Below are 55,391 nucleotides of genomic sequence, written 5' to 3'. Positions count from 1 at the left end.
AGTAATCTTACTCTGGTTTTGTTCCATCGTGTCTCCAGTTTTGGATCTGCCCGTAGAAATGTGGTGCTCACGGTTGCATATCGAAGTTTCTGTTAGCTTTTCCAGGTACGGGAAGCTAGGGTTCACCCCTCTGTTCATGTTGTGCTGCTTATACTACTGTTTTATCATTTTAAAATGCTTGGTGTGTTGGTGCGAACATAGGTATGGTAATATTAACCCTTTGGTGAATCTGTTGGGTGTTTGTGCACGAGAGAATAGTGGTGAAAACTGGTTTTCTCGCCCAAGCGAGTATGGCTCGCCTAGGCGAGATCAACAGAGGCTCGCCCCAGATGCTTCACGCGAGAGGTCGTTCAGGCCACCCACGTTACTCCTGAGCGAGCGAGCATCTCGGCTAAGCGAGATCCCGCACGAGGCTACTGTTCCCATTTTCGAGCCCTTGCCTAGGCCAAGGGGGATCGCTTGAGCGAGAGCTTCTCGCTTGAGCGAGACCCTTCAGCCTGAACGAGGAGTTGGGCGAGGCAATGCGCTGTTTGGTTGTTTTGTTGCTCTTGGATGATTGGTACTTGCTTTGGGTATGATTGCTATGATGAAAAATATATAATGAATTGCTATGTATGAGTGACATGATTCATAAATGGTGAATGATGGGTATGGTATGAACTTGACATGTGAACTAAATGAGATGGTTAGTGTTAAAGTGGCATGGTATTGGCATGAACTGAAATCCCATAATTATGGTTTGAGAGGAATGGTTGAGTATGGAACCACTGATAAAGAAACAAAAAAGGGTGAATTATCAAGAGATGGTATGTGATGTATATATATATGTATGATAAATCTTTCTTGATTGATTATGATTGGTCTGTGTCAGTGCGTAATTCCTTGGAAATCCCTAGGTGGGATTTTCGGGTCGCGCTCCAGTGGTTAAGACGTAATTCCATGGCCCCTGTTAATGGGTGTCCATGGTGGTGCCCCATCTGTATAACTTGGTAAGGATTCAAGGTAAGGTTGTATCCTGACACTCTAAGGAGTCATTTAGTCTCACCTAGAGCGGGCTGATTCCTGCGGTGAGAGTAGCAGGAGGCTTGAAATTCATTAAGGACTAACATTGTGGTGAGGGAAATTGATTCATTGTAACACTTATGACACATAGCTCGGGGGTGAGCAGCTCGGGGGTGAGCAGATGTATCCACCACAAGTGCGAGCATTCGCTGAATCTGACCAGGTTATATGTATCCGGATGAGTCGAGTCGTGTCTTAGTGTATTGTCTGAGAAGTCTTAACATGCTTGGTTGTTATGTGTATATGAGATTGTGAAAATATATCTGATTATATGGATGAGATCTTTTATGCTCTAGCTTACCCTACTTTTATTATTGTGTGTTCTGCTGTGTGGTACTCTCTTTTGCGATGATCATCAACTTGTTGATGTGAGCAGATGCGAGGAACACCCATGGGCAACAGGGAGGTGATGGTTTCGCTGCATAGTCCGCTTGGACTGGACTTTAATTTCTTAATGGGCTTTCTTTAGGGCTATGACCCATGTATTGTTTTATGCTTTATTGCTCTACCTTTATCTGTTAGACTTTTCAACTGGTTTTCTGTTGGTATCGTGGTGTGCTAGCTTTGTAGGGGTTGTGTTAAGGACCCCAGGACTGCGCTGTTGTACTATTTGTGTGTGGCGTTTCTTTTAATTACTCTTATTAATTAAATGGGACATTACAACTTCTATGATAAACTAAACAAAATCTATGCTAGCAATATGAGTACCCGCACTTCATTTAAACATTGTCCTCAATGCGATAATGTCATAGAGAAAGAAAATCAAAACCAACAAACAAAATTAAAAAAAATGCATGAATAACTAAATAAAGTAGCAAAATGAATATAAAGAATTATGGCATCTAACTTAATTTGGGAATTAATTTGTCAAAGTTTATTTTCTCAAATTTTATGTAACATAATTTACCCTTTATACTATTTACTAGACTATATTTACTGTTTCTAACTATATTAATTAAAAACAATATGAAAATTCTACTAATTAATATTATTGAAACCAAAATTTGGAAGTACATACCTGAGCACATTCAACTTATGCTCAACAACTATTTCCAATCTATCCACCTATGCATTGAGTTTTTTCTTTCTAATTGAAAATCTACAACAATCTCTCCTTTAAGGAAGACGGTTGAATGCATGATAAGGGAAGTGTAGGAACATCAATATTACAGTTATAGGATCAACATCAGAAATATCACAATGATCAATATGATCAAGAACAACATCAAAATCATTAGTAGTAACATTAACAAGAGCAAGAACATGAATATCATCAATATGTATATAAAAAAATTACATCAACAACATCAACATCAAAAGTTGCGAGAATGTCAACAAGAACATCAACGACTGGAGCATGAGATATATCAACATGTACGATTGCAAGAGTATAAATATGAACTTCTACTATAGGAGCTTCAACTACATCATCATAAAGTACATAAAGTGGAATATTACTTCAAGCATGAAGAATGTCTCATGATCTATAACTGAAATAGAAAGTGGATGTATGACAAAATTAATCTCAGCACATATGACATACATGCTAGAATCACAAGTACATCCAGTATAAGTTTATAAAAATTGAGATAAATAAAAATCTAAGTCTAAATCTATGCATTTTTCAAACTGATATATATTTTTTCTTCATGAAGGTCTTAATTTTCAATATGCGTTGCTTCTATTAGAAACACATAAGCAGACATGTCAAAGTGAGCCAACCCGGCTCACACAGGTTGACTCACCACGAGCCGGAGTGAGCCAGAAATTTTGCAACCCGTCTTAACCCACTACGGGTTGGTGGGTTAAGTAGGTTGGCTCACCAACCCACATAAAAAATTATTTATATATTTATTTCTAAGTATTCAAATATTTAAATATTTTTTTAAGAAACCCATGAGATGTTAATCAAAGTAAAATCAAGAACCAATGTCTTCATCATGCTCACCACCAATATATGATGAATTGTTTCCAAGAAAGTGTCCATATTGTTCTAGAAAACATGGCTAATATTACACATTTTCTGTCATATTATTCAACAAAATATAAATAAAAAAATACACATTTTTATCATGCTAATTTAGAAAATTTATTTATAAGACGGTTGCATGAGTAATTCACTATAAAAATTATATTTAAAGATTAAAGTATTAACGTATATAACTTGACAATCAAATTAATGAAACATTAAAACTATTCAAATATTATTGAGCAACATTCTAGCATTTAAAAATATGAAATTGTGAACCTATATAATTAGGAGTAGTAAACAATTATTAAAAAAAATTGTAAAAAAATATTGGTGGGTTAAGTGGGTCAACCCACCCTCAACCCGGCTCGAACCCATTTAATCCGTGGGTTAAGTGAGCCGGATTGAGTTTAACCCACTTTTGAAAAAAACTGAATTTTTCTGAACCCAACCCGGTTCAAACTTGTGGTGAGCGGGGTTAGCTCACGGTTTGAAACCCATTTTGACATCTCTACACATAAGGTAAAATGTGGAGAAAAAGAGTATTTGTTATATCCATAAATATTAACAATACAATGATATATATGCTCAGACTAGACACCAGGTGAGTCACCATATTTACCTAACATAAAGATAAAATGACACCTCACCTAATGTTGTAATAAAAACAGAATACGTATATAAGAATGATATTCTAGTAGTCCTTCTCAAACTTAAGGTTATTGAAAATAATATATAACATTGAGTTTGTTATGTAAGGTAGAGAAGTGATCATGGGAGAGAGGTTTGGTTAATATATCAACAACTTAATCTACAGTAGGGATGTGATGAACAACTAAGGAGTGATTTAATACTTTTTCCCTTACAAAGAAGATTTCAAATTCTGTGTGTTTGGTTTGGGAGTGTAGGACATGATTATGACTTAATGCAACTACACTATGATTAACACAATAAATAATAGGAGTGGTACATTATATTTTGAGTTCATGAAGAAGAGATTGCAGCCATAGGATTTCAGTAGTAGTAATAGCAAGATTGCGGTATTTTGCTTCAGTACTTGAATGACCAACCAAGGTTTGTTTCTTAGACCACTAAGATACAAGAGTAGGACGCAAGAATATACAAGCACTAGAAGTGGAACAACGATCATCAATGTCAGATGCCCAATTTGAATCGCTAAAGGTTGTGATAGAGTACTGATTTTGTATTAGAGAGGCAGACTCAATGTGTAAACCACAAGACAAAGTGCCTTTCAAGTGATGCAGAATACGTTTAACAACTTTCTAATGTTCAAGAAGAGGTTGTGCCATGAATTGACAAAATTTATTCACATTATACCCAATTTATGGTCTCGTGATGGTGACATATTGTAATGCACCAACAATAGAGTAATAAAGAGAGGGATTATCCATATATTCAGAACCTAGTTTGGAGAGTTTGAGACCACTGGGAAGATGGGTAGTCATACCTTTGGCAATAGACATGTCAGCGCGATGAAGAAGTTCACAGATATACTTGCCTTGAGATAGAAGAAAAGAGCCTCCCGAAAGTTGTTTAACCTCAATGCCTAAAAAATATTCAAGATGTGCAATTTGTTTTAGAGCAAAGACCGAACTCAATTTGGAAATAAGTAATTGAATCAAAGTTTGAGATGAACCTGTGAAGATGATATCATCTACATAAATAAGGACATAGAGATTGTCAGCATCAAAAGTTTAAAACTAGCAATTTCTCTTTAAATAAAATATATATGTCAACCTCAATGTGAAGGTAACCCTTGTTCAGAGTAATTAGGAAAGAAATTTTGATTTTTTTATAGGCTAAAAATGGGTTACAAAGGAAGATAATTTTTTTCTTGATAAAGAAACATGGTCACACATCATTTCAACTTATGATTGTTTTACTTTCAAAAGCTTTAATCCAAAGGGAAAAAAATAAAATCACATTAAAGGTTGCCCCTTGTTTGCCCTTGCTTTTTTTGTATTATTTTATATTTTTTTGTCTTAATTTTTGCTGAGACTTCCCTTTAGGGTTTTCAGTCTAGCAGATTTTTCGTCATTTTTTTGTTTTCCTTTTTTTTTTCCTGTGTTCAGAGACTCACTCCAATTTGAATTCATTATAAGGCACATGCCCTCTTTATGATGGTCCTCAATGGAATACAAAAGAAAGATTTATCGGGGGAAATGAATTTGAGCAATTTCATGTATACAAATTATAGCAATGTTTAAAAAATATGCCACTTTTCATAAAAAAATTATTTATTTATTCAACTAATTGATTTGACCAAAGAATAATTTATTTTCTCCTTTTATTTTCTTTTTCACTTTTCGCAAGATTCCATGAATTTATTAACAAAAAATGGGAAACAATTAATTTTGAATTTATTGTAGTGCAACTTTTTTTTTTCAGGATGTTGTGTTGATGCATGTTATGTGTTATGCAAGGTGACATGAAAATATAAGATGTTAGGAATTTGGAAGTTACCTATACACGTGTAAATATACTAACAACATATGGATGCATGTTATACACTAGTCTTTCTACCCGTGCAACGCACGGGTTATTTTAAATGTAATATTTTTGATAATAAGAATTGATTTTGTAATATTTATTAACTTCTAAAGTTATAATATAATTTCTTTAAAAAAATAACAATAAAAGAAGACCAAATTACATACCTATCATCTATTTTTGGTTAATCAACTTTATAACTTCCTTTGGTACACAAATTTGATTACTTCTTAAATCAGCATGATGTTCATTGTAAGCCTTGGACTTTACGCAATAGATCCTGCATTGAACAACAAAATTATAACAAATATTTTAATTACAACAATAGATCATGCATCTATATTTATACAAACTTTCAAATAAAAAGAAAATTAGAAATGACATACCTACAATGTGTTCATTGTCAAAGAGTTTCAAAAATTTCTTTGTAGACAACAATTTTAGTTGTGTTTGTGATATTTCCATTTTCATCCAATATAAGTATTTTCAATCCTCTCTTGGTTTTCACTCTAGAAATAGCAACATATAGTTGGTCATGTGTGAATACAGGTTGTGGAAGATAAAGTCCCACTCTAGAAAGTGTTTTTCCTTGACTTTTGTTAATTGTCATTGCAAAGCATAATGAAATTGGGAACTGTCTTCTTTGGAATTTGAAAGGCAATCCTGAATCAGATGGCACTAAATCCATTCTTGGAATAAAAATTTTGTCACCAATGTTTTTTCCAATAATTACAGTTGCAGAGATTACATTTTTACCCAGATGGTTGACTTGCAATCTTGTGCCATTGCAAAGACCTTTTGCTTGATCAATATTTCTCAAGAGCATAATTGGCACACCTGTTTTGAGCTTGAGTTTATGATTTGGTATCCCTGAACATTTGATATCATTTAAAAATTCAGATGTAAACCATTCAGATTGAACTTCATCTTGTTCATCAGATTGGCAAGGTGTATCTGAACTTAAATAAGTCACCTCTTCACCACCTAATAAAGACAACATGAAATCATTGACTTGCTCTACAGAATCATTAGTTGGGCACAAGATTGCTCCATCATCAAAATAATTTGGATTCATCATGTTAACCACAAATTGAGGATAGACAAATTCAACCAATGACAATAAAGGTACATCTGTATTTATAATAAGTAGCTCTTCTGGAATTTCTACCATGCACTCACCATTCTCATTTACATCCATTTGGCCATCTCCAATTTTCAATATCCAATCAGCGAATTCTTTGATATCATTGGCTGTTTGATTGTTTGTTGTTGTACTTAATCTCATGTTCTTGGACAGTTTGAGCACTTTACAACAATTCCATAACTCTGAATAGTTGATGGCTAATTTGATGATATCAAACCTAGATCCTTTCTTTATAACGGGTAGAATTTGTCTGAAGTCACCTCCCAAGACAACTGCTTTGCCACCAAATGGTTTGTCATTATTGGCATCATCAACATTTCGCATAATATCTCTTAGTGTTCTATCAAATGCCTCAAAGCACATTCTATTCATCATTGGTGCTTCATCCCAAATAATTAAATTGGTTGCCATCAGAAGTTTAGCACGGAGAGTACCTTGCGCTATGTTGCAAGTTGATTCATCATTAATTAACAGTGGGATGCAGAATGTAGAGTGTGCTGTTTTTCCACCAGGAAGTAGTAAAGAAGCAATTCCACTTGATGCTACGTTCAAAACAATCATGCCCTTACTTCTTAGAGCAGCTGACAATGTCTTCCACATAAACATTTTACCTGTACCACCATAGCCATATAAAAAGAAGAATCCTCCCTTCTTTGAAACAACTGCTATCATGATATCCTGATATACATGCATTTGTTCATCATTGAGTGCTTTAAGCAAAATATCATGTTCTTTTGCCATGTCTTCTTTATTGTATTGCAGCTCATCAACAATAAATCTGTTATTGAATGTATGTACATCTGAAATATCAAGTTGAGGTAATGAAGGATAATCTTTCAAACATCTACCATTTGACATTAGCATTTCTTGTATTTCCATGAGACATATTTTTTGTAATTCAGCAGTCTCAATTTGAAGACCTGCATGAACAAAATAATGCAATTAAAAGATGTGTTTTTATTGAATTACAAAAATAACAATATAAAATACCTGGTAATCTCATTTCCTTTCTCTTTTGGTACAAAATTCCATCACATAAGATACTCCATGTAGAATTCCAAACTATATCTGGTTTAGAAATTGTATTCATGGACAACAAAGTAACAAATAATCTTCTAAGTTGATACCCCGAAGCAAATTCACTTGCTTCTTTGATTGCATCAATATATTCTTTATCGTTTGCCAACAATCCCAAAGCATAGCAAGCATCTTGGTATGTTTCATCAAATTTCCCATCAATGGTCTTTATGCTTTCATAATCAATACAACCTTTTTGAATTGTGAGTAATATCCTCAAATAATAAAGTTCTCCAGAGCCCGAAGGAATATAAGTAAGTCTACCAATGTTGTAGCCTTTCTTCCTTGGTTTCCATTCTTTTTCTTTAGCAAACCACACAAATTTGCTTGGAAATTCAGAATAAGTCAATTCTTTTCCTTCTGTATAAACTTTGTTAGCCTCAAACCAAGCTAGAAACATTGTGTTAGCATTTTCGTACCTGTTGCAAATCACATTAATATCATCATATAAACTTTGTTAGCCTCAAACCAAGCTAGAAACATTGTGTTAGCATTTTCGTACCTGTTGCAGATCACATTAATATCATCATTATCTTTAAACAAAGTTGATTGTTGTCCAGGAAGATGGAATGTCAATCTCTGAACAGGAGGCCATCTGTGATGGATGTCAAAAGCAAATATTCGCCAAGCTGCTTCACATGGTGATAGATACCTACAATCATAATACCTCTTGATCTCATCAATAATGGTTTCTTTGTCACATTGTGCAGAGTTGTTGCTTATTTTAAGAGTAGCTCTGTCAGGACCCTTGTTGACATATTTGAACAAATATTTTATTGAATTGGTCTTGTTGCAATACTCTGTATTCACGTGAGCTTGATACCTCATTAGAAGTGGTGGATTGTAAGGAACAACACTTCTGTTGTCCAGCTTAATTCCATTCTTCTCAACAAATCTACCATTATCAAGTCTTCTATAGCATGGATATCCATCTTCATCAATATAAGTTGAAGATGTGAATTTTTTAGGATAAAATTTGGAACATCTTCCTTCTTTCATGCATGGTGAAGTATATCTCGCAGGTCCGCATGGTCCATGAATCATGTAACTTGCTACAACTTTTTCCAATTTTGGATACAAATCCGCATTGGGCAATTCAGCTGATATTACTTTATCAATATCAGTTGAATTTTTCAATTTGCTTTCTCCATCCAACCATAAAAGTATATGTGCATGAGGTAAACCTCTCTTTTGAAATTCTACTGTGTACATTCCTGCATATATAACAGAACAAATTAAATAGTTTAAAAAATGTAATTTCAAAAATATTCAAAAAGTCTATACTAATGGTTATAGAACATACCTGCAGTGGTTTTTCCAAAGAAGTCCTTTTTTCTGAAATCTGTCATCATTTCATCCAGCTTCATTTTGAATACTCTACATACAATATCAGGTCTATCTGATGGTGACAACCCTTTTGGTAAAATAAAGTCTCTTATTTCGCTCCAATTGACATTGCATGTTATAGTAATGAACAAATCAGGATAGCCAAATTTTTTACAAATAGCCATAGCATCTTGACAATTGTTGAACATGTATCTTGTACCACCAGTGAATGAAGCAGGTAGTACAATACGTCTTCCAATTAAAGAAGGATCTGTCTCTCCTCTATTAACAGCCTCTTGTAATCCATTAAGAATATCACAACGAATTAACTTTTGATTAGCTCTAATGAACGACAGTCGTTGTGCTTCCACCATTGTATAACAATCAACCAAAAACTGTTGGAATAATCGACATGCATTCACAATATTTCCAGGTTCTATAGATCTTTGTTGTATTCTAAATGCAATAAATTCTCGCAACGAAATTCTAATTCTGACCCTGGATTGACTTCTTGAATGAGACTCTCTGATTGGAATATCTTCTTGATAACCATCTTCTCCATATGGAAACATTAGAGGATACTGAAGTGGAATGAAAGCTGTGTGAGTTTCATGCAGTCTTGTTAATTCACCAGAAAATTTTTTGACAATGATATCTCTGCCTACATCCAGATTGCCAAAATCACCAACTATTAGAGCAGCTATTTCATCACATGAAGGTGTGTTGTATACTCTAGGGTCTTTGTTTCTGCCTCTAAATAGTCTTAGTATGAAATCTGATTCCATATGTTGCAATGACAATTCTCTTACTCTTCTGAAAGATTTCGCAAGAACATTGTGAGTGTCAATCATTTGAATCAAATCAGCAACCAATGATTGATCTAGATCAGATTCCTTGCTGTTAGACCTAAAACATAATAAAGAAAAGAAATAACTTAATAAACAGATGTATTTCAGCAAATAACTTGAGCATATATGTTACTCATTTCAACTAAGCTGAAATGCTTTAGTCTGTTACTCAATTCATTTTCGGTGTCATATATGTAAAGTTGTGCAAACTTTGGCTTTGATCCACGTTCTGGCAATAAACTTCCAATACGACGATAGTTCTGACCATTAAGAATAAATTGTGTTGAAGCAGAACCATTGTTCATTGAAGTATCTATCTTACCACCAATTGAAGTAAATGAAAACATGCTATTGTACAGTCTTATATTCTGTAAAAATGATTTACTTCTACGATCTACACCATTTAACAAACCTTCAAGAAGATCAGGTGGTTTTTTTAGTAGTGGAATTTGTACTTTTCCCTTTTGACAACATAATGAAAATTGAACTTGCTTTGATGTGTTACTTTTTTCTGCTCTTTCTTCATACCACAGTTGAGCTTGACAGTATTGGCATTCCAAGCAAGGATCTCCAATATTGAGTAGTTCTGAACAAAAACATAAAGCATTAGCACCTCAAGTAATATTTTATGTATGAAATTCTGTACAATTTTGTGTGACTTTACCTTGTAACTCTCCTTTGCAATACAACTCGTTTGTAATTGTAGTACTTGTACTATCTCCTACAATATTAGCAAAATGAAAAGTAATTACTAATTTAAAAAAGGAATTTATTGAAATCAATCACTTAGCAATTCAAGATCTGAATTACCTTCATATGTTGTTCTTGTTGAATCATCATTTCTTGTGTCTGAACAATGTTGTTCTGTTGTTGTTTCATCATGAAGATTGAATCTGTTTTGAAGTGATTGTATGACTTGAAAAGGATATTTGACAACTTTATTGTTAGAGACAGAATATGAATGATTTTGAAATCCAAATGTGGCACCTATGGAAAAGAATTATTAAAACAATTATGTTATATTCAAAGTCATTATCAGTATGAACTTTTGTATATATGAGTCAAACCTACTTACCTGCACTGCAATTGTAATTATTTTGTACATAACTTCTGTGAATGCTATTGCTGACAACTGAAATCATTAAAAAAAATGAATAGAATCATTAGAAATCATTAAAGATCAATGTAGAAATACAGCTAAATGTAGAAATTTACCACAAGGAGTATTGTATGTTATAGTAGAAGCTGAGGATTGTGAAGTCATTAAGTTTATTTGAATTGGATCTTCAACTAAAGTAGTTGAAGAATTTGATATATTGTTTCCAGACACTGCATTAAAATAAACAATTGTTTATAATTTGTTAAAGTGATATTGCAATAGTAATCTTAAAAAACAAACAAATATAACTTACCAATTGTTGACTGAAATCTTGATTTAATACTGTGAAAATTATTGTTGTTTTCCAAATCTGAAAAATGTTTATTGTAGCAGCATTTTATGTCCAACAATACAAAACAATACATATGGCATTCATGTAACAACAATGTAACAACACTGTTTAAAGAAAGAGGTAAGAAGAAGAATACTTACTAAGATGCAACTCTTGTAATGGCTTCCTTTGGATACTGTTATGGACTAATTTATCAGATTCACTTCTTTTATCTATTATTAAAACAGCAAAGATATTTGATTATCAATCTATGTTGTGAAGTTCAAATCAAAATATATTTTTTCAAATAGAGAAAAAATGAACTGAAATTTTTATACTTTGAGAACAATGGTTGGCGATTTTTGGTTTTTTTCTTGCATTCTGTTCTTTGTAATCTGCAAAGAAGATATAAACATAGAAATGCAGAATTTGTAAATAAATGTTTGATGAAGAGATTGTGCAGTCAAATGATTCAAGGTCTATGTTAGAAGATTACCTGCATGTTGATTACTTCTTGCATTAAACCTTTGTTGTAGCACCAACTTCCTCCTCAGCCTTGCATTTTTACAATCGTTTTCCTCCATTTCAGCAGAAAACATATGGAATACTTTCAAAGGTGTCAATGGAATAAACAAAAAGAAAGATAAGTTGACTCAATGGATGAGAAAGTGTTCTCTGTTTTATTACTATATTGGTGAATGATTTTTATAAACTTTTTTTTGGAGATTGTACCTCTAATCACAATTTTGGAAACAAAAATATTTGTAATTGTAATAGGAAGCAATTGTAAGACTACCAAAAGTATTTAGCAGTAGACTAAGATTATAAATAGTAAGAGCATGCAGTGGTGACTGGTAATAGATCAGAAACATTCATATATATAGTAATTCTTTGATATTTGATTTGTTCTTACAGGGAACAAAAAATCTGCTTTTTATGTAGGTACTACAACACGTCTTTTTTATGCAGTACTATATATAGTAGAACAAAAAGTACAGTTTCATACCAAGTATGTGCCATTCTTTTTTCATGATGTCTGCAAAATTATAACATGTATCCATAATGTATGTTTACGTATAACATACTAAACCAAGATATATCCATACATGTATGTTTACTTATAACATATTTAATTATGTTTAATTATAACTCATTTGAATATGTTAAATTAAATTCTAGTATGTATGAATTAGAGTCGATGAATTAAAGATTAAGAATAAACTTTTGATTGGAATTCATAGAATTTGAGACAATGTGCAAAGAAATTTCATTAATAACAAAATAGAACAATACATATGCATTGCTGAATATATATGAACTTGTAGCTTGAAAACTACCTAAGTAGCAGACATGAAAACAAAACTAATTATAATTAAAAGTTTCAAATAACACCATAAAAGAAACTGTAAATTAAAGATTACAATATGTAAGCACTTTGACATTCTGATTGCTTTTCATCTAATCAACTTCAAACACCAAGTCAATAGGTTGATCAAATCCATGAGCAGTACAAAATTCCTTCCACCCACTTCCTATTTTGTTAGACTTCTTTGGATGATTTCTCAAGAGTAGTTTGCACTTCACTATTTCGTGCGGTCCATGAAGAAGAATGTATTTAAATCTTCCTTGACGAAGATAATTGCCAAAATCAGAAGGCAAATCCTAACACATAGAATGTAATTAAAGAAATCAATAAAAATTATTTATCAGTTTAAGATATCGATTAAATTTATTTAAAAAATTAAAATACATTAATATAAATATAAATTAAATGAATCTCACCAGATGGCTAGCATGGCATTGGTTTGGATTCAGAAATATGCAAAAATGCAACTTCGGTCCATTGAAAAGTGGTTCATCTGCTTGAAGTCTTTTAAGAAAACGTCCAATAGATAAAGGTTTGCATTTACTTGGAAAAACAGTGATGTGGAAGCAAGAATGACCAACATATCCAAAATAAATACTGTGGTTATCGTGTAGTTCATAAAATTCCCTTAAATCATTCCATCCTCCTATTACCATTGGTTTCTATAAATTCTTGTTATAAGTGACGACATGTCTATTGCGTTCTTCATCTGTTAAAGTCCATTGACGTTGAAGATCGTGATCATAAAGAATGGCGAATGCATGATCCACAAACCCAACAACCTCCAAGGATATAATTTATTTGAACAACGACATAGATTAGTTGAAGAAAAAATGATAATATAATTTCAAATCCGTGAAAAAAAATAAGAAGAGTAGAAGAATTTTTGTAAAACCAAAACTGTATATAAAAATATACCAAAGACGTACCTCATCCTCAAGGTGGATAATACAGAACTGGTACCTACTCATTCTATTAACAACTTGTTCTTGGTTGAAGTTGTTGTCCATTTGGTAGGACTTTCAGAATGGAAGTAGAAATAGAGTAGTAAAAATGGAGAATATGACGGAACTTATCTTCAAGTGTGGTTCTGATGGTAGAATGAAGATCATCATTTATAGAGGAAAAATCCCCCATGAAAAGACGGGACGATTACAAATAGATTTCAAAACAGTAATGTAATTATTACTTTGGAAAACGGGAAGACCATTAAAAGCACAATATAAAATATTACGTTATAAAATATTTTAAAAATATAATAATATCATAATATAATATAATATATAATAAAATTAAGACTTATTTTTAGAATAAAGTAACAACCAAAATCCATATATATATAACATATAGAGATAAATATTAATATATATATCTATATATTATATTAAGACAAATGGAATCAAAATTGACGTAGTAAGTTAATATATAATAATTGGTTGTAAATTTATGATATATTAAATTTTTTTTTTAGATATATGAGAATGAAAATGGAATTTATTTAATAAACTTGGTAACCATTACAAAGAAAAATGATTCAAATTTGTGTATGGCAGCCAATTCTGTTGCCATAACTTAAAATGTGACAACATTTAATTAGTTTGCCAAATATATATTATTTATGAAAACCAATGTAAATAAGAAATGAGAATTTCTAAATTCGGTTGTTTAAGAAAAATATATGATGCATTTATGAAAATAAATATAACTAATAAATTTGAATTTCTAAATAAGTTTATGATAAAAGTTATTTTATTATTATAATAAATAATTGATAAATAATTGATGGTAAAACATAATATCACTTTTAAAACGTTTTGATGTAGCTGGCAGTAAGTTTGTTGACAATAATTGAAAAATGTCAACAATATTTGACAAACCAGCGGATGGAAGAAATAAAATTATACAATTTGTAACAAATAAAACCATAATAAAAGCATAATATAGTAATAATCAAATTAAACATCAAAGTTATAGTTTAAAGGAAATTGAAGACATAACCATGCGTACACATATTACAGTCCCAAATTGTCAGACATAAAAGAAATTGTCTTCAAATATTAAAACTAAAATCATCTATTGTTTGACTATTTTTTCCTTCTTAATATTTCTTTTTAGCAGCTTCAGTGGAACAGTGTCTTCTTCGATGAATTCAAGTGATAAGGTCTTCTTTGCAGATTATCTCTTAAGTGAAGTGTTACCATCCTCATTCGTAGCAGTATCTTTGATTAAGTCAGCAGATTGGGATGCACACTCAATTGTTTCTTTGGTAAATCTAACTAATAAATCCTATAGTACAGTTTAAAAACAAATAGAATTAATAAAATAATACGTCATTAACAAAAAATGAAATTTACTAAATTTGTATACCTCGGCAATATCAACAGTAGACTCATTGACTACACGCTGTTTTTCTTCACTCTGAAAGATTGTTCAAGTTTGAAAGTTTGATCGTTCCTACTTTCAACTTTAAACAGCAGACTTTTATTAACTAATTCTTCAAACTCCTTAGGAAAATTCCCACAACCATTCATCTACGATAACAAAGTAATTTAAAATCATATTCAGAGAGATATATCGCACTATGCTTATTACTGTATATATATAAGTTGATATATTCAAGAGTATACCTTATCATGAGACTCTAACATATCAGCACAGGTTTTTTTGAAAAGGGTGGTTGCATCCCTATCAAACAGAACAAATGTGGTGGAATCGGATGAGTCAATAACTCGAACCTTAATCCTATATCTGTAAAATATATAAAAGTATTAATTCCCAAAAGTGTAAATTATAATCATATATGTAAATTGGCATTAAGTTTAATAAAGTTAAAGTTAACCTTGGAAAGACTTTTATAACATGCTTGTTACACTTCTCGCAAAAGAACATCTTTGAATCTGGATAAACAGCTTTGTTGCAAACACAAGCCGTATACCACCAGTCATCCTCATCCAAGATATGGTTAATGGTTCCAAACAATATGAAAGTTGCAACCTTTGAATATATAAAAGATTAATGAAAAAAGGTATTGACAACAACAAAATTACATGAAATAATTTAGAAGTCATTCTAACCTCTTTACAATCTTTAAGACCTTGAATAGTCGTCCTAGGTGTAAGAGTTAAAAAGTCTTCTTCCACAGTATGTTTGGAAGTCTGAGACAACTGCGTTAATCCTTGAGAGGGAGATTCATTGTTCTCAATCATCCTGGGCAATACAAATTAAAGTTAAAAAAATGGATTAACTAAAAAATTAGAAAGTATTGCAATAAATGAATAACAATTTGAACATTACCTTGATTTAAGTTCAGATGCCTCCTTGAAGTTAACATTGTACTTAATCCTAGTGCAGAACTTGCAATTTTGAAGTTGAACCTTATCTAAATTTAAAAACATAGTGTATGTGAAAGTACCATGGTAATAAAAATTGTAATATAACAAAAGTAAAAGAAGTCACAGAAGTTTACCTTGAAAAGTTTTGACTTTCGCAAATTCTATACTTATAGCACAATTTTGTACTTCTCCACTTGAAAGAAATACATTCAGTTCATCGACATAAATACCAAACAAAGTACATTCTATTCGAAACCTAAACATTCAATAAATGTTATGTCAAATCATTATTTAAACAGAAATAAAAAGGTATGTAGTATATCATAGAAATAAAATACCCATCAGCTTCTATTGCAATGACATTTAATTTTGTTGTCTTTCCATCAACTTGCAATTCTCTTTCAGTACCCACTCCGACCAGTAATCCCAATACATCTAAATAAAAAATAATAAAAGTCATAACATAAAATGACGAAATAATTGTTGATAACTAAAATATATGAATGGTAGAAAAACAAAAAATATTAAGTTACCAACTAAATAATCAGTATCGAATCCAGTGGTTGTCAATAATGACAAAGGTGTGTATTGTGGTTTGACATCAGGAACCAAGTTACCATCAAGCAAACTAACTTTGGTACCAAACTGGAAATTAATCTTATAAGGGTGGTGCGTAGTTCTGTATATTCCAGAATTTGGAGCAACACTGAAATTTTGTATGGCATAAACATGACCTTCAGAAATTTCAGTCTGGAATTTGTAAATTAGAGTACGTCTGATGGAAGCATGTATTTTAGAACCCTGAAATACATCAATATAATAAAGATAAAGATGTTTAACATACAGATATTTTGTTCATAACAATGATGGTAAATAATTAGACGAATAATAATCTCTTTGTCTTGAATAACCAACTCCATGGAAAAAGGACACCTCTGTTTAGTGAAATCTGGAACGAACCATGAACGTATCACCCTAACGATGATATTCCAGTTCTCCTTTTCTGGAGTAACTTGGCTTACATTTTGAGTTTGCTTTTGAACTTCAGAGAGAGACATGTTGATCTCAACACAAAGATATTCAAGAAATGGAAGTAAAAAAGTAAGTACTACATTGGTGACATATTTAAACTCACATAAAAAAGATAATAAAGAATTATAAAATATTTTAGTAAGAAAAATAAAAAAAATAATAAAAGGTTCAAAGCAGCTATAGAGTAATATATATCTGTTTGGTCAAGGATAGTAAGAAAAAGATAACATGAATTTGGCAAATTTTGAAAAAGTAAAGGTTCATACGTTATTGGATTGTAAAATTTGAAATGGTTAAAGAAAGCAAGAGGTACAAAAGCATTAAGTAATCTGCAAACATGGAGTAATAGACATGACATGTTAATAGAAAAAAAAAATTTGACCTATGTTTACAGAAATCATACTATCATTTTCTTGTGAAAACTGCGAAAAACAGCTATTGATGTCAGAAACCAGTAATGTGTTGCAATGGTTTTTTTCAGAGGTTTCATATAAAAGGAAAATAAAGCAAAAAAAGCTTTCTGATGAAGATGAACCATTAAAAGCTTACTTTGAAATGAAAACATTACCTCTTCGCGTGATGTATTGAGCAGTGAACCATTAATTGAATCACTAATATGGAAACAATGAAGATCTGGAAAAAAGTATGGCTGCATAAACAAATAATTTTAAGAAAGAAGCAATGTGCGAAGATGTTTTTTCAGGATTTGTTAACAAATGAACAAAATGTACAACTGTACAAAAGAACATATGAACTGCTACGCTTCATGTCGAACTATATTTGTTATCAAAAACAAATGAAGGACATACCTTTCGTGGAATATGGTTTGTATGAATCCAGACTTGGCAGAGAAAAGAGAACAGTTATTTGGATGAATAATAATTAATTAAAGTGTACAAAACAGTGTTATACACAATATACAATAGTGCGAGAAACTTGCTGGAGAAGACAAAACGGTTGGATAAATTAAAATAATAATATATTAATAACAAATATTCAAAATAACTAAATTCGTATAAAGAATTAATAAAGTAATACATATCAGGGATTGGTACGGAATAAAAAGATGTGGAAAGAATTAAGAAATTTCTCGAGCAGTGCAAAAGTCATATCAATCTACTTTTTTAAAATCATATTAATTTTTAGTTATAATTTTTAAAAATGAGATGTATCTGAAATAAACCATGGTCATATGTTGTAAAATATAAAATTTAATTGAAAAAGCTTTAATGAATGATATGACATTTGGGGGTCTGACATGAATTAAATGGCAAAGATATTCGAGATTATATCAGATTTAAACAGTTGTATTTACCAATATATATATATATATATATATATATATATATATATATATATATATATATATATGTAATGTAAAAAAAGTCTATAATAATTGCTACAAAATATTACATTGGCCATACAAAATAAGTAATACGTTAAAATAATATTGTTTAGGGATGATTTCAGAGGCCATGATAATAGTCAAATATATTAAGAAGCACATTCACATGGCTGCTTGGTTCTTCACCGTCAACCTCAAGAAGTATTATATCTCTTTCCTGTAGTCCATGTAGTTCACAAAACTTTTTCCATCCACTGCCAATCTTCACTGATCTTACTCTAATTAACAACTTGCATTGAACCTGTGCTTTTGGACCATAAAGCACAATTTCTGAGAATTTACTATTGCGAAAATACTTACATAAGTCTGAATTCAAATCCTGCGAAAACCAAAAAAATATTATTACAAAACAAAATTATATATACATTAAAACAAAGATTACAAACAAACAAAATTAATGGTAAAAAGATTACAAAAAAAAGGTAAGAAAGATCACCAGAGAGCTTGATTTCCAGTTGTATTTAGAAAGGCGGAACTCAAAGTGAATTAATTTTGACGTTGTGAGTGGAAGATTTGATCGAACATGACTTTGAAATTTTTGCAAAGTAGTTTCTGAACAGTGATCATAAAGGTGTATTTCAAAAACAGAATTTCCAGTATGCCTTAAGTAACATACTCTGTTTATATCATAGAATTTTCTTATATCACACCACCCATGAGTAATCCTTGGATTATAAATATCCATGTTGAAGGTAACATGGTGCATATTACCATTGTTATCAGAAATTGTCCAAACTGGACCCAGTTCACGGCCTAATGTAATGACAAACAATCGGTTCACGTCACCAAAATCCTTCAGAAAAAAGAGAGTTCATGAAAAATCTATTATTTAAATTCAACAGAGAATAATAATGATGAATAATTTATAAGTGATGAATTAAAAAAAAACCTGTTCTTCGATGAACATAGTGAAGAATCCACCCTTCCACTTAGTTGCAAGTATGGATTGATCACCCAATATGCACTGTTTCGTCGTCATCTAAGTAGATGGTATAAAATATTTAAAATACATTGAAAAACAGAAAACATCATCATCTGAGAAGTGTAGTTCATAAAAAGGTAAAAGTTTAACATGGTTATGATGAAAAACAGAAAATCACGAAACAAATTTTTTGATGTGGACTGTGAAGAGAAGTGTAGTTCATAAAAAAGTTAAAAGTTTAACATGAATACGTTAAAAAAATTTGTAGAAGTGGTTGATGATGAAAAAGAGAATATGACAAATAAAGAAAATGATGATGATGATGGAACAGAGAAAATGATGAAACATTGAAGATGATGAAACATAAAAGTTGCTGAAACAGAAAAGATGATGAAACATAAAAGACGATCATCTACAACTTGTCGTTCATAAAAATATAAAAGTTAAACATGCATACCTTTGTGTAATGGAAAACGATTTGGTATCAGAAAGATTAGCCCAGATGAGTATGAGAAAAATAAGATAAGTTGAAAATTGTAGAGGAAGGTGCGGTTTTTGACTGTGAAGAGAGGTATTAGTAATCAAATGTGTTTGTGATATGGAAAAGAAGATGGTGAGGATAGAGCAGTTTAAAAATGTTTGTGCAATGGAAAAGAAAATGGTGATGATGAAACGGAGAAGATGATAAAGAAAAAGATGATGAACAGAAGCCTAAGTAATAAAAGTGTAATAATTATACATACATACCTTCCGTGTAATGGAGAAGCACTTCTGAAAATCTGATTTAAACAGATGAACACAGATGAGTATACTTGAAAGAAGAGTTATTTGAATGTGAAGAGATGAAACGATAATCAAAGAGTTTTAGTGTTTATTGCGTAGTGCAATCATGATTTTCGTCTTGAAAAGTGTTTGAATGTGAAGAGATGTACCGCTAATCAAAGCGTTTTAGTGCTGATTGCGTAGTCCAATCATGATTTTCGTCTTGAGAAGTGTTTGAAGGTGAAGAGATGTAGCGGTAATCAAAGAGTTTCAGTGTTGATTACATAGAGCAGTCATTAATATCGTGTTGAAAATTGTTTGAATGTGAAGAGATGTAGCGGTAATCAAAGCGTTTTAGTGTTGATTACGGTAATCTGGTCAGTGCATTTAATTTGATCTTGAGAAATGAAAAGAAATTTAAAAAAATGAAACGTTTGTTGGCTTCTGATTTATTATTTAATAATTATAACGTGTAGCAGAGGAGATCCACAGTTTAGTAATCATTATCTCGAGCAGTGCGATATTTAATGCATTTGAAAACTGATTGACAGGTTGATTTGAAGACAATTAAAACCACTTTTTGAAGGCGGTGGAATACAAAAAGCTTTCTAAACAGTCATTTCAAATTTCTATTTCAATTAATATTAAAAAATGGTTAAAAAGATTATAATTCATTTATAACTTATAAGATTCTAATAATAATAATTAATCATAGTTCATTTTGTGTTATGGTCATTATTGTTAAGTAAAAATGAAATTAAGAATAAATTATAGTTACTAAAATTAAGACGAACAAAAAATAATACAAAATAATAAAATACAGATAATAAAAGAGAACAAAATTTAACTTATATATTGAGATATATAATAAATGAATACAAACTAAGAGTCCAATATAAAAAGTTCAAACTAAATAAAATAAAAAATTACAACTTTAAAACCAAAAAAGTGGATAAAGAACTTTGATATCTCTACTTGTTCTTTCACTTTCAACTTCAAAAAATAATTCAGGGTGATCCTCTACAGAGAGTTGATGAAGAGCACAAAAGTCTTTCCAGCCAGATCCTATCTTAACAGACCTACATCTTATTATCAATTTACACTCGACCTTGCCCCTGGGTCCATGTAAAACAACAGAAGAAAGTCCACTCTTTTGGAAATAAGTAGCAAATTCTTTCTTCAAATACTGAAAAAAGAATGTCAAGAGATATTAATTATTATAAAGCAATGGAAATTTAAAATAATATTAAAAATTCAAAACTAACCAGGTGGCTTGCTTGACAGTAGTATGTGGATAGTTCAACAGTAAAATGGATTAAGTTTGACATAGAGAGAGGACGACGTATGGCAACATTGTTGAGGAACTTGGTCTTGATTCCTGTGTTTGCAGAACGTTTAGAGACGTGGATTACGAAAGATGAATTTCCCACGTATTTGAACACAACCAACTTGTCTGACTGATCTCCATAGAAAGATCTTAGTTGGTTCCAGCCTTGAGTAATCATTGGAGTGTGAATATCCATGTTGTAAGTAACATGGTGAACATTACTTTGGTAATCCACAACAGTCCATTTAGCACCAAGGTCCTTCCAATAGCGTATGATGAAGACTCGGTCGACGTGTCCACAATCCTTAAAAGATTACTAAGTTAAGAATAAATAAATAAAAGTATTTATTTAAAATTGAATAAAAAAATATACCTGGTCTTTCAAAAACATAGAAATGAATCCGCCAACCAGATCTGAAGAAAGTATGGATTGTGGTGTGGGCATGGGTTCCATTGAAGCAGAATAGGTTGGTGATGAAGTAAAATTGTAAGAGAAGAAAATGGTTCATAGTAGAGAAATCAGATGTCTGACTTTGAATTGGTAAACACAGGGAATATATATAAAAGAAATAGGAGAAGTCAGACCTGTTGGAAGTATCCGTACAAAGTGAATAGTCTTAAGTGGTAAAAGTAGAGGTTAATAAATACGAATTCAAAAATTAAACGTGAAATAAAAAAAAAATTATGAAACGTCGTAAAAGTATAAGTACAATTTTTTAATGTAATTTTGTAATGTTGCTTTTTTTGAGGATGGTGTATATTTAATACCCTGAATATAATAAACTTTAATAATTATAACGTGTGGCAGGTGATGGATCAGTTTATTCATCATTATCTCGAGCAGTGCAAAATTTAATGCGTTTGAATACTGATTGACAGGTTGATTTGGAGATTTATAAAAGCAGTATTTGAAGCGGTCAAGGGTGATTTGAAAAATGTGCAAATGAAAACGAATATTGGGTTAAAATTTGTAGATTTGGTGATAGAATGAATTATTAAAAAAAACCAATAACGAAAAAAAAATGAAAGAGTTTAAGAAAGAAAAATAAAGAACATGAAGGGTTTGTACATTTACACTATATTTTGCCAAAATATAGTGTAAGTTGGTAACAATAAAGAGATCTGCTGATTAAATGTTGTATTAAAAAAAACCATGAACGAAAAAAAAAACTGAAAAAGAGATTTGAAGGTAGAAAAGTAAAGAAGATGAACGGTCTCAAAAGTGAAAAAATACAGATAAGCAACAGTTAGATATACATAAACAGAAAAAAAAGTTAGATCAAAAGTTTATTTCAAACCTGATGTTAAATCTGCGGCAGTGAACCATATTAGAAATGTAGCAAACCTAGAAAATACCATGATGCAATAAAATTGTTAGGTATGACAAAATAAAAGAATAATGAGTTGTTCGCTGGAGAAAAGTAGAAATAACCACGAAATCTGGGTAATAAAAAAACGCATGAAGGTAATCCACAAAGATAGATGAAAACGACTTCTGGGTTTAGAAGTCTAAAATAACGATTGAAAAAGATAGATCTCACAAAAAAGAAGAAGAAATGAGTGTTTCGGTTGAGAAAACTCTAAAAAAAATTGCTTTGAAGGTAACAATAAAGAGATCTGCTGATTAAATGCTGTATTAAAAAAAACCATGAACGAAAAAAAAACTGAAAAAAAGATTTGAAGGTAGAAAAGTAAAGAAGATGAACGGTCTGAAAAGTGAAAAAATACAGATAAGCAACAATTAGATATACATAAACAGAAAAAAAAGTTAGATCAAAAGTTTATTTCAAACCTGATGTTAAATCTGCGGCAGTGAACCATATTAGAAATGTAGCAAACCTAAAAAATACCATGATGCAATAAAATTGTTAGCTATGACAAAATAAAAGAATAATGAGTTGTTCGCTGGAGAAAAGTAGAAATAACCACGAAATCTGGGTAATAAAAAAACGCATGAAGGTAATCCACAAAGATAGATGAAAACGACTTCTGGGTTTAGAAGTCTAAAATAACGATTGAAAAAGATAGATCTCACAAAAAAGAAGAAGAAATGAGTGTTTCGGTTGAGAAAACTCTAAAAAAAATCGACTTCTCCGTTTAAACCTGTAAAAAAAGTGATGAAGAAGTTAAATATGAGAAAATATAAGCAGAAAATGAGTTGTTCGCTTAACAAAACTGAAAACAAAAAATACTTCTCCGTTTAAACCTGTAAAAAAAGTGATGAAGAACTTAGATCTGACAAAATATAAGCAAAAAATGAGTTGTTCGCTTAAGAAAACTCTAAAAAAATATATTTCTCCGTTTAAACCTGTAAAAAAAGGGATGAAGAAGTTACATCTGACAAAATATAAGCCAAAAATGAGTTGTTGGCTGAAAACTCAAAACAAATTATATTTCTCCGTATAAACCTGTAAAAAAAGTGATGAAGAAGTTAGATTTGACAATATATAAGCAGAAAATGAGTTGTTGGCTAAAGAAAACTTAAAGCAAAAAATATTTCTCCGTTTAAACCTGAAAAAAAAGTGATGAAGAAGTTAGATCTGACAAAATATACGCAGAAAATGAGTTGTTGGCTAAAGAAAACTTAAAACAAAAAATATTTCTCCGTTTAAACCTGTAAAAAAAGTGATGAAGTTAGATCTGACAATATATAAGCAGAAAATGAGTTGTTGGCTAAAGAAAACTTAAAAGATGAAGAGCTGAAAAGAGGAAGATGAAGAGTTGTTGAATGTGGTGAGAAAACCAGAGAAAAGAGGAAGGTTGAGAAGAAGATGAAGAGTGTGGACTGCGAAAGAGAGGAGAAGAAAAGAGAGACAGAGAGAGAAAGAGAGAGAGAAACTTTTTGAAGCTGATAATAAATGCATTTAGAATTTTTTTTAAAACGCTGAAAATCGTAGTTGATTGACACGTTAGCTATTTTTCCTTTTGTAGAATGAAAATTTTGAAATGAAGTGGGTCAGATATATTAATTTATAGAGAAACTTGCCATTTGTTAGTTTAGAATTGTATATAGTATTAGATTATGCAAAGCGACATAAGGATGCAAATATGAAACATATTATGTTGAATTTGGAAACTACCTAGACGCACATGCATATGAGTATTATAAATTTGAAAAAGCAAGGGGATAAATATTATGCATTATAAATTGTGACATGAATCCAAAGTGGATCCATGCTACGTTTCATGTGAATGTCAAAATGATATTTACCTTAAACTATGTGCATGGTACCATGCATGAATGAAGACAAGATGTGGATGTAATTCATTCTTATGGCTCAAGTGACACTTATTTACGTGATATGTTAATACAATTGTGATGCACTTATTAAAAAAACATGCATGACATTCATCTAACTAAATTGCTTAATGAGATGTAATGCATGTATGTGCCTCAAAAGACCCTTATTTCCTTGATATGTTGATGCATATGTGACACAATTTAAAATTAACTACTTAATTTTATAAAAGATCAAAAGATTAAAAAAATATAAAAAAAAATGCATGCTCGCTTTGTGTCTTAGAAAGTCTAGAGAAAACCTATTTTATGGTCTATGGGCTTTTACATGATAATTTCAGGGATAGTTCTAAACAATCTCATAAGCCTCTAGAGCTAAAGTCAACCTTAGGACATAATCCACAACGATAGGCGACCTAACAGATGTGGCATGTCAAGAGGAAGAGAACTTTAGATGAAGTCTTCACAATAGTCAAGCATATCCGAGGTCTAGCATTAAATCATTGGACTTCCACTCCTTATGGCTAACTCAGGTCCAGGTATGGGACCCCAATATTAAAATGAATTCACTAGCTTAACATATGTAGTGAGTGAAGGGAACAACCTAACACTACCCAAACCCACACCTACAAAATAACCAGAAAATTCCCAAATAGATATAACAATTGTCTTCTACCCTAGGGTTCAATAATTTCAACAATATAATCATATGAGTACATCAAAGCAAGTAAAGATGACAACAAGACAAACAAAAATAGATAAATATACATGAAGTAAAACAAAAGACATGGGGAAAATGAATATATAAAAGAAACCTACCTTTTGCACACTCAAGTAGTAGGATCAACTCTAAAAAACATCACCATCTATCACAACCAAAATCGCGACGGGGCAATAAAAATAATTTAAAAAATACAGAGGAGTCGCCACCATAGTTTATTATGGAAAACTATAGAAAAACCTTAAAAAAAGAATAGTCTTCGAAACCAAATTTGGGTTCGGGAGTCGGTTACGTGTGAGGAAGGTATTAGCACCCCACAACATTCGTTCTTAGACGGTTCCCTTTAATTAAGCATGCAAGATAAAATAGATTTTTAAAATATTTGTTGTTCCCCAAAAATCAAACAAAATAAATACATATACAAAATAATAAAGATAAAAAACAAAATTATTTTTTCATTTTCTTGGTCTGCCAAGGATTGTACCTCACTCCTACATATTTCCATCTAGAAAATCGAGGATCACGTAGTTATTTGTAAAATATTATTTGAGATGATGAGTTAAAATTTGAAATTTTAATATTTTTAATTATCAAGGGAATCTGAGATTCAACATGATACAAATCTTAGTTATCAAGCAAATCCAAGACTTGACATGATATTATATAATTATATAATTTATAATTTATAATTTATAATTTTTATATTTATATTTATTTTTTAAAATAAGAGAATTAAAAGCCTACGAAGGGGTATTTTAGTTATCAAGCAAATCCAAGACATGACGTGATATTATAGAAAAGAAATAATATAATTTATAATTTTTTTTAAAACTAAGAGAATTAAAAGCCTACGAGAGATATTTCTAATTACCAAGATAAAAATAATGGCATCCAAAAGAGAAGAAAAGAAAAAGGTCGCACATATAAATTAAGTTTCACATGGATTAATCACTCAAATAGAGACGTTCATTCACAATCAGAGTTGTTGCTACAATCGAATAATAAGCTTCAATCGACACATTTAGCCATATAATGGGTCAATCAGTCATACACTTGATATTATAATAGAGTAAAGGAGTCAGGATTCACAACCCATTAATTTTATTATGCTCATCAATACATGAATAACATTAGGAGCAAAAAAAAAAATTACCTTTCAATGCCACGAATAGAGCAAATCCAACTAAGAGAATAGTGAGGTGATCCCTTTGCATGTGTGCTCTGGTAATAAAAAGGAAGAGAAATGTCAAATTTATTTCGGTCTTGCATTAGAGAGATTTTATGCTTATATAGACACCTTGAGATACTACTGAAATCCTAGTTTTTAATTATAATGAAATATATGAGCAGAGAATTGGTCCCAATGAAACGTATTATAGGAATAAGATCATAAAATAATATCCAGGGTATTGATTATAATTATTATCAGAAATATTGTCTCTAATTATTATAATAATATCTTCTCTGATTGAAAAAATCTCAATGAGACACATCTAGTGATGTCAACAGGTCGGGTAGGGTACGGGTAGTAGCTCCCCCGTAACCTACTCGTTGGATAAATATTCGCCCCATACCCGTACCCATATCCGTTAGGTACCCGTTATGTGGGTACTCGCATAAATTTTTAATATCCACTAATATCCACGGTTACTTGCAAGTATTTACAAAAAAATAAAATTAAATATTTAAGAACAGATTTTAATTGTAAATTCAAATAAAATACTATACATAACATTCATAAATCTCAAACAAAGTCCAAATAACTCATTTAAATAATGTTGAATGACAATTTACAAAGAAATGATTTTTTTTAAAACTAATTGATAAAAAAATAACTCATTCAAAATCAATATATTAATATTTTAATCAAATTTTTTATTTATTTATATTTAAATTAGAGTATAGCGGGTACGAGTATCCACGGGTACGGATACTATGATACCTGTACCTGCCCCGTTAACATGCGAGTATAAAAAATATTCGTATCCGTTACCCGCGAGTATCCATTTACACTATCCATTTGCTACCCGTTGCGGGTTTTATCCACGGATACCCATGGGTACGAGTTTTTTTGACATCCCTAGAAACATCACATAGGCATAAAATCAAGATATTTATTCTAATTATTATGAAGAATATTGCTTCTAATAATTAGAATAATATCTTTTTTGACTGAAAAAATCTTGATATGACACATCACATAAGCATAAAATCAAGATATTTATTCTAATTATTATGAAGAATATTGCTTGTAATAATTAAAAGGTTTAATTACATGGATGGTACCCGCTTTGGTAGGAGTGTGTCAATTTGGTACCCGTGGGAAAAAAAGTGTCAATTGCGTCCCCACTTTTGAAAAAGTGCCTCAATTAGGTCCTTTCAGAAAAAAAAATTAACGCCGTTAACGTGTCACTCTCTGATTTTTTTAATTTTTAATTTTTTTTTAAATTTTTTTTTTTTGCAAAAATTGTGTTGCCACATGTCAAGTCCCTGTTGTGACACATGGCAATGTCTGTGACACATGGCAAGATAATGCCACGTGTGGAAAATGTCATTGTACTTAATTGAAATCAGTATTTTAAAAATTGGATTCTTCCTTCTTTTTCTTCTTTTATTTCTTTTATTTCTTTTTTTAATGCTGAAAATTAAAAAAAAATTATTTCACCTCTTTTTTCTTACCTACCATCAATCAAAAACATTTTTTATTTTATTATGTTTAAAAAAAAACAAATGCATTCACCTAGACGAAGTTGGATGTTGACATCTTTTAACTCTCTTTGGTAGTCCTTTTATTTGTTTTATTTTCTTGTTTTGTATTTTTCAAACTCCTTGAAGTTTTGTATATTGTTTTGTATTTTCTTTGACCTCTTTAGTCAAGATTTAGATCTCACAACGTTTTTCACATTGTTTGTTCTTCTTTGCTTAAGTTATTGGAGTTCTTTGCCAAGTCCTAAAGAGAATTTTCATGAGTGGTAAATGACGAGAGTACATTCAAGAAACAACCTATAAGTTTGATACACACGTGGAAAATTGAGTGAAACACTTAGAAAAATAAAAATTTGTTAGGTTTATAACAATGTAAAGAATTATTAAGGTTGGGGTAGGATAGCTGAATAGACTATAACAACTTCATATTCTTTCATATCTGTTTCTTAAATCACTTGATGGAACAAAATTCATGCTACCTATCATTCTTACAAATAGTTTTCAAAAGCTATTTTGCGGAATCGTTTTGAAGAACGAAAAAAAAAATCATACGCACCTATAAATTCTTGATCAAATAATAATTCAAAGCTAATTAAAAACACAATAAAGCACATTTACAACTTGCAATGATTTATCACCAGAAATCAAAGTTAGGTTCAAGAAATCAATGTTTAGTTTAGAACAAGCTCAAACTAAAAATAACCTATGAGAAGAAAACAAAACAACTACCATAAAGAGGAAGAACACTTACCGAAAAGAGATCATGGCTCCTACAAAAGAAAGAACGATTTCAACCATAAAAAAGATGATGGCTTATGCACAGAGAGTAAGCGTTAGAGTGGAAAGATGAATAACATAAATTGTGTGAAGCTTATACTGAAAAAAAAAAACATCGTTTGCGATAGGAAAAGAAATGAACTCGACAAATGATGAAAATATGAAAGAGGCGGGAAATAAAATACGGTAAAATAAAAGAAGTTATACATTAACTGACTATAAACATAACGTAAATTTAGAAATTTTAATAGGATAACGTCAGTTTTCTTAAACTATCAGAAAATAAATGCTACTATAAAACATTTTTCTTGTAGGGTATGACCCCTCAACCTATTAGTGTCGAGCCCTCCCACCTAAAATTGCTTAGCTCTCTCATCTAAAATATCTTCCGCTCCTTTTTAATACACAACCATCAAGAATTAAAAACAACACAAACCACACAAATAGAGTACACTATCATTCTTTTAAAAGTATAATTCATTTATAAAGTAACGATAAATGTAATTACACATTTTATAATCATATCCATCATCTAATTAATATTAGTCAATAATCAAACTCATCATCATTACTGACATTTAACTCTATTCTTAGAAGACTGATACGTTGAATTAAACTTAAAGATTTTGCATTTTTCGTACTATCATTCACTCATATATAGAGCTCCATAAGTCTTCCTCATATGATATGGTGAATTCATTATAACCTACTAGCACTACACTTTTTTAGTTTAGACAACACTAAATTTGACCACGGGTATAAAATTGTTGCCTAAATATAGAATAGGCAACAATTCCATGAATGTGGCTTAAAAACTATAAAGACAATAGTTTTTAAAGTGTAGATATACAAAAAAACGTTATCTAAAATAAACTTCAAAATTTTGTTATTGAAAGTTAAAAAACAAAAAAAAATGTTTTTTTCTCTACCTCATATTTAGATGGAAAAAGAGTAAGTGGCTCGTTCCCTCCTTTATCACACTATTATCTCCTTCAATCTCATACACCCAAACTAGATCTCGTTGCTAGCCCTAGCGCCTCCTCACACCGGTCATCGTCTCCTTCTATCACTACCAAAAAAAAAACAAAAATTAGGTATTACCAATGATCCAAATCCGTTGGAAACAACCATTTTCCATCGGTAAATGACTCATAGGTAATATTTACCGTCGGATTATGACTATCGGTAGTTACCTACGGATATATCCATCGATAATTATCGAAGGAAGAGTTTGTTGGTAATACCGAAGGATATATCAGTTGGTAATTATCGACGGTTAATATCCATCGATAATGTCGAGTGTATGTTTTGGACATTTTTGACGGATTTGGCGATAGATATATCCATCGGTAAATTGAGTTTCATTTTCTAGTGCAATCTGCAATTCCGACATCCCAATGTGAAATAAACAATCAACCACTAGACCTGCAATCTCATACAGATACACAATCGGACCTGCAATTACAAACAAATATCTTACAATATGTCTGTATTTACCACACAAACATCAATTACAATATGTCCACATATAAAAGTAAAAGCAATCCAAACAAACATCAATCGTATATGATCTCCAATAAGTACTGTATCAAGACATAATAAAAAGAAACACGTAATAGAGTCCTAATAATCTACATAATCATCTGAATTATTTTCTTCTTCTTGAGGGTCTTGATGGTGATGGGATTGTGGCTGGACTATGGTGGGCTGGACTATAGTGGGCTAGACTACGGTGCCATTCTAGGGCAAGAAGAACTCAAATTACTCCATTCATTCCATCAATTTCATCCAACTTTTGTGCTCTAGATGCTTAGAAGTGACTAAACTCCTATTTCATTGGGGTTGAATGTAATGAACTTGTACTCTTTGTAATTTTTCTATGCAATATAATTTTTGTCTTTGTTCATATGTTTTATCTCAATTATTCATGTGCATGATGGAAATCTTTGCTATTTGGTTGTATCTAATCATTGAAAAATGAATTGAAACTTAACCTTTGATAGAACAACCGTGAGATTGGGTTCTAGGAATATACGTAATCTCTAGGTCATTCTAGACATCATATTTTAATCTTAATGCAAGTCTTGTGTTAAAATAGTTAAGGAATTAATGTTTTGGCACATTGACTTAGAACTTGCCTCTTAGGAATTAGGGCTATTATGCTTATGATGTGAATGTTTTAGCAAGATAGAGATATTGTGAAGGAAATATTGCATTATTATGGTTCATGAAATCCAAGCTTAGTGAAGTCTTTCCTAAATTATTTTATAAATTTATTCTTTAGTAATTGTGTATGTTTATCTTATGAATTAAATCAACCATTAATGTTGTCACCATTGATAAAATTAGTAAATAAGTATAATTGGACAAACAAATGCAAATCCCTTGGGAAAATGATACTTGGACTTCCATTTTACTACTTGTAACGAATTTGTACTCTTGAGAAGTTAAGATCCATTGTACACGACTCTGTAGCGGTTGCTACATTGTTCTTGTTTTCAATATGCTTAGATCCTTTGTTACAATTGTCCTTTCTCGATCAACGTTATATTATTTCCTATCTTCTCTTTCAATCATTTAAAAGTGAGTAAATAGCTGGTTTCTAATGAGTTACATGTTCGTCTTATGACATACTTCACAAGTGGACATTGATTAGTCAATAACGTAGGATTTTGCATCACATATGCAACATACTCTAAAACTATGGATGTTACTCATTTGTTTTTACTTTTGAAGGCTATCTCTAAATAGTGTTAGCTAAGATAACAATACTTTATCAATACATTTTAAATTGATTTTTAATTAGAGTAGTTTAGTGTAGGTTAAATCGATGCTAATGCCTAAAGAAGTGAAGGGGAAAAACTTATAAAGGTTGAAACTTGGGAAAGTTAGATGCTTTATAAGCATGGATGTCACATTCGATAAGACTTAAATGGTTATGATGTGTAGAGATCCATAAAAAAAGGTAAGGGGAAAGCTCATGTTGAGATGGAGACTTCTGATGTTGGATCAAATCATCCAGAGGGGTTAGACAATGAAGTATTAAACAATTGAGAATTTGTTAGAATCATGTAGCGAAATGTTTGCATATGGACAAAAACCAAGAGGGGGTGAATTGGTTTAATTAATAAAAATTAATACTTTAAAATTTTTCCCACCTTCTGAATGACTTATTTGAATAGATCATTCCTTTAATCTCAAGACTCATCTGCTTCTAGTCATGTATATGCAGATTTTCCTATATGGTTCAAGAATCAAGTATATACTTGAAAATTAATTTACTTTTTCAATATCTAATAAATAAAATATGGCATTGAGTTTGTGTTGTAATGTAGGTTTACAATGAGCCTTTAAGTGTGATAAACCAACACTTGAGAGATTTATCGTTAGGTCCTTTTACTGAGGTTAAAGAATGGCATATGCTTTATGTCATGGGTATAAGTTCCACATTGATGCATGGAGTCAAGGTAAATTTTTTACTTTGACTTCCTTTCTTCTCAACGTGTATAAAGATTTTCTCGAACAAGGGAAAAAACGAGTTAAAAACCCTTTTATCCCCATTGGTGCACTTGTTATTGCTGGTGTTCTCACAACTGGCTTAATCAGTTTTAGACAAGGTAATTCTTAGTTAGGTCAAAAGTTAATGAGGGCTTGTGTGGTTGTTAAAGGTGCTACAGTAGCGCTCATGGTTGGAACTGCCTTTTATTATGGAGAAAATCCATGGTGATCGAGTTAAATTTATAGTGGCCGGGAAAAAAGTTAAACTTTATAAGTGTGTGGTTTCCTGTTGGTTTTAGTTATATTCATGTGATATCTTATTTTGTCATTTAAAGACCAAAACCCTTGCCAAACATCTCACCTTTTAAAGTTTTACAAAAAAAAGGTAAAAAAATAATAAATAGTGGGGTTTATGTAAAAGGGCTAATAGACGGAGGTGAAGATGATTTCTACTGGATCATTAAACACATATAAAAGATAAAGTACAATACTTCAAGCACTCCCAAGAAAGTAATTGTGTTTTATTGTGATTGGTTTGATCCATCACGAAGAGGTACAAAAATTGGACTTTAAATACCATTTTGTTGATATTCAGATGGATAAAAGATAGGTGTCGTATGATCCATTTATAATTGCTCACAATGTAAGGCAAGTATATCATGTCTCATATCCACCATCTTGATATAGGTTAACGTGGTTGTTGTGCCATAATAAAAAATAAACCTAGAGGTCGCATAAAAGCTACAAATGTAGATGATGATGTGCCTATCAAGAAGACCAGGTTTCACACGTCAATGAAATCATAGAAGTTGAACCTATTTTAGCCTTCCAAGATTTAGAAAATGGTGTTGAAGTAGAAGATGAAGCAACAGAAGAAGACACTGAAGAAGAGGAAATTCAAGACAATGATTTAGAAGAAGAAGATGGTGAATTAGAATTTGATGATAACAAATCAGAAAAAGACAATGAAGAAATGGAATTAAATGATGATAGTTCTGAATAGGTGTACAATAATTAAATAAATGACTTGTATTTCATATATTATTTTTTTTATGAATATAGAAGAAAAAGTAATGTATTATGTGTTTCTTCATAACCAAAATGTAATTATGGCAAGGTTATCATATATTGGTGGTGTGCTCAATCAGTGAATAATTGTTTTTGAGTTCTTGGTTTTATTCTGGATTCATGGTTAATGCATCTAAGGATATTGTGTTCATAGGTGAGGAGAAGATAGAATAGTCTCAAGTTAGTATACCAAGTGTAGGGATGTCAAAAAAATCCGTACCCGCGGGTATTCACAAATAAAACCTGTAACTGATAGAAAATAGATATTATAAATGGATGATGAGCATATCATATATAGATATATTCATGCATTAGTTTAGGACATTTTTATTCATTTGTGCATTATTGGACTCATTTCATCATGCATTATCTAGTTTCGGATTATACATTTGGATTGGTGTGTTGTTTGTGTAAACAGGTATGAAAGGAGTAAGTTAGACGCAAAACAACATGTTCCACAAGTGCCTGGTGGAGTCTTCCACAACTTGTGGATTTGGCTTCAGAAGATGCAAGTTTCAAAACAGTTTGTTCCATAAATGCCCGGTGGATTTTTCCATGACATGTGGTTTTGTGCAGCGAATTGGAGGATACAAAACAGGGTGTTCCACAGGTGCCTGGTGCATTTTTCCACGACCTGTGGTTTTGACTTCAGAAGATCATGCGCAAAACAGAGTGTTCCGTAGGTGACCTGTGGATTTTTCCACAACCTGTGGATTTTCTAGCGAGAAACTTAAAGATTACGTGGACTCAAAAAGATTTAAAAGAAAAAGAAAATATAAAGAGGAGAGATAAGGGGGAAACGGTTAGAGGAGAGAGAAAGTGATCTTAGCAAAGAGGAACGTGAAGGAAAGATAAAGGAGGAACGTTCACGAAAAAGAAACTTCTTCTTCTTCCTCTCGATTTCGTCTATTGTTTTGGCTACCGTTTAAAGTTTTTTATTTTCAGTATGCAAAACTAATTTCATTTTGTTAGAGGATTGATGTAAGATTTTGAATTATAAGTTCTACTCTTTACATTTGATGTTTTGTTAATGTTCTTCATCTCAGTGCTCTGTTTATGGTTTTATCATTTATTTATAAGCAATTTCACAATTGAGAAATTGGGGATTGTTTGCGATTATAAACAAGACATTTTAGATTATGTCACAATTAGGAAATTGGGCGTATCTAATTAGTTTGCAATAGAGATTATTATTGATTTTTCATGATTTTATTGAATTTTTGTAAACTGACCTAAGGAATTAGGGATTCGAATTCAATAAATAGATTTTACCTACTAAGAGATTAGGGGTAAAATAGGTCTAAGTGAACTCAAGTGGATGATTATATTACTTGCATCAATTGAAAAGGAGTAGAATTTTATAGGAAAAAGTACGAAATCAATCCTCTAACGATTCTTCTCTTGATTAAAGTTTTTGTTATAAATTTTATGCTTGCAATTATATTGATTCACATTTGCTCAAAATTGCGTAAATTAGGAATCTAGTATTCAACAAGTCAATCCCAGAGGACGATATTTTATTACTACGTTAACGATTGGTTCACTTGCCAAACGTTTATCAATGGATACCCGTGGGTAACGGGTACGTGTATTATTTATACCTGCATGGTAACCGGACGAGTACATGTATCATAGTATTCGTACCCGTGGATTCTTGTACCCGCTATACTCCAATTTAAATTAAAAAATTAAAAAAAATTAAAAAAAATATTATTAAAACATTCACACATTGATTTTGAATTGATTATTTTTTATCAATTAGTTTTAAGAAATCTCCATTTCTTTGTAAATTGTCACTAAACACTATTTAAATGAGTTATTTGCACTTTATTTGAAATTTATAAATGTTATGCATTAATTTTTATTTGAATTCATGGTTAAAATATGTTATTAATTATTAAATTTTTCTCTTATAAATATCAGCGAGTACCTGTGAATATATGTGGATATTAAAAAAATATGTGGGTACTCGCTTGGATATGGGTATGGGGGTACATAGTAGATATTTATCCAGCGGGTAGGGTACGAGGGAGTTACTACCCATACTTTACCTGCCCTATTGACATCCCTAATGGGTGTGACCTTAACCGATATAAAAAGCAAAAACTTTTTATACCATCTGTATCTATACCGATTTTGAAATCATTATAGAAAGCCTTTTTTTAATAGGTATATAAGGCTTCCTTCCACTAGTGTTGTTTTTAATCTTAAGCTTTTAAAAAAAAAGTATATAGATGAAGAATAAAAGAATACATTCGTTTTTAGAAAAGTTTTAAAAGTGAAGCTACCTGTGATTGATTATTATTATAATGACAGTTATACTAAATTATGTATTAATTTTTAATTTATTAGTGAACTAGATACACTACAACAAAAATCACTTTAGACAACAACATAAAATTATGATCTAAATTATAAAAACCATAGTCTAAAGATTAGACCACATTTTTTTAGGTGTGGTATAGGTGAGTGTGGTTATAGGTAATAAACAACGGTTTTTAGTACGACAATGTTTTTGAAACCGTTGCTTAAAATCTTTACAATAGACAACAGTTTTTCAGGTTGATTTTAGACCTCACTTATATTTTTAGACCATATTTTTACTGGTTTTGTCCACATAGTTTAAAGCAACAGTTGTATAATCATGGGCTTTCATGATATTTATACAACATTTATAAAAATGTTTTTTATTATATGTTTAGGCCACATTTATTTAGTCGTTATCTAATTTAGTGTGGTCTAAACTACAAAATGTTGTAGTGATAAGGTATTAATTTTTACTGTATTAGTGATAATAATTAAATATATAAATTGTGAATGTATTATTTTGACTCCTCAAATATTGGTCATTCCCCTATGAGATATATATATATATATATATATATATATATATATATATATATATATATATATATATATATACACACACACACACACACACATTTAATTACAAAAAATAATTAAGACTATAGTGACTAACTTAGGTACCAATTTATAAACTAAAAATTATTGATAACTAATAGTTTCAAAAAATTATAGTTGGTCTCTAAATTGGTAATGAAAATAGTTTTTATTATAAATTAGTTTCTACAATGGTCACTAACAATAGCTACCAAAGTCTTAACTATCAAAGGAATTAATCTCTAAATATGTCTCTAATTAAGACATTGGTCTCTAAACACTTTTTGATCTCTAAAATTGGTCATTATTTAAGAGTTTTCTTGTAGTGTCATAACATAAAAATAATGGTAATTATTAAAGAAATATTTCAATATCAAGTGAGACGAGAGAATTACACTTTTTTTTATAATTAAAGAGAACGAATGAAAAATGAAACAAAAATAATAAATTTGTATCTAATTTTTTTTTTCAAACAATATGTAAAAATCTCAAGAACAAGAAAGAAAATAAAAAATATTTTTAATAAATATTTTAATTTTTTATTATATTTAATTTTATGTTTTTATTATTTATTATCATTAGATATTATGTTTTATAAAAGAAATAAGAAAATATCAAATTTAATTTCAATCAATTTCTAATATATGTTAGCTATAATTTAAAAAAAATTTAAAATAAAAGAAATATTTTTTAATATATTTATATTTATATATATATATATATATATATATATATATATATATATTAATTATAATATAAAAGAATTTAGAAAATTTGGGAAGATCATGACCTCCACACCCTTCGGAAGATCTGCGTCAATGTTATTATATTATATGAAAATTTTATTAAAAAGATTAAATCTGAATTTTTACAATTATCAAAATCTGAATTTCCAAGCCCTATCTTTAGATCATTGAGACCCTATATTATATATGAATGGTCACTGATACCGTATACTATCTTTGGCGAGCATCAGAAGAAGTCACGCCAAAAGAGAAGAAGCGATGGCCATGGAAGAACATGGAAATGCATCAGATTCGGTTGATATCATATTGAGAGAGGTTTTCCGGGCGTTTCTTGAACAGGAAAGAAAAGAGAATCCACAATTCTTTTCATCACTGGACAACATGACACATAGTGAGATTTTGGCGAGCATCAGAAGAAGGAAAGCCAAAGGAGAAGAAGCTATGGCCATGGAAGATGTCTCCACCAGTAATAATGTTGTTGCCCGTTATTCAAAAGACCAACCTCATTATGAATGGACAAGACCATCTCAAGAAAAGTCCAAGAATCGAAAGAATTTGAAGTGAAATGAAATTTGTGATGCAGAAGATCATGATTTCAATTTTGTTAACATCTATGTACCCTCTGCATCTATTTAGAAGGGTCTGAACATTTTCACACACACAAGTATCACCTTTCTTTGCTTTCACTTTTGTCATCCAATTTACTGAGTTTTATGCAAATCTTTTGTTTCATTCATTATGTTTTATAGTAAGTGTTGCTTTCTCAACAGAATCATGGTTGTGGGATGAAAGTAAAACAAATAACTCGAAATAGTGAGGAACATTGTGCTTGAAATGACATGAAGTAGAAATGTATGTAACCCTCCGTCATCATTCATGGATTTTGAATCATATAAAAATGAACAGATATTCAAAACTCCTTTCTTCACTTGTTCCATTATCTTTTGAAGGAAAATTATCGTAACTAATTACCGCAACAAAATTATAATTAAGATCACATGGAATTTGAGTATTGTATTTCATGTTTGAATATGTTTCCTATCTCTTATAATTAAGATCACATGATGCTCCTTTTTTTCTCTTTTCATGCTCTCCATTGCCATTCTTTAATGTCTTTAAAAATATTTCGAGGATAATTTTTGTTCAGCAAGACACTTTGTCTTGTTCTGATTCTTGATTCTTCGAAGAATGATGTATTTTTTTTCTCATTTTCCTTACTCATTTGTGCCCTTATCAATGGTGCCTTTAAACTCATCTATAACCTACAAACCAATTCTTCTAGAATTTCAGAAAGAAAATTAGGGACACTTTTCTCATTTGTGGAGCTCATTCCCAGTAAAAATGAACCATGATGTTTTCCTTTAAAATCCTTCTCATCTTTTAAGTCATCAAATGAGAGTACCTAGTTAGCGAAAATCTTGAATAAGAGTTATTCAACTAGGCCCGTCACATACTACTAAACATTCTTTTGTATTGATAATGGGAGCATAAATCACTTGTTGGATTGTGTATTATTATTTCTTTTTTTCTTGGGGCTTGTTGAACATCCCATTAGTGCAAAATAGGGGTATATTAGATTGGTTCTGGTTTTGTTAACTTTTGCTTATTCGTTGCTTGGTGTATATATATACACCCTTTACGTCTTTTGTAAATAACAGATCATATAGCTTCTTTTTTTTTTCATGCAAGAAGTTCTCGTTTTCTCTCTTTTTTTCCTTTGAAGTATTGTTCTCTTCCTCAAGGCAGTTTCAAGAACTCTTTTTGCATTATATGGAGATTTATAAAGCCTAATATGGTATGAAAACCATTATTTTTAGTCTATTTTTAGCGATATTTGTTGGTCTTGATCTATTAAGTTCGGGACGCCACAACGCCACAACCAGGGGCGGAACAACTTAATGACAGAAAGGAGCCACGACTCCCCCAACCAAATTTATTTTATTTTATTTTTTATATTTAAAAAATAATATTTATAAATTATTATTTTATTTATATTTATTTATTTTATTTTATTTTATTTTTTATATATTTAAAAAAATATATTTATATATTACTACTTTATTTATATATTATTATTTTATTTATATATTATTACTTTATTTATATTAATTTAGTTTGAAAAATCTTTTTTAAAATTTAAAAATCACATTTTTTTTCTCTATTATAATTTCTTATACTTTTTTATTTGGTTTCTCTCTTCCGTGCCTCCATCTCTTTCTCTCGTTTTATTTTCATCTCAATTTTCACCATCAATTCCTTGTTATTTTCAAAATCAAATTGCACTACAGCAAGATTGAAGAGTTAAGGAACATTTTGGACCGAACAATTTCTTCTTTTGAGTAAGTTCATCTTTTCCTTTTTTTTTAAGCAATATATTTCCCTCTTGTATGTGACTTTTCTACGCTCTAGACATATCTCTATCTGTTAGAGATCATAAAATCACGCTTTAATTGTTGATCAAGCTTTTCTTTGTGTAGATAGAGCTATTTTAGGCTTTGAAGTTGTGTAAGGGAAAAACAAGATTAGGAATTTACTTTAAGGTAAAGGAAACTAATCATTTAGAAGTTATTAGTTTTCTTAAAATATTAAGGAAGGCGTGTGATGAAGATGAAAAAAATGCATCTACGTCATCTAAAATTGAGAAACTTCATGAGAATCCAAATATTGAAGAAAACGAAAAATAATTCTCTAATGTTTCTAAAGTTATATATAATGAATTTGAAAATACTTTAGAACGTGATCCGGGGAAGTGTCTTCAAATTTGGCAATACCCACCAAATCAAATTGACGAGGTACGAAGGGCTTATCTAAAATGGGATTCATATCAAATGCATCTGACTAAAGATAACTTTTGTTTTTTTTTTTTATATATATTATTGTTGATGATAAACTTTATGTTACTCTTTCATATATATTATTGTTATATTGTTTGGATTCTATTGTCATGAATGCTTATTTTGAATAAAAAAATGATGTAAAGAAATTAATTTTTTTTAATTAAAAGAAATTATTATTTTTTAAATAAAAATAATAATTTATATATAACAAATATAATTTGGCTCCCCTAAAATTTTTGATCAAGTTCCGCCACTGGCCACAACACTCTTGTTGTTTTGGTTAATTATTTGTGTTTGAGCGATTAATTTTGGTCTCTTTTGTTCTTGCTTTCGCTCTCACTCTCGTTCTCGTTCTTTCTCTTGTTCTTGTTTGCATTTGGCCGAAACTTATTACTTTTTTTTGTATTTTTAATTGTTTTATGCTTCGGTTGTCTTACCAACCAGTCTATTGTTGAATTATAGGCTTCTTGAGAATTGAAGCCTAAAGTTCCTATTTTTTACTTTGTTTGAATATGGTTTGGTTGTACAACCAAAGTATAATGGCAAACAAACTCAATCCCAAACCCCTACGCAGAACTAATGTCAACTTGTTAATTTTGTCATTGTTGATGCATTGTCTTATAGTTTCCAAGTGTATAAATGGTTTGACGGTCTTCTTAAAGAGTTAGATAGATGCATTGATGATTATGGAATCAATTATATGCCTTGTGAAAATAAGGCTTTGTAAGTTTTAAAAGACTTTCTTAGCCAGGAACAAGGTTGAATTAGTTGTGACTGGAAATTAGGTTCAATTCAAATTTATAAAAATGCTTTACTTTGAATTAGATTTACCAACAAATTAGCAAACAATCATTACTGAAACACACATTTTTAATCGATTGAAAGTAGAGTTAACAAATTGATTTTACTTAACAAAAGGTCATACAAATAAACCAATACGATTCAACAAATTAAAATAGAATTTCAAAAGACTGTAAAGATGGAAAAATTATGCAAGAAACATAATTGATTATAAACTAAAAAACTGGAAGCACAATTAATCAAGATCAACACCAATCAGTAGTACATGCAAGGTTACAACTCCATATTACATCAAAACATCAAAATACTATAAAAAAAATTTTTGAAGCACTTTTCCTTAAAGATTTTAACAAAGAACAAGAAAGGAAAAGAATATCAACGCACTGAATTTTCTATAGGTTCACTCAAATTTTAGCTACATCCTGTTTGTCAAGGCAACCTTAGTCTCACTTTGTAATATTTTAAAAGTTTTACAAATCCACCAAAATTAAACTTTTGAAAACACAAAACTACACCGAAACTCTTGAATCCCACAAGACTCTCCACAAAGCACAACAATATTCCCACTTGGAGATCTAGAAACTAGATAACACCTAGAAACTTGTGAATGACTAAACATTGGTGATGACTATCCCTAGCCAACCAAACCTCTTTCTCCAAGTCTTTTACACTATGCAAAATGCTCCAAGAATTCGAAGAACATCTCACAAACACTTGCATATTTATATATTTCAGAGAAAGAATTTTCAAAGTATTCACACTGACTTCACGCTCAAAATCACAATTGTTCTTGATCTCATTGAAAAAATAGACTTTACAGTATGTTTGTTAGCATATTCAACAGGTTGATTTATCCATTCAATTTGTTGATTTCACTTAACTTAAGTGAAATTAGTTGATTAAAAGTTAATTCAGCTAATTGAATATGTTAATAACAGAATTGTTGCAGCCAACCAATTAATCTATTAATAACCCAATTAATAGACTGAAAGACTACAACCAAACACAAGATGCCTAATCTATGTCAAATTATTTTCACGATAAGCTCCAATATTCTAATTCTAAGATCTTCATGTGATAACCATATTAAGCACACATCAAGGTTGACCAACACAATATTACTTCAAGTTTTCACTAATCTATCAAGCTTCATCAATTTGCGATGCAATATCTTCATTAAATCTCCATGCATCAAAGTCATTTATGCTAACAATCTCTCCATGATTTGATGAAGTCAATATCCATTGAATTGATGAAGCAACATCCATCTTGTTGAAAAGATCTTCCTTTGTTAATCAAACTTGTGAATCTGAAATTTATGACAAAAATGCACATAAGATAACAAACACACACATATACACATACTCCTCCTATCACTAGTATGGCTAGTCATATCATAATTGTTTCATTAATTTTATCCCCAATTCCTCATTTCTTCATTTGTCTTATGTTAGCTTTTCAATTCCTTACTTGTCTTGTTTTACGTTTTACTTTTTCTACCCATTTTAGAACAATGTAGAGAAGCCTAAGATAGGAGGTAAATATCAAGAATATTCTACATAGGCAAAAATCTAGAACAATCCACATGGTTGTGGCTAGGAATACCCATGTGTTCAACCATTTGTCTATGAATACCCATGTGTTCAACCATTTGTATGAAAGACAACTAAGACAACATCTAATACAATCACTCATAACTACAAATCATATTACTTTCACATTCTACTATCTTCACATTTTTTCTATCCCATCAACTATTCCTTTCACAACTTCAAAATACTAACAGTGGTAGCTACATTCGGTCATGTACTGGCGTAGATGAATTCTTCAACTATTTCAGAAAAAACTATAACTCCATTATATACTACTTCCAAAACAAGCAGATGGATTCAAGGGCTCTATTTTCTCTTCAACAAGCAGTTGATGACATAATCTTTCCAAGAATAATAGGTGCCACAAGTGCAAAGGAAGCTTGGAACATAATACAAGGGAGTTTTAAGGAAGTGATGAGAGTTTGAATTAATAAAAATCAAAAGAATGTGAGTCCATTAAAGACTTATATTCTAGAATAAAAGAAATAATTAGTCAGATGAGAAAATTTTAATTTATATTCCCTAAAAATATGATGCAATTGCAACTGCGATTGACCAAACAAAAGATTAGACTACATTTTCAGTAACACAACTAATGGGCTCTCTTAAAGATTACAAACAAAGATTGAAAAGTCGTGAAGAAGACATGGTCGAAAATGCCTTTCAATCAAAACTAAAATGATGGTCTCAGAATAAAGAATATGATGAAAATAAAAGTAGAGGAGAAATTTCTAGAATTAAAGAAAATTCTAGAAGCTTCACTATGACTCGTCAAGGAAAATATCCTCCATAAATGAGAGAGCAAGATGTATGAGAATCAAGTCAGGACTACCTAAGGTATTTTGGGCAGACGCAATAAGCACAACAGTCTATCTCATAAATAGAGGACCATCAGTACCTTTAGAGTATTAGTTACCTGAAGAAGTATGGTCTGGAAAGGAGGTAAATCTTTCACATCTGAAAGTTTTTTGTTATGCTTCATGTATTTTATTAGACTATAATAGTCTAGATAAATTGGACCCTAAGGCAAAACGATGTTATTTCATTAGTTATGGATCTAACATGTATAACTATGGGATGACCAAAACAAGAAAATTATTAGAAGTAGAAATGTTACTCTTAATGAAAACATGTTTTATAAAGACAAAACTGCAAAATCCTCAAAATGCAAATAAACAGTCAGAGCAAGTATCATTAGAAGAAATTTCAGAAAGTGATTTAATCAACAACAAAAGGTAAAATATAGAAGTAAAGCCCGAGTCAGAGCCTAAGTTAGAACCTAAACAAATAGTAGAGTTAGTAACTCCTGAAGTCCTAACTAAAAAATCTAGCAGAACAATTGTAGCACAACAAAGGTACTCTCCTTCATTACATTACTTGTTGTTGACTGATGCTGGTGAGCCAAAATATTTTGCTGAGGCTATGAAGGGAGATGATTCTATTAAGAGTGAGCTAACAATGGAAGATGAGATAAATTCTTTTCAGAAAAATAAAACATCGTCTTTAACCAAACTACCAAAAGGAAAGAAGGTTTTGCAAAATAGTTGGGTCTATAGGTTAAAAGAAAAATTAGATGGTAACAAAAGATATAAGTCTAGAGTTGTAGGGAAAGGGTTCACCAGAAACAATGAATTGATCTACTGAGCGAATTGAGCCAACACAAGAAACTTCCACTTAATGCAAGAAGTTGGAGATGACGGAATTGAACGTCAAAAAATAATTCAAATTTTATCTTCAGCGTTGAGCACAGAAGAAAAATTCAAGAGGAGAAAAAGCATAACTTAACGAACAACAGATGAGATCAACGCAAGAGGCAGCAATCCACTGAGCGAGCTACAAAGATTTTGAGCATAGAGTGAAACATAGTCTTTGGTTCTCATCATACTTAGAATTAGTGTCCCCTTTGTTTCAGAATTGAATTTTCTTTATTACAAATCAATTTAAGTTTACCAAGCAAGCAACCTCATACGCTCTAGTCTGATCCATCTTGTCTAACTCCCCAATCTGTCTAATAATTTTTGGTTTATTTATGCTCGTTAAGCCAAAGACATCTCATACAACATATGCATGAAGAAATGAAATATGGAGAAAAGCCACAACGTATGATACCCTTCTAGTCCTTCATAGTCTCCTCGCAATAGTGTTTCTCTAAATAGGTTGGTGGTAGGCATCGTTGCCATTATTACTTGAAGATTCTATTAAGAAAATAAAATCTGAATTTTCACACTTTTTTCCAGCACTATCTTTTGGTCCCTGAGACCCTATATTATAAATGAATGGTTTTTGTTATCCTCGTACGTGAGTGTGACCATGTATATTTTGGTATGTGAATAGTATATTTAATAAATTACAATTTGAGAGAGTTATTGATGATTTATTTTAGTGTAACTTGACGTGTTATTAGAAGTATATATGATGTATATATATATATAGAGAGAGGCTATCTACGAGACTTGGTGTGGAATTGAAAATGGAGGAAAAGGATGCAAGTGGAAGTGGAAAGAAAGAACATGGAAATACATCAGATTCGGCTGATATCATATTGAGAGAGATTTTTGGGGCGTTTCTTGAACAGGAAAGAAAAGAGAATCCGCAATTCTTTTCATCATTGGACAACATGGAAGACAGTGAGATTTTGGCTAGCATCAGAAGAAGTCAAGCGAGAAGAGAAGAAGGGAGGGCCATGAAAGAACATGGAAATGCAACAGATTCGGTTGATATCATACTGAGAGAGATTTTCGGGGCGTTTCTTGAACAAGAAAGAAAAGAGAATCCGCAATTCTTTTCATCACTGGACAACATGGAAGACAGTGAGATTTTGGCAAGCATCAGAAGAAGTCAAGCAAAAAGAAAAGAAGCTATGGCCATGGAAGATCAACCTCATTGTGAAAGGACAAGACCATCTGAAGAAAAGTCCAAGAATCAAAAGAATTTGAAGTGAAGTCAAATTTGGGATGCAGAAGATCATGATTTCAATTTTGTTAACATCTATGTACCATCTACATCTGTTTAGAGAGGTCTGAACATTTTCACACAAGTATTAACTTTCTTTGCTTTCACTTGTGTCATTCAATTTACTGAGTTTTATTCAAATCTTTGTTTCCTTATTTTTATTATAGTGAATGTTACTTTCTCAACAGAATTATGGTTGTGGTATGAAAGTAAGACAAACAAGTCGAAACAGTGAGGAACATTGTTCTTGAAATGACATGAAGTAGAAATGTATATAACCCTCCGTCATCATTCACGGATTTTGAATCATATAAAAATGAACAGATATTCAAAACTCCTTACTTCACTTGTTTCATTATTTTTTCGGGAAAATTATCGTAGCACTAATTACCGCAACAAAATTATAATCTTTTACAGGAAAAAATCTACTACCAAAAGGGTGTCTTTCTCCTTTCTCCTCTACCATAGTTATACCTAGCTCCAAAAAATTCTTGTAGGAGTGTCAGATCACATGAAACTCATTCAGTAGTGTGAAATTTATAGATACATCTTTGATCTACAGATAAACGGTTTGAAAGGCTCATAGAATTGAAAAAAAAAATGATTTTTTTTAAAGAATATGAGTTCCTACAAAAAGGAGAGAAAGATACTATTTTTCCTCCCAATTACATTCAAAAGAACACAGTGAAATTCAAGCTTTAGTTTTAAAATACCCTAAACTCTTTGAACGAAAATAAAAAGTACAAAAAGGATAATATTTGAAAAGAAATATAAAAGATGTTTTAAATTGGTCGAATTGGAATAGTGCATTTCATGTTTGTATTTTCTTTACATGTCTTCATGCAAATTCTAAACCCTAATACCTCAACATTGTTCTATGTCTCTTTTTACTTTTGATTCCTTTCTTTGGTTGAGTTTGATAACTTTCAATTAGACTTGAAAGTCTTTTTATGATAATCATGCAATAACACGACAAAAGATAAAAATAAAAAAGAAATAAAAGAGGAAGCTGCTAATGAATGTACTACTTACTTAAAAAAAGAAAACGTGACTTCTATAAAAGAATAATTAAAAGTAGAAGTATCTGAAAGTATGGTTATCTCAAGTTGTATTTCCAAAACACAATTTATTTGTTTATGTAATTTTTTTTAAAAAATTCCATTTTAATACATTTAAACGAAAATTGTACTTTTATGGTAAAACAAGAAAACCCTGAAATTAGAATAAGAAAAAGAAGATAATATTTTAAATTTATAATTCATGTTTCTTTTTCAGTTTCTTAAGTTGGTTGAATTTGAGTATTGTATTTCATGTTTGGATATGTTTCCTATCTCTTTTAATTAGGGATACATGATGATGCTCCTTTTTTTCTCATTTTTCTTACTCATTCGTGCCTTTATCAATTAACTATTTGGTTTTTTATGTGGTTCTTTAGAATTATTTTATTTGGAGAGAAACTAGTGGACAAGAGTTTCAAACCTTTTCTCTGTAGATATGAGGAAATCCAACATTGTTAGTGAGAATGCTTCAGGCTTATGTGCAGTTACTCTTTCTTCTCACTCTCATATGGAGAAAACTTTTCAGCCCCAAATGGAAGCCTTGGAAGCGGTTGAACATTTTTGCATTCATGCTGGTGGGCATGCTATGATCGAGGAGTTGCATGCAGAAGAGTCTTCAACTTTCTTCAGAACATTTTGAGGCCTCTACAATCTGGATTAAGTGGGACTATCATTGTACCTAATTAGAATCTGGTTAGTAGATTACTTTTCCTTTGTTTTTGTATTTATTCCTTATTTTGCCTACAATCTTCAATAATTCCTTACTGTCATTTACATGATCTTGTGATGTCCCCGGAATTAAGAGATTAATTCCATCGGAGTGGAGAGAACAGCAGTTTTTCAGTAACATCTATGAACTAGTTGGAGTTTCTGTTGTCATAGTGCAACTCAGATACAATGGTTGGGTTGCAAGATCTAGAAAAGTCTAGGTAATTCTCTGAATTTTAATTTTAGGGTCCACATAGAAACTATTGAGCGAGGTAATTTTGTCTCACAATAAAGATTGATATATTTTAATTTTGATCATTATTGTTCAACTTCTTCATGCACCATTACTGGAGGGCAGGCAAATGAAGAAAGTTGTTGGGTTGGATAATCTTCTCCATACACCAGATGCAGATTTTCTTGTTTTGCAGACCTGGCACTTTCATCTCTAGAAAATATTCTGAAGAAATTTTTATCAACGTATAATCCTTTTTCATCAACAAAGGATTGGGTTAATGCTCAAGTTAAAAATTAGCTTTATGAATAGGCTAAATTTAAGAATTTTTAACTTGCAATAATGTATGGAAAAATATTCTTATGATCTTTTTCATGGTTTATATTTGCAAAGTGACGACGTCAACATAATCATTGTGGAAGACAAGATTGAAGAAGGTTTTGATTATTCTTATAGAAAAATGAGAAGCAAAATAATTGTATCAATTTAGTTTCATCTTGGGAGATTCAAATTGAATTTCTTGAATAGTTTAGTTCTATCTCATTGCAATAGTTTGACATCTTAATTAAATCTATTAAAATTATTAATGTATATTTCTTTTAATATTTCGCTGATTTAATTTTTTAGTTATATTATTGAAATTATTAAATGTGGCTTATATGTATAATTTCGTTTTTAATATATAATTTCTTTTTTAATTTTGAAAAAATTAATAGGATAATTTGAGTTATAGAAAAATATTACTTTGTAATAAATTGGTTATTTGAATATTTTTAAATGAATAAATTTTGTGATATACAGAAAAATTAATATTTGATTATTTTTCTTTTAAATTACATATTTCCCATGAATTTATTTTTGTAGAAAATAGACATGGGAACATATTATCCAAAATTCTGAGAAATATTCTTTAAAAAGTTGTAGGAAATTACTCACCGAAATGTCACGCCTTTTCCACAAAAATCTTCCATCAGAAATTATCCACGAAATTTAAAATTTTGTGAGAAACATTTTCTACGAGTATGTTTTACACGGATTTTTGTTCGTGGGAAAAACATCATTAGCCACGAATTTTGAGTGTTTTTTACAAATTTTGACCATAAAAAATTTTGATTTTTCTTGTAGCAATGTAATGTAATGGATTATAATCATTGTGTGAACTCGTATTACAAGTAGTTAGAAAACGGTAATATATATTTGATTGAAACAAATACATTACAACATTGTATTTCTAAATACTAATTGAAGTTAATGTTTTATTTGCAGACATTCAAAAGTAATGTACCAATTTCCGCGAAGTTCATAAAGTTTTGTAGGATAGCTTGTACGAAATTTATAATTCAAATGTACAATAGTATTTAGGATATTCACTTGTTGTAACAAAAGACTTTTAGATGTATTTAGATTGTGGATGATGTTAGGTTTGATAAAATGTACTGTCTTTTTCTATTTTGGTCTGGTTTGCTGAATATATGCAGGTTAAAATATGTGGGAAGTAACATTAACAAAATATTTATTTAAAAAAATAGATTATAGTCTCGGTTGTTACACCAACCAGAGTAGAAAGGAACATATGACCTCAGTTCATACCACATCCGAGGAAAAAAAAAACCATCACATATGACATCGGTTTATAGTCATATTTCAAAACAATTGCATAATTTCATACCATATGGCTTTAGTTCTCAGCAAAACCGAGGCAAAATGGCAAAAATAACCGCGGGCAAAACCCTTTCTTGCATTAGTGTGAGTACATATCCATAATTAGACTTAACACGATTAGGTCCTCAAATGTCAGAATGAACTAAGACAAAAGGAAACAACGAATGTTATGAGATACTACGATGAAATGAACTATGATTATGTTTCCCTAATTGACACAACCCACACAAAAAATTATATAATTAGACAAACTGGAAATAAGTTGTTGTATATTGAAACACTAAGATGACCCAACTGAGCATGAAGGAGAGACCGAGAATCCACAATTGTGCCAACATGAACAGATGGTCATAAATGACAAAGACCTTGAGACTCACATTTAGTATCAATCATTTGTATAAACTTTGGTCTAGTAAACAAACAAGATTTTTAGTAAAAGAAACAACACAATGAAGGAAATGGGTGAGACGATTGATGAATAATAAGATAAATGATGACTTAGGGAAAAAAAACATTATTAATGGACAAAGAAGGAAAAAGATTAATAGTGGCAACACCAAGGGATAAGACCTTAGATCCATCATCCACGATGGCTAAAGGTAAAAATTTGTAGAAGATATAAAAGAAAACACAAATTTGTTACTCAAAATATGATCGATGGAACCTAAGCCAAGAATTTAGGGTCTAAATGAAGTATAGTGATTTAGTTCCAACAAAATATGTACATGTGTGTAATAGAAGAAGTGAAACTAAGTTTTTGACGATCCTTATACCATTTAAGAAATTCGTATAGAATAGAGTGTCCTGTGATATGATGTGAACTAGAATCCACATTAGATGGTTGTTAGAGAGGATAAGTTGGGATCATTGGAGGAGATTGATGAGGATGATCATGTAAGGCATAACACGTATCAACCTTATATAACTAAGCTTATGACACCCTTTGCTTAGCTTATGATAGTGATTACGCTCACTACATTAAGATACCAAAGAAAATGAAATATCATCAGCGGAAGCAGGAAAATCAACAATCAATTTACTTGGTACAGACTAAAGGGTGAACAAGTAGAAGCAAAATTAGGGACAACAAGGACCCTAAAATATAATCATGAAAACGGTAATAGTCATAAGAAAATCCATGTAAACATAATAATATAAAACACTTTAATTGTTGCTTTAGTTCTTGAGAAGGAGTAGAGGTAGGAGGTAATATATTATTAAAGTCAAGAATGAGAGAATGAATTTTACCCATATATTCATCTATTAAGCCATGACGTTTGAGAGCAATAACATTAATAAGATTGTGACAAACACCATAGAGACATTAAGTGTCATTGATGTATAACAATTTTTCTTATTCTCAAACTTCTGAACATGTTCCATAGTTACAACACAATAGTTTCAAAAATGAGTGCATAATAGATTTAAGAACCATGCATAATTGAGCATCAATTTTCAACCAACAAGAAGGTTCACTAGCATATATAGAAATCACACTCTCAGTGAGATGATAACATACCCTTAACTCTTAAGCAAAAGTTTATTGTTTGAAGTCCATGTCTCATATTTAGTGTCATCTAATTTGTCAATGGCTATAAGCTCATTAACATATTTAGTGTAGAATGATAGATCAAACTAAGTGGTAACAATAGGGGCAACACCATAGGTAGAAGTCGGCTAGGCCATAAATGAAGAGGGGAGAGAGAAACCCTAAAAATATAAAGTTCTCCAATCAAGTAAACAATTACAAATTCAGAACTAAAAGGGAATGGTAATGTTGTTACATTTCGATATTGTTACATTTCCATGTTCTTCCTTTCTGCTTCCACTTGAATCCTTTTCCTCTATTTTTCAATTCAAAATAAGTCTTGTACATATCAGAAAATGTTTCTTTCTTCCACAGCTTTCCCTATATATACATCATACTTGTAACATCAAGTTACATTAAAAATTTTATCAACAACTTTCTAAAATTGTAAGTTATTGTTAAATATACTATCCACATACCAAAAAATAAATGGCCACACTTAGTGGGTGGACTTATATAGCTCAGCATGGGCAAGCAACACCCCCCCTCCCCTTTCATTTTTTAAAATTATTACCAAATATCTGGAAAACAAAAATTTGCCTAAATCCCCTTAGTTTGCACCTTCCCCCTTAATTTTGCTCTGGTTATTTCTTTAAAAGCTTGCTTGATATTAATACTTGAATAATCTCTAATTATAAAAGAATCATTTATTACTCTTAATTGTTCTCACTTACTTAGGATGGTTAATTTACCAAAAGGGATTAATTTTGTTTTGTTTTTTATATTACCATTATGGGTCTTCTTTTTAAAAAGTTACTGATATGGGTTAAGTCGTACTTGGTTGCACGACTTCATTTTAAAAGCGCTAATGTAATTGGAGACTTCAATCTTAAAAACACTAAAGTCGTAATTAGCATTGATGACTTCAATATGAAGAAGTCTCCAATAGCATTTCGTGCATACTATGCACGACTTAACTTATATCCGTATAATTATTTAAAAAACGGAACCAAATTGATAATATAAAAAAGAAATTAACCCCTATTAATAAGTTAACCTAATTAAGGTATTAAATCCGTCACTGACCTCGTTCAAGTACATGATTACAAACAATTGATATACAATGCATTGTCTTAGTGACCAATAGATGAGTTCAAATTTTGAGAAGTGTGAAACACAGCTAAGAGAACGGTCTATCCAAGGTACAACGTTTGATTGAGTTGGAGATGATTGCGGTGCGGAATCTTGTTCGATCCCTTAGTCAAGTTATAGATGTGGTCACTAGTGCAGAATTCCCATTTTACCTCGCCTTATATGCCTCGGTTGGCCAAAAACTGAAGCATATAATGGCGCGGTGACATTTTTGCAATTAGAGCCAAGTTTTAGGCCTCGGTTCTCCAAATACTCGAAGCCAAAGAGCGGTATAGGTCCCGGTTCGCTCAAAACCGGTGCCAAAGAGGGGTATAGGCCTCGGTCCAGTAGGACCCGAAGCCAAAAAGTGGCTGGAAGTCAGGGGTATAGGCCTCGGTCCAAGGAGACCCGGTGCCAAAAGAGGGTCAATGGCTTCAGTTCCTCTAACAACCGAAGCCATAGGATTTATTTAGGGTTCAAAATTCACAAAGCCTTCTTCCTCCCTGCGCCGCCTCTGCAATTCCACTTTCTCTCTCTCCGCGAAGCCCTTCCTTCACTTTCCCTTTCTTCCTCCTTCACCGTCCGCATCCCGCGCCGCCACGCGGATGGCATGGTGGTGGTCACGGACACGGGTGCAGGCAATGGATCTGTGTTTGCTCTCGCTGATGCAATGGAGGTGTTGGTCGCAGTTGCAGATCTGCACAGCGTTGAGGATCGTTCGAATCTGGCTCGCGTGCGGTTGCAGGTCCAGACAGTGTTGTTGCTGTTGCGGAACGCAGGCTGCTGTTGCGATGCCAGAACTCGCGGTCACGGTGGTGCTGCTGAGCGTGACGCGGTGGCTTCCATGGAGGTTGGCCGTGGTTATGGTTCGTTGCAGGTGGCGTGGTGGCTGACAGCGAACATATGCAGATCTGGTTCGCTCATGGCGAGGAAGATGGTGGTGGCTGCTGCGTTTCGTCGGCGACGCGTTACGGAACACTATGGCTTCGGTTCATTTAGAACCGAGGCATAAAAGGAACTTTATGGCTTCGGGTAACGACCGAGGCCAAAAGGGGTGCCTTTAGGTCTCGTCCCAATATGTCTCGGTTGCAGACCCGAGGCAAAATGAGGAAAATAACCGGGGCAAAAAGCCCTTAGTGCACTAGTGGGTTTTTCTTAGGATTTCATTATTTTCAAGCACATCAAAGAAGGATCCAACACTATCATCGATAAGATGGAATATTAACATGAGCAATTTTTTTGTTGTTGTCGATTTGATAACGTAATATTTTTACAAATTAATTTATACATTTTTTTTGTAATGTTATAATGTAGATTTAGTAGTAAAATAAATGATGAAATTATTTATCTTGTGTAAATTTAACTGATATTATTGATTAAAGTGTATTTTTATTTCCTATGATAATGAGTATAAAATAACATTTTTAGTTTATCACAAACAAACATGAGTTTTATATTTAAAGAAAAAAAATAAAAAGTTTTATATTTTAGGTTTAATAGTTATATTACATTCAACTTACATTTAATATAAATAATAGATATTTCTTCTATCCTACTAAAAGATAAAATAATTTACCTAAAGATATTTCTTCAACTAACATAAGTTTTTTTTCAATTAGCATACAAAATTTAGATACATTTTATTTTCTTACCCACACTACAACAAAATTTTTAAATAATAACCAAATTTAAAAATTATAAATAATTAGTCAATGTAATAAATAATTTAAATATTAATTTATCAAAATAAAATTATTAATATCTAAAATATTCTCGATTATAAATAAAAAATATTTATTATAATGTCATTTGTTAAATACGAATATTTTTAATTTTGTAAATTGAAATTCAAATTAATTATTATAATGATTAATTATTTTTTATTTTTAAGATTAATTACATGTATTTTTTATATAATAATTTTACATTTAATTGTTTCAATTGATCAGCAAAACCCTACATCTTGAATTCGGTGACAAAATCTTTCTTTTAGGTAACACTCAAATAAGATAACTATATAACTGTATACAGGGAGAGATTATTTTTACTTTATCATCTAATAATTTACTTTTATATTTTTTATTCAAGGTACTTATATTTTAATTAAAACATAATTTATTTCCAACATATTAACTTTTTATATTATAATAATGATTATTAAACAACACTGTTTATCACAAACAAGAATTTTATTCTTAAAGAAAATAAATAAAATATGTTTTTTATTCTTAGTATTGTAGATATAATGCATTTAAATTATATATAATAAAAATTATATTATTTAAATATACTTGAATATATTTCAAATATCCACAATTACTGTTTAGTTAGTCTTTTCTAATTTATTTTACCTTAAAATATTTGACATTTTGTAATTTTTTATTCTTTATTTTTAAATATGATTAAGTTAGTGTAAATTGATACAATGTTAATTAAAAATAAGGATATCTTTAAATTAAAAATTATTACTATTTATGCGTGGAATTATTTGTAATATATTTTTAAAAAATATAATATACATTATTTTTTAAATTAATAATTAACTTTTTGTACAAAATTTTATTAAAATAATATATTTTATATCATTTTTTATTTTGTAATTCTAAGTTTATCATTTTATTGGTAAAATTTATTGCTAAGAAAATATATTAATATACTATGAATAAAATTATTTCATACTAATTTTAAATTGTATAAATTGTTAATTCATACTAATTTTAAATTTTATAAATTATTAATTCTTAAAATTTCAAAACATATTTTAGTGTGTTTTAGTCAACTTTCTCCCCACTCATTTAAAACATGGATCGGTGAACAAAATCTTTTTTCTCTCAGGCCTTGTATATAGACTTCGTCCAACAAACTTAAATTCTATAACTTAGTGAATCACGTATGCAATACTCTTCTATAACTTTTATTCATTGATATTTAATCTTTAGGCTCTCGTTTGATCAATCATTAACTAGTTGAAATTGTAAGAAGTTGTGTAAGACCCAATATTTTTTGCCTTTATGTTTAAGGGCTGCCTCAGATCTAATTGGGCCTAAGGGCTGACCCATGAGGAGTCAAAGACCCTAAACCAGCCTAACACTCCCACTCCCATCTCACTTTCAGAATTTGCTCCATTTGTTCTAAGAGCTACAACGGTCACTCTGCTAGGGTTTGCTTTCTCGTCTCGGACAAGTTCGCTCAAAGCTCATTTTACTCAACGTAAGTTGCCCCCAACTCATATTCTTCCTTTCTTAGTGTAATCTCGAGTTGTCTCAATTAGAGTTTTCGTAGTGAAACCAATCTCAAGGTCTGTTCCACTGTTTTCCAGCCCTAAGTCTCTTCCTAGAGCTGTTGCGTTCCGTGGTTGGTGTTGGAGTACTGCACTAGCTTATTCCAGATAAGGGAAGCTAGAACCCTCCTGTTTATTTGGTGCGAAGTCTGTTATTCTATGTTGTTCGTGATTGATTGAGGTTGTATGCTACTGTGAACGCATGAGATGCTTGGTAACTTTGTTTGGGTATGAAAATATGTCTATGGCAGGGAGAAACAGTGGCGAGGTCCGACACCCTCGCCCAAGCGAGCCTGTCTCGCCTAGGCGAGACTTGCAGGAATAGGTCAGGGCTGCACTCGAGCTCTTGCTCAAGCGAAAGCTCTTATTTTGAGCGAGGCACCATCTCACTCAGGCGACAGACGCTCGCCTAAGTGACCACGCATGAGAGCCTTGACATGTT

At 31.0% G+C, this 55,391-nt stretch overlaps 2 protein-coding genes and 1 pseudogene across 2 annotated transcripts; 1 reads left to right on the top strand and 2 right to left on the bottom strand.

The window, feature by feature from the left end:
- Positions 1 to 5,945: 5,945 nt before the first annotated feature.
- On the bottom strand, positions 5,946 to 11,951 carry LOC114175053 (uncharacterized). The gene is made up of 12 exons (XM_085670258.1): positions 11,864 to 11,951; positions 11,706 to 11,762; positions 11,350 to 11,406; positions 11,153 to 11,266; positions 11,013 to 11,069; positions 10,748 to 10,924; positions 10,602 to 10,658; positions 10,094 to 10,523; positions 9,067 to 10,004; positions 8,266 to 8,977; positions 7,677 to 8,182; positions 5,946 to 7,606 (listed from the first exon to the last, which is right to left on the bottom strand). The coding sequence occupies exons 1-12, from the start codon at positions 11,949 to 11,951 to the stop codon at positions 5,946 to 5,948; spliced, it is 4,854 nt and encodes a 1,617-aa protein (XP_085526384.1).
- A 3,178-nt stretch (positions 11,952 to 15,129) lies between these two features.
- LOC114175052 (uncharacterized) lies at positions 15,130 to 21,967 on the bottom strand. Its single transcript, XM_028059806.2, has 16 exons — positions 21,887 to 21,967; positions 21,452 to 21,817; positions 21,288 to 21,372; positions 20,172 to 20,203; positions 19,392 to 19,481; positions 19,119 to 19,295; positions 18,609 to 18,821; positions 17,666 to 17,746; positions 16,599 to 16,866; positions 16,404 to 16,500; positions 16,200 to 16,321; positions 16,028 to 16,112; positions 15,808 to 15,940; positions 15,573 to 15,727; positions 15,361 to 15,481; positions 15,130 to 15,264 (listed from the first exon to the last, which is right to left on the bottom strand). Exons 1-16 carry the CDS (start codon positions 21,965 to 21,967, stop codon positions 15,130 to 15,132), a joined length of 2,241 nt encoding a protein of 746 aa, XP_027915607.2.
- Positions 21,968 to 32,367: 10,400 nt separating this feature from the next.
- Positions 32,368 to 32,691, top strand: LOC146887495 (RING-H2 finger protein ATL48 pseudogene; annotated as a pseudogene).
- The last annotated feature ends 22,700 nt before the right edge of the window (positions 32,692 to 55,391 follow it).

The sequence above is a fragment of the Vigna unguiculata genome, chromosome 3 (assembly GCF_037176805.1).
Source record: "Vigna unguiculata cultivar grain cowpea cultivar isolate G323 ecotype 2 chromosome 3, ASM3717680v1, whole genome shotgun sequence".
NCBI classification, from domain to species: domain Eukaryota; kingdom Viridiplantae; phylum Streptophyta; class Magnoliopsida; order Fabales; family Fabaceae; genus Vigna; species Vigna unguiculata.
This window is presented reverse-complemented; position numbering and strand designations above follow the sequence as displayed.

Bases quoted from the DNA above. Each gene is read 5' to 3' on its own strand.
- LOC114175053 (XM_085670258.1), bottom strand. From the start codon at position 11,951: ATGGAGGAAAACGATTGTAAAAATGCAAGGCTGAGGAGGAAGTTGGTG. The intron at 10,659-10,747 runs GTAATTCAGATC...CTAATATTGTAG, and splicing joins AACAAGAACAACATATGAAG to GAGATAGTACAAGTACTACA. The intron at 10,005-10,093 runs GCATTTCAGCTT...CTTTTCTTTATT, and splicing joins GAATTGAGTAACAGACTAAA to ATGTTTTAGGTCTAACAGCA.
- LOC114175052 (XM_028059806.2), bottom strand. From the start codon at position 21,967: ATGGAACCCATGCCCACACCACAATCCATACTTTCTTCAGATCTGGTT. The intron at 16,322-16,403 runs GTATTTTATTTC...TTGAATGTTTAG, and splicing joins ATTGCAATAGAAGCTGATGG to GTTTCGAATAGAATGTACTT. The intron at 15,728-15,807 runs GTTAGAATGACT...ATATATTCAAAG, and splicing joins GTCTTAAAGATTGTAAAGAG to GTTGCAACTTTCATATTGTT.